This window comes from Spea bombifrons, chromosome 2 (assembly GCF_027358695.1).
Source record: "Spea bombifrons isolate aSpeBom1 chromosome 2, aSpeBom1.2.pri, whole genome shotgun sequence".
NCBI classification, from domain to species: domain Eukaryota; kingdom Metazoa; phylum Chordata; class Amphibia; order Anura; family Pelobatidae; genus Spea; species Spea bombifrons.
The window spans coordinates 127,927,610-127,999,698 of NC_071088.1; the positions used below are offsets into that span (position 1 = coordinate 127,927,610).

General features: G+C 39.3%; 2 protein-coding genes across 2 annotated transcripts in view; one reads left to right on the plus strand and one right to left on the minus strand.

The window, feature by feature from the left end:
* Nucleotides 1–2,113: 2,113 nt before the first annotated feature.
* ARHGAP20 (Rho GTPase activating protein 20) lies at nt 2,114–51,458 on the plus strand. Its single transcript, XM_053456450.1, has 15 exons — nt 2,114–2,456; nt 19,092–19,177; nt 25,836–26,006; nt 28,029–28,178; nt 30,235–30,276; nt 33,143–33,227; nt 36,874–36,951; nt 37,574–37,640; nt 39,224–39,412; nt 42,346–42,524; nt 44,178–44,339; nt 45,629–45,738; nt 46,870–47,059; nt 48,491–48,605; nt 49,410–51,458. Exons 1-15 carry the CDS (start codon nt 2,358–2,360, stop codon nt 51,218–51,220), a joined length of 3,534 nt encoding a protein of 1,177 aa, XP_053312425.1. The 5' UTR covers nt 2,114–2,357; the 3' UTR covers nt 51,221–51,458.
* A 19,037-nt stretch (nt 51,459–70,495) lies between these two features.
* The window catches only part of FDX1 (ferredoxin 1), a 10,762-nt gene continuing 9,168 nt past the window's right edge, over nt 70,496–72,089 (minus strand). The window contains exons 3-4 of the mRNA XM_053456454.1: nt 70,957–71,086; nt 70,496–70,684 (exon numbers count right to left, since the gene is read on the minus strand). Of these exons, the coding sequence (XP_053312429.1) occupies nt 70,570–70,684; nt 70,957–71,086 (245 nt within the window). The 3' untranslated portion in view covers nt 70,496–70,569. The remainder of the gene's footprint in view (nt 70,685–70,956; nt 71,087–72,089) is intronic.

Consider the following 72,089-nt stretch of genomic DNA (forward strand, 5'->3'; position numbering starts at 1 on the left):
CATAAGTCAGATGCATAAAGATGCAACACTGTAAAGCATAAACATTATTATTATTATCATTTTTTGACAATTTTAACATTTGAAGAATAGATCGCAACCTTTTGTGTGGATGTTATCACATTTTGTTACATCAGTGCACTGTTATATAACATATTTCATATAAAATGAACAGCCAATCAAAGAACAGCCTGGGGTGTGTTGAGAAACATTACATTCTCAACTACTCTCTGCTAATGGCTCTTAGGGAATTTTAAATGGCTTCCAGCCTGCTGCGGTTATATTATTCTTATATTTTATTTATATAGCACCAAAAATTTCTGAAGCACTTCTCACAATACAAATATTCGAAGGGTCTGACAGAATTAGAACTGACATACTAACACACAGGGCCGGCCCGACAATGGAGCCGAGTGGGGCAACCGCTCCAGGCGGCACTTTTGAAGGGGCGGCACTTTGCCACCCCAAGTTTTTTTTTTTTTTCTTCTTAAAGCCGAGAAGAGAGAGAGAGAGGGCACCGAGTGGTTTTCGCTTACCAAGTTGTCAGTACCCGCCCAGCGCCCCTCACTCTCTCCTCTGCGAGCCCTCTAGCTCGGTCTAGGTGCCGGCTTGTAATGTTGAGCGCCAGAAGATCACGTCATTTCCGGCGCTCAGCATTACAAGCCGGCACCGAGACCGAGCATGGAGACTCACCGCGGGACTGCTGAAAGGTAAGTACGGGGGGAGAGGAAGGGTAGATAATGGGGGGGCGGCAGGGAGAAGAAGGGTAGATAATGGGGGGGGCGGCATTTTAAACTTCGCCCCAGGCGGCATTTTGTCTTGGGCCGGCCCTGCTAACACAAACCGGTACATTAGCTAAAGAGGGATCTGCTCCCAAGCTTACAATCTACAATGATTGGTTTCAATCTACCTTCTTGAAGGTACATGTTACTGGCACCATTGGAAGTGTGGATAAGATCAGGACAGAGTATGTGAGTGTGAATATGTATGTATAAGTGTATGTGAGCATGACTGTGTATTTATAGGTGTGTGTTAACATGAATGTATATGTGAAAGGATTTTTATGTAAGAACATTAATGATTAAGTGGTTGTGTATTAGCATAGATGTGTATGTGTTTGTCTGTGAGTATGTATGTGGAAGTTGTGTAAGATGGAGTGGCACTTACAAGCTGTTTGGGGCAAAGGTGGCACTGTGGGACATCTTGCTTGGTGAAGTTGGGGGACTCTGGGGCATTTTTTTGCATTCGGGCCCTGTGGTTAGTAGTGGCCCCACTAAGTACCGCCTGGGCCAAATGGACCCATCCAGACCCATTGTAGGGTCGGGCCTGAATAAGATGATTCATTTTATCACTTTGATTAACTGCGTGTTATTATTAAGGGCTTCACTGGGGTTTATAATGCATAGTTACATCACAGAGATTCAATCTCTCATCTTATCCCAGTTTACTGAATTAACTCTGGTGTCCTCAGTAATATGAGACAGTAATATTAGTGCAGTTCCATAAAACCTTTTTTATATCAAAAATAACCCCATGGACTATTTAAGCGGCAGTGAATAATTTACTATACACTTTGCATATTCAGATGTATGTTTCACTTTATTCACAATACACAATGCCGCATCTCGTCTAGCATCAGGACCGCTCCACATTATCAAGCAAAAATAAAATAAAAACCCCCTCTTACTCTACTCTAAGAGACACTCAATAACAACAATATTTACTAAAGGGAAAATCTTAATCATTATTAGGGGCCATCGCTCAGTCCGGAGAAGGGCTGAGCTGGCCCTGTACAATGTATAATTAAATAGATGAGGAGACGTTGGCACTGATTTAACTATATACATTATACAGGGCTAGCCAGGCTCCTCCTGCAGCAGATGCTCCCTGGGGTTGAACCTTCATAATGTATAGTGAAGTCAATGAGCTGAAACGCAGCTCTCCCTTTAGTGAACAGACCTCTCCGATTGCTTTCAAAGGGTTAAACGTCGCTAACCTGTCTCACCTGCTGTAAAGCAGCAGGGTGTCAGTGGCTGTAAAGCCTGTGTTTATTGCCGACCCCCCTCCTTGAGCATGCACTGCCGGGCTGGATTAACGAGCTGCTAGTCAGAGCAGCAGCCAGTGCGTCAGGAGCCCGGAGGACAGAGGGGTGGAGAGGGGCGGACACAGCGCAGGGCAGTACTAGAATGTGAGCTCATTGTCCCCGCAGCCCAGAGACGAGCAGTGTGCGCGGCGCTCCTCCATGCTCCACTGCTGCCCATGGACCAGCAGCCTGCTCCTTCTTCTCCTCCTGCACAAGATGTGAGTAAGGACCAGCCTCTCCAAGGAGGACTGTGCTGGAATTATTCGGAAACCTCTTAATGGAAGCCATGTCACCTCAACAGGACAATGTAGGACAACCGAGATCATCATCTTTAACGGGAGAGCCCAGAATATCTGGAGTTGCGGAAAACAAGAAGGTATGGCAAGGGTTAATTATTTGCATCATGCTTATTATAGGAGTAGACTGTGTGTTAATGGCATCAGATTCGTGGTCATGGTAGAAGCTATACGTTCTGTATCAAAGGAGATCAGATTTACCCCCCCCGATAAATAATGTGGGTAGGTAAATAATTTCAGCATGGTGTTGTATTGCAGGCTCTTGATTGGCAGAGCAGTCTGCTTGGGGCAATTAACCCGATCTGCCTCTGTCACATGTATTGTGATGGGTCCTTGTCTGTCATGTCAGATTCTCAGTAAATCAATGATCAGATTGTGTCATGTGTGGATGCAGTGACTCGGATCCAGGAGAGGGAGAATTGATGGATCGCTTCCTGATAAGTGGCCATACAGCCAGCCTCTTTAGGGGTATATGCATATAATATGTGCCTGATGCCCCCATCTTCCTGGTCTGGGCTTGTCTGTTAACTCTGTGAGTGCCAGGCGTTGGTTATCTGGCACTTGAAGGGTTAAAACTGCACTGTTATTTCCCTTTTTTTTAATGTGTGGATTTGGATGTAGAAAAAAAAGGGGAATTGGCACAGTCTGCAAAGAAAGGTTAAGTTAGTGCAAATGGTTCTTTTCAGCAGTGGTTGTTGGCATATGGTTCAGGCTGATCAGATGCCCCCTTTATCCATAGAAGAAAAAAGGCGACAAAGGGTGAAAATGGTAACATCTTATTTTGATCAGAATAGAAATACAGTAACTGTAATGCATATGAACTCCATGTAGTATATATATATATCAATATATATATATATATATATATATATATATATATATATATATATATATATATATATATATATATACTCCATAGCTATCTATATAATATCTAACTACTGTATTTTATGTGAAGTATAGTTGGCTGTTGCCTCATCATTACAAAACTGTAAATACCAAATTAGCCTTTGGTATTTATAAGCAGGGTAATATCTTTTTAACTCTTTCACTGCAGGTGCCTACCATTGCTGTCTCTTCTTCCCTTACATGGATGTAAATCCATTACCTGCGCTATAAACTCCAGTGTTACTTAATTGTTTATTACAGGCTCCTTATGCAATACTTAGTCATGCAAATGATATTGTCTCTGTCACCGCTCACCTGCATGCAATGTATTACTATATGCATGCCTAAGAATAAGCGCTTTACAACATTCCCACACCTCTCTTGGAAGTGTTTACTGGGTTCATAACACCTGATTCCCCCAGTGCCCATTGACGTTTGATATATGTAATGTCTATATGTATAAATATATATATATATATATATATATATAATGCGTATAAATATATATATCATATATATATCATAAGAATGTTGTAAAGCGCTTATTCTTAGGCATGTATGTGTGTATATATATATATATATATATATATATATATATATATATATATATGAGAGAGAGAGAATTATTTTACAATGCAAATACGTGTAAAATTCCACTTTTTTTTCTAGGTTTCATGTTATTTGTTGCAGCTAAAATAGGCTGTAAATGCTTTTGAGAAGGAGCATCAAAGTCAATTGTGTAGAACAAAGGGCTTGTTATCCAGTTTTCTTTTTTTATTGTGTTTCATCTAAAAGTGTATGCCAAGCTTTGCTTAAATACAGTCATGTAAAAATGACAATATGCCAGAAAATAATAAAACAAAATCTGCGTATATTATTATGTTATAGCCAAATGTCAAGCAGATGTCTACATCTGGATATCTGTGTAATATGTTGTTTACATATTGACACAGACGTAAACAAAAACTAGCTTGTCGTGGTGCCTTAGTGTATCATAGGCTATCCCAATTCTTTGCACCCAAAAATGCAACGAGGGCAAGTATGCAATGAAATGACCTCCTTGTCCTTCAAAGTGCATGAGATATGTGATATGTATCAATTGGTCAGCTTTTGGTATGGAAAAATGTATATAGTTATCTTATAATGGTCTTAAATGAACCGGTATAGTTGAACTATGCATTGCAGAGCAGTTTCACTATTTCCAATCTATATTCAATTGATTTAGACCAAGGGAACCTCTGATAGCGGAGTGAGCTGCCTCAAGCCCTCGGGCTATTCTTGACTTTAAACTTGATTGTCAAGCTGGCTGGAAGTAATAGGTGTTGCAGCCATGATCTTCCAGGATCTTGTTTCTCCTTAAATGCAGGTGTGGCAGCAAAATCACTTCATGTCACTCAAGTCCAATTAGGAATATCCTGAATTCCTGTTCTGTTAGAAAATCCGGGAGGGTTGGTTGGAGACCCGCCGCTTAGTGTTTCCAGTGATCTATCCTACAGCTATGTCTTAGGCGTGCCCAGGCTTCATGATGTATGCGCATACATTTATTAATTACTTTACGCTTCATCCCCCATTAAAGCTCTAACTATACTGTTAACATTGACATAACCAGTGAATCATGTTTACTGTCCAGCCATAACAAATTGCAAAACACCTAACACCTCAGACACACGAGCGATCAGGACGGATTACTATGTCATTAACATCTCGCAGTCCCATTGCACATTACAGAGGCTGCCTGAGAATGATGAGCATTGACATGCTCAGCAACTTGCCCAAAGTTAATATTGACCATTGATTCTTGCTTTTTTTGGTAATTTTTACCACATTTGTAAAAAGCATGCTAGAGGGATCTAGGCAGTCCAGGCTTCTGGCTGGCTGAGAATAATAGGTGTTATAGTAATGCAGGTTGCTCTTAATACATGGAATTGCCTTCTTTCCCACTCTCAGCTCCTAGGCTTGCAATGCTTTCCTGACACAGATTGCTTGCTTCACTGATTGGCAGGGCCAAGTATGGGTCATTGAACTGCTCCTCTGGAGCTGCAGCTTCTTCTAAAAGTAGTGCCCTTATTTTTTTACTAGGTTGAAGGATGCAGAAATTAACTTACTTTAATATGTATTCGTTGTTAGTGATGCAGCCATCAGATCTACCTGCGTTTTAGGATTTGACTGATTGCCATGTAAGCAGGCTGTTAATGCCGTGTATAACTGAGCAATGTCTTACACATCAGCCAGAAACAGGTTCTGTTAGTCTTATCCTCTCTTTGTTTGCTGAGATTCTGTTTTCTGATTAATTTCTTCCTTCTGACCAGTAATGAAAGAATGTCAGTGGATCGATCTTTCTATGCAGTTTACACTTTTTTGTATTTTTTATTTTAAACGGAGATATAGTAATAACAAAACCGTAATTATGAACATTCGATGAATTTAAGAGTACTGGATCAATCAATGCAGAAAATCCGAGACCTTTTCTTATTAGGGAAAAAACACAGATTTCCACTAGATTGTAAAAGTGATATGTCATATTAATGATAAAATAATAATTAAACATAAACATACTAATGAAAGCTATATTGAAACCATTGATTGTATGACATTTCATTGAATGTGTTAAAAACGTGTGTATCCCCTAGGCTTTGGGATATAACTATTATCTCCGATGCAGCCGTAATCTAATAAAATATTGGTGCTATTAACCCAGCCCGGACTCTAATAATGTCTGGCTCGGTCTATGTTTAATTCCTGCCTGCTTACAGCTTATCTCCCAGTGTATGGGCATTCCAATAAAACGAAAAGAAAAGAAAAAAAGAGCAGAGATCGGTTCCTTGAAAACACTCTGTGTAATAATGACTTTGATATCATTGCTATTCACAGCCAGAGGCATCATTATTATTATTATTCATAACCATCATTAACGTCGTGTGTCGCTGGAAGAGAAATGAAAGAGAATCTTCCTTTAATTGCTGCTTTATCTTTCAGTCCAGTGATATATTGCAATGTGCAAATTACTTTTTAAAGCTAAACTGGTCCTACGTATTATTATTACTTTATTGTCATATATAGCGCCATCATATTCCATAGCGCCGTATAACGGGTAGACAGGACGTTACAAGTAGTATGTAGCATAACACTTTGACCCACGGAAATAACAGAGGCCCTGCTCAAACAAGCTTACAATCTAGAGGGAGAGTGCTTAGGAAAGGTGAGCCAAGGAATATGGGAGGAAAGGTCTTGAGGGATTTTTGTTGAAGGGCTGAATACCAGGGGAAAGACGGACAGGCCGGGAGAGGGCATTCTAGAGGAAAGGGGCAGCCCTTGAAAAACCTTGCAAGCGTGCATTAGCGCTAGAAAGCAGAGGAGAGGACAGAAGGAAATCATTGGATGAGCGGAGAGACCGGTTAGGAGTGTATTTAGAGATGGGTGATGAGTTGTACGTAGCGGAAACACTATGAAGGGCTTTGAAAGTAAGAGTCAGGATTTTGAAGTGAATCCTGAAGTGCAAAGGCAGCAAATGAGGAGACTGACAGAGGGGAGAGGTGAAATCTGGCAGTAGCGTTCATGGTGGATTGTAGTGGAAGACAGTGTTACAATAGCCAAGGCAGGAGATGATGAGGGCATAGACAAGAAGGGGCTGGTCATACGTAATAATAACTGTGTGTGGGGGGTAGTCTTGAGTCCAGTTATGTATTATAAATGACCAGCTGAGTCCAACTTGGAGGAGACACTCATTTGAAGAAAAAAAATGGTTGAACATAAAATTACATTTACAAAAACTTGGGTTTATTTAATTTTGCTCCAATAAACATCCTTTATCTAAATGCTTGTTGTCGTGTGACATTCTACTCAAACACCATACTAAAATGATTCTTTACGGCAATGCTAATGTCCTTCTTGTACAATTAAATAATTTCCTCCAAAGACTTTTATTAGTCAGATTCATTATATCGTCTAGCTTCTACTATATAGTTTGCCTACTATTTGTCTAGTAGCTTAGACCAATATAACAGATCTAGAACCCAATAAGTTACTAATATCTAGCTGTCTGAAAACAAATAATGCAGAAATTAGAATTGCTTTGCAATAATTAAAAAAATGTTGAATAGACACACAATCCCAGTAGTATAAGACACAATAGAGTTATCAAATGAAAATATGGTCCATCATGACCAGGGCTGTTTTAATTGTAATAGGACATTGAGCAAAAATGGGGGGCTCTCAGCCCTCCTAGAGGATCACCCATGTGGTGGCCCTTTAATTTCCACACATCTTTTCTAATCCTTCTATTTTATGTCAACTCTTTTGGGAAGTGAAACAAATTCAGTGGCTTTTGGACAGGTTGGGGAGCCTCCAAGGAATGCATAGTTTAGCTTCTCATTAAAAGGACTGACACACAAACTGCCCTATTTTTAGTCTGTAAGAAATGGGAATGCTGAATGTTTCAGTATATAGCAGAGTTTAACAACTGCTGAAATGTGTATAGCTTCCCTTTAAGGCTAAGTTTATACATAAATACAAATGCTGATTATAGACTTCAGGTTAAAGTGCAGACAAATTATAGTCTTTGTGGCAATAGGGATGGTAATAGCGAGGAGGCGGTTTTCTGAGGGTGGTGCTCATTCCACAAAGGAAGTAGTGCGGCTCCAATAATAATAAAATGATTTCAGTCGCCAGACATTGAGGGACGTTAGGGATTCTACAAGCCCTCTGAATCCTGGAGTTCTTATAAGGAAGCAGTGGACCTCTTTCCTGATGCTATCCCATTGAAGGAATATAATGATATTGGAATATGACACCTTCCAGACGTTAATGAGCCAGTCATGCTGAGGTAGGAGCCTTATCAGACTCTCTAGACACCAGATTCCAGGAAAATGTCCTTCCAGTCCCAAGAATAGAAGGGTAAGAGGTGTATAGTTAGTCCTGCTTTTGCTCATACATCTCCACTCCTTTAGAGTCCAACTTAAGTCCACACTGGCTCGCCATTTTGTACTCATTACAACAAAAAAAGAGAAAAAACAAAAAAGATATCTTCCTCCCTCACCAGATTGGGGATTGCAGGCTATTCTTTGCTTCTTGTGACTTTGGAGGACCTTTGGAAGCTATGATAACAATAAACTAGTAATATTTTATCAAATGTACTAACTGGTCTTACCATTTGGCTCTTCATGTTTCGACCTACTGTGTCAGGACTATGCCTTGTACTGGTTTCCCTTACAATCCAGAATAAAACCTATGGAGGATCTGACAATAATTTATTGAGACTGCTGGCTCCTGTACTCTTGATAACAGGAGAAGGAGAGGGCAAGCCACAGGAGCTGAACATTGGAAGCAAGGGGGAGCTAAACTGATATATATATATAACGCAGGAAACGGCAGAGGCTTACACATTTTTCATCTTAATACCGGTACTTAAAAATCTACATTCAGGAAAGAAACCTACTCACACCCCCCCCACCTCCAAGATCTCCTGGCCACTGACTTTACCAGTTGGCCTTCCCTACGGTCAAGTCATCCTCATCCAAGCAGTCCCTTGTCTTGTGTCTCATTCTTCTTCAACCTCATAATACACTGTACGCTCACAAGAGAATGGCCCTCTTCTTTGCCACCGAGTTTCATGTTTGTTGATTTTGTATGTACCATGGAATCTACCGTAGCTCAATAAATTAAATCCAAGTAATCCTAATAATATATCAATTTAAATTACAGAGGCCAGAAGTATATATGAAATGTAAAATAAAATATGTGCACATAGGTAGTCTGGGTATTATAGACTTGCCTTTGGATCCAGCATTGTATCATACTGCACTTAACCCCTTGCTTTCTGGCCCAGTCACTGCCACTATGATTACTGTAGATGCAATGATCTTGCTTGTAGCTGTACCTACATGGGTTATTCTTTCATTGAATAAAAATATACCAGCAGTCCTTATTTAAGGATGAAAAATGGAAGTTGTACAATGAGAGAATTGAAATATAGTGTATAAAGATGTTAGAAGGCTAGTTATTATTACATTCAAGCTGTACCCAGAAAGGGGGTACAATAAGTCCCAGAGTTTTTGGATAAAGGTCCATAATCATTTACGTGTGTTTCTATACTGCCGGCAGTCGTAATGGTGAAGGGAAATTATGTTTCATTTCGAAAGAGCTGTTGGTCTGGTTTATCTATTTAAAGGTGCTGTCCTATATAGAGAAAAGATTAATGACACGCTCTAATGATAAACAAACCAACCATAGCAGACCTGTCATGTTATTATTTCCTGTAAAAGTCTAATTATATAAAAAACAGCACAGAAACGTATAAGAGATTTTGTCATTTCTATAGCAACAACCCATCAGTGCCAGCTTTTGTATCACATGGCAAGGAAGCATTCCTGGCAGAATTGCGCATGAATTATTTATATGAAAGATGTAGGGATTCATCGGTGATAAGAATGTTGTTTCTAATGGTGCGTTTAGTTACAAAAGTTTAAAACTATGTGGGACAAAATCTTTAAACACCAGGTGCCTCAGTGCCAGGCATTAGCCAATTGTTACAAAAGAAAATATCGACCCAGCATTATTTGTTTTATACTTCTTTCATAATCTGCAGGTTACAATATGGTTACAAATAGACAGTGTCCAGTATATGAAATATATAATATGCTCTATGCACTTAATAGTGGTTACCCAATAGAGGGCAGGGGGTTGATTGAAGAATCCGGCACACTGACTTTTAATTTTGCGCAATGTATATAATAGTCGGAATTAGTATGTTTTTGTATCTCTTCGCTTCACGTGTTCCAATTCTTATCGTAGGTGTGGTTTGCATATTTTATGTTGCGTAATGGCATTGGCTAATATTCTAAGTATAATAGTAGTCCATCGGGTCATTTAAAACTGGTAATGCTGGAACAGAATGGTTATCAAGCAACAGCGCCCAGAACGACTGGTATTAAAAAGTCACATAAGAGAATAGTAAAACAGCTTACATAAACATTCTATATTACTATAAATAAAATGCAATTGTCTGTAGACATGAGAATATACAATAAAACACAGCCAACAATACAAAGATCAACTGAAAGTTGTCAGAAATGTTGTTACTTATTCTTGCTGACGTTTTTATATGAATACAAGCTATTGTACACCGTGCAATATGATATTTATACAGTGTATCTTTTTCATAGATAAAGATCACATGTCATGAGCGCAGGGTATATTATTATTAGAAACATAGAATTTGATGGCATATAAGAACCATTCAGTCCATCTGGTCTGCCTGGTTTTTCTTGATGTAAAGACTTAGACCTTAATCAGTTCATGGTCTTGTCTTAAGTACCGGATAGCTTTATGCCTATCTCATGAATGTTTAAAGTGGCAGAACCACTCTTCTCTTTCTGCTATTAATGTCACTGGCTATACAACCCAGCACCCTGCTCGCTTTTTCCATTGCTTTGTTGCATTGCCTGCTTAAAGTCCTCAGAAATAATTACTAAGTCTGTCTCTTCTGTTGTTGCTGATTGAACTGTGCTCTAATATTGTATTTTGCCTTGAAATTTATCTTTCTTCTTTAAGACATATATATATATACACACACATACATATAATATAATGTATATATTCTGCCTTCAATATTTTGCTATCTTCGGGGGCACTGCAGGATGCAAATTGTAGGAATACATTGACATCATCTCCTAGATGTCACCCTTTTCTGATAGATTCCCCTGTACCCCTCAAAAAATCAGAGGTTGCTGTGATCATATTAGGGGAAATTTCATGCAAGTCCAAATAAGACACCCAAACTTTACTTACAAGTACTTTCCTTAGAGAGATTTCCTTAGAAAGCAAATTTGGTCTTTATTTGGGCAGTCCAAGTGTTTGACCTGTAGTTGTGGAGGTTGTTGGATTTTATACCTCCCCATCTGTTTTGAACAGAACAATTTGTACCTCTGTTGTCGCACTTATTTTCTTTTATTTAAGTTATCCAAACTTTTTGTCTTTCTCAAGAGAATGTGTGTTTCAAAGGTCAAACCTGTATCTTCATTTGCTAGGCATGACCTTCTATCTGTGTGTATTGGTTTTAGTTTGTCATCCTTTGGATTGTGAAAAGGCTCTGTAAATTGCTGACACTGTATAAAAACATCATTATTTGTTAATATCTGAGTATTCCTCTATTGATATGCAGTTCTATAGGGTTATAATGAAAGAGTATTGCATGATCTATTTTACACTAACGTTCAATGATGTATTTCCTCAAGGTCTCTTCAAATGTCATCAGTCCTTTTAATAATACACACTGCACCCTAAGTTAAGTTACTTTTATATCTGTGTTTGAAACTGTTTAATAATTGTTATAACCAGCTCGCTCAATCACTCATGTTCCTTTTTTTATTATATTTGTCTGACAATGGTTGAAAAATAGGGAACATGAAATATCAAAAAAGGAAGTAGTATTTGTCCCAGATAAATTCTATGAAATATTATTCACAAGCAGACATGGACCGGCCATCTGGCAAACCAAGGCAAAGGTCCAGTGGGTTGGTGGCCGGTGGCACTTCACATGTACCTTTTTTTACTGCTAATGCATCTGATCCTGTTCTAAAGTGTGTGTTAACGTGACTTCTCACAGGAGAAACTTTCTACTAAACTCCAGCTTAATATATTTTAGTTAAATTGTTGACATGAAGTGTTTCTTGTCAATCGCTCATCTTTGTCTTGACGTCTCTTAAAAGAATCACCAGCCTCACCAATACCACACAGCTAGATACAGGGAAAGTTCTAGCGTTTTGGGAGCTCTAAACCAAAATACCTACAGGGACATAATACTTATGGTCACACATTTAAGTAAAACAAATGTTATCATGGTATCGGTGTCTCAACCCTCTCACAATCCTAAGGTGGGCTCCCAGGCCAATGGTGGGCCCTAAGCAGCCGCTGATTCTCTTTTTCTGGTAGTGCTACGTCTGTGTGGATGTTTAACCAACCTTCTTAGATCGTAGCAAGGCCTCTACGTCTCAGAGCTTGGCAACGCTTCAAAAATAGGTGTTTCGATTTGAAATCCTTTTGTGTCAAGTGTTTTTTTAAATTCGAGAAGATGCCAACTCTCTATTCAAATAAAGAATGTTTATCTAGATGGAAAAAGTAAAAGATTGTCAAACATTTCAATATCTTACAGATATGTTTTGGATTTATTGTTATTTTTTTTGTGTGGATCACATCTTGGTTACCTTGTAACATTTTAGAAATGTTTCCAGTGTACGAGAATACTGCGGTTTTCCAGGAGGATCTAACGTTTACAGTCTTCCTGCCAAGTTTTCCTGTCAAGTGTTTCGTTTGTAAGGGAAATTCCATTCCACCTTCATATTTGACTCCACTATGTGGAGCACGGACCAAATTTTTTTTTTTTAACCAATATCTTTCTTACTTATTTGTTTGTTTTAATAATTTAGCTTTAATCGTCATGAGATTGGGAAGCTAGGGTAGGGCTTTATGTGGTTTGAAATCTTCAGTCAGGGGATTATTGTATTTATCTGGTAAAGTACATTATGTCAACTTTAGGCTGCTTTTTGAATTAGCTTTTAAGGACAGGTGTTAGAAGATGTGATATATCCATAGATCCCAATAACGTGAGAGCTTTGAAGTTGGAGTATCCAGCCTGTTCCTGACTGGAAGGATTTGATTTAAGTACTTGACAAGGATTTGCAGTGAATACTTTCTTTCAACAACTGTATCCTTTTGAAGAAACATACGGCAACCTTTTCTAGAGGCAGATGTCCTGTGTAGCGTGAGGAGGCATTTTTTTTTATTATTTGAGCATAAAATATAAGTATTTTAGCTTACATAACATACATTAAAATGAAATTGTTTCTTCTGTTTTTTCTTAATTATAATCTAATCTAGGTATCATCCCTATACTCTTATTGCTTTATTAGAGGGCATTATAAGATTTTAAGCAGTCAAAAATGTCAGATATTGTATTGTTAACCACAATGCAGTTACACAAGTCCTTGTTATCTGTTATCTAGCTAGATTGTAAGCTCCCAAGTAGGGCTGAAACAACGAATCGATAAAATCGATAATAATCGATAACGGAAATCGTTGTCGACGATTTCCGTTATCGATTAATCGAGTGATCGATTCGTTGTTGGAGCACTCGGCTCCTTTTACTTACCTCCGCGAGCGTTCCCCGCTTCTGCTACACGCTCTGCAGTCTCCGCCTTCTAGCTACGTGACGGATGTGACGCGTTCCGGAGGTAAGTATTCTTCATGTCTATGTGCACAGATCGCACAGAGCCACTCGCACAGAGCGAATCGCTCTGTGCGAATGGAGCCACTCGCACAGAGCGATTCGCACAGAGCGGTTCGCTCTGTGCGAGTGGCTCCATTCGCACAGAGCGATTCGCTCTGTGCGAGTGGCTCCATTCGCACAGAGCGGTTCGCTCTGTGCGAGTGGCTCCATTCGCACAGAGCGGTTCGCTCTGTGCGAGTGGCTCCATTCGCACAGAGCGGTTCGCTCTGTGCGAGTGGCTCCATTCCGCTCTGTGCGAGTGGCTCCATTCGCACAGAGCGGTTCGCTCTGTGCGAGTGGCTCCATTCGCACAGAGCGGTTCGCTCTGTGCGAGTGGCTCCATTCGCACAGAGCGGTTCGCGGGGGTGGGGGTCCACGGTGGGGTGGGGGTCCACGGTGGGGTGGGGTTTCAGGGGATGCAGGGTGTGAGTGTGGGTGCAGGGCAGAGTGGGGGTGGGGGGTGCAGGGCAGGAGACTGGGTGCAGGGCAGAGTGGGGGTGGGGATGCAGGGTGTGAGTGTGGGTGCAGGGCAGAGTGGGAGACTGGGTGCAGGGCAGAGTGGGGGTGGGGATGCAGGGCAGGGTGTGAGTGTGGGTGCAGGGCAGAGTGGGTGCAGGGCAGAGTGGGTGCAGGGCAGAGTGTGAGTGTGGGGGCAGGGCAGAATGTGGGGGCAGGGCTGGGTGCAGGGCAGAGTTGGAGACTGGGTGCAGGGGCAAAGTGCTGGGTGCAAAGTGCCAGTGCTGGGTACAAAGTGCCAGGGCTGGCTGCAAAGTGCCAGGGCTGGGTGCAAAGTGCTGGGTGCAAAGTGCTGGGTGCAAAGTGCCAGGGCTGGGGCAAAGTGCTGGGTGCAAAGTGCTGAGTGCTGGGTACAAAGTGCCAGGGCTGGGTGCAAAGTGCTGGGTGCAAAGTGCTGAGTGCTGGGTACAAAGTGCTGGGTGCAAAGTGCCAGGGATGGGTGCAAAGTGCCAGGGCTGGGTGCAAAGTGCTGGGTGCAAAGTGCTGGGTGCAAAGTGCCAGGGCTGGGGCAAAGTGCTGGGTGCAAAGTGCTGAGTGCTGGGTACAAAGTGCTGGGTGCAAAGTGCCAGGGATGGGTGCAAAGTGCAAAGTGCCAGGGATGGGTGCAAAGTGCAAAGTGCTGAGTGCTGGGTGCAAAGTGCTGGATGCAAAGTGCCAGGGCTGGGGCAAAGTGCTGGGTGCAAAGTGCTGAGTGCTGGGTGCAAAGTGCTGGGTGCAAAGTTCTGGGGCAAAGTGCTGGGTGCAAAGTGCTGGGTGCAAAGTGCAAAGTGCTGGGTGCAAAGTGCCAGGGCTGGGGCAAAGTTTCTTGAACAGTAATAGTCCACCTCTTTTCAGAATGTTTGGGGTTATTTTGTTTCATAAATATTGTGTTTGGGTTCTTGTACTTTGAAAATATTGTTTTTTATTACATCATAACAAAATAAGAATGTTAATGTAAATTTTAAGTTGTTTTTTAACATCCAGTTCATTAAATTATTTTAAATAAATGAAAAATTTGCATATTGTTTTTTTTTATCCGATTAATCGATTAATCGAAAAAATAATCGGCCAACTAATCGATTATTAAAATAATCGTTAGTTGCAGCCCTACTCCCAAGAGCAGGGCTCTCCTCCTTTGCACCAGTTTGTTATTGTATGTGTTTTTGTATGTGAAACTGTTCTACTGACTGTAACAACGGCACTTTATAAATAAATGTAGTGTAAACGTAATGTAATCTAGCAGAGTGTTATAATTTGAGGAGCAACATAATATAAAAAAATAAGTAGACATCCCACCCTTCTAAATCTTTGGTAGGTATCGTATTTCCCCATGTATAAGACGCTCCCATGTATAAGACGCACCTTAATTTTGGGGCCGAAATTTGAAAAAAAAATGTATTATATAGTTATTGAACTCAAGTTTTATTTATCATAAAATTCATACTCATCATCCTCATCACTCCCATCCATTAACTGCCCCTAAATTAACCCTAAAGAAAGGGACGGGGCCGATTGTCAGTGTGACTGCAGGGAGGGACTGGGAAGTAGTAACTGCAATCTACAACCACTGTATAAGACGCACCTAGTTTTTAGACCCCAAACTTTTTTGAAAAAGGGTGCGTCTTATACATGGGGAAATACGGTATAACCTGTGGGTTTAATTTCAGAGATGTATAGTACCTGGTAGAGTCCTGATTTTGAAATTATGAAAAAATATGTTGACCAATACTAAAATACGTCTTTTCATTTATTATAGCAAGGAATATGTAATCCTTTTTTATACAATATAAACGTGATAGTCAGATGTTCTTATGGTATTGATTATTATCTAAAAGTAAATGAATATCCCATCTGGATATAGCTAACATGGTATTTGAAGAATGAGTTGTTTCCCTTGCACGTACTTCCATTATTCTTCCAAAGTTTTACTCCAAAAAAGATGCAAGATTAAGAACCGGGTCTCATATGTCTTGATAAATATGTATCTTCTGCTGTATCAACAAAAAAAAAAAACATCTGTTTTATAACCCGGCCAGGATTTCACCTAAGAAAGAATTTGTCAGCGCCAATAATTTCAGATTATACGATGATGGTTGTGGCATGCCAAGAAAAGACGGGGACACGGTTTACAGGGAAAAATATAAAATAACCACATAAATGTAACAAATAATTTAAAATTCTTCAAATTCTACCCAGATGTCTGTTCTCGTGTATAATTTGGGTGTTCCGTCTGCTCAATACGTCTTCCTGCCAAATGGTAGACCTCTGGGGAAGTAGAGATATATCTGTGATATGATCTAAGTCGGCTATATACCATAAAAATGTATAATATTATGGTACAAAAAAGATATCCCATCTCACCAATCTCAATTCGTAATTCTCAGGTGTTCTATGTACTTAACTGACCCTTCCACGGTATGGGAACTCAAGCAACAAAATAGAGAAAGGGAAAACTTATAGACCCTGCTTTGTTTGTTTTCACAGGGTCTGCACACATTTAATTAGTTGACACATAGACATTCACCTTTATAAAGTCGTCCCCCATTTGTGCCTGCTTTTAAACCTCAAAACTTACACGATACGTGTCTTATGTCAAGCACAGTCTTATGCATTTACTTCAGTTTAGGAAAACAATAGAGTGGGTGGTTGCTTTGGATCAACCATGTAACGTTTCATTTGGCCGCTATTAAGGAGACACTACAGCACCTCCAGTAGAAGTACAGATATGCAATCCAAAGGTCAGGGTCACAAACAACTAGCAAAGTCCATTAAACAAAGCAAATTAAATAAACCCAAGGTCCAATCCAGGATAAACCCTAAGGCTCTAAGCTAAAGGCATCAGAACGTGTCTTGGTGATGCATCAGTTTACACCTGCTTTGTTATGTTTTGTTGTTTGCACTGGGCTACACAGACATGGGTATGAAGTGTGGACAAGCCAGGCGTGCGCGTGCAACTAGTGTGTTGGGTCATGTTAATGTAACGAACCAGTTGGGTGCGGCAGCTATGTGACCCGTGATTCTGACACCATGAATGCTGGTATCGTTTAAAAAATCTATAAATTTAAAAAAAAAATACACTTTTAACATAGTCGCCACAATTTGCTATGTTAGGAATTATCAGGGGGAAATGGAAGTATAGATTCTATTATTTCCCTGGTGCCTTTAGGTAGACCAATGTCATTGTGACTTGATCTATGTTGAATTGTGTTTTTTTGTTTTGTTTTTGTTTTTCTTTCATTTCGGCATATACAACTTTTAAGGAAAACAGTTTTGCAGTTTATTCCTCTTTATACTTATAATAAACACATTTCAATTGAGTTAAATACCACATTAATGTATAACGACTTTGCAGTCTGTGAAGCTCATAACTATTTGCAAACTATAAATCTTGATAGCCTTAGACAATGTAAGATTTCTTATGCAGTGTAAATATCTTTAATATAATTAAAAAAAACTTTATATAAGGTCATGCTAGAAACTTCTGCAGCACTGATACTAACCCCACCCTACCCAAATCCACATGAAACCTGTATTCCCAATATTATCTTATGGTTATGAATAATAAAACTCTATGCAGATATTTGTGTTCAAACTTATCGTAACCACCGAAGACCTTTATTGTTTTAAACGAAATCCTAAAACAAAAGGCTTTGTATCTGAAACCCACAAATAGCATAACGCTTTCATGGCAGGGGCTTGTTTGCTATTCTGTTGTTATATGTTTAACTATTTCCTTTTTTTGTGGTTAATAGCTTTACCCACACAGATTATATGTTGTTGTTTTTTCGTCAGGGATACATAGGGCTTTCTTTTGATACACTTTTTACATGTATAGTCCATCATTTTTTGTGAATAATAAATGCATTTTAAAGATGGATAGATCATTTTTTTAATTACTTTTTGCACATTTACATAAGATTTTGATTAAAAAAAATCTATTTATGTTTAGAGACATATCCCGAGTACGGTAACATTGCACAAAACCTTGTCCCTCTGATCTCTTCTGCAGTGATCAGGAAGCAGGGCTCCATAGCCCTGTATTGCTGATCGCAGTATGTGAGAAAGTATACCAGAAATCTCCAAAAACAGGCCGGATATATTATTGTGTGCAAAGGATTGTCTTGACGTTATATACATGTAAGGGGTTAAAGTACGTGACTGTTGCTTTAATCAAGTCATTCTCACCGAAGCAGTTGGGATTTGTAACCCTCAAAAAGTGGGCGCACCAGAGGACTTAGAGGTTGGCATATTTGTAGACATATTTTCTACCTATATTTAATTATTTAACATGATTATGGAACCCCCCCCCTTTAACATATGGCCAAACTGGATTATATTGTGTTAAACTGTCGTTTACATGGCCTGCAGTCTACATGTATGTACAACAACATCTACGGGATATATTTACGAAAAGGGTGGAGGCTTTTAAGAAAATAATTTCGTTTCTGCTACTATTATGATGTGTTTTGGAATTTATGGGGAAATGATGGGGGCAAATGACATTGTTTGTTTGTATTTTTACCACTGTGTCATGGTATGTGAAGATATCAGTGTTTGGTTACCATGGTAGCGAGCAGCCATATTAGACTTGCTGCTGCATGGGCCGTTCTTTAAAGGCAGTGATAGGAACTTAATATTGAGCCTTTTAGTCAGTTCAGTTAGAAAAGCTGCCACCTCTGACCCACCTGCATCGTTCTCTTCTGACCCGGATGAAGCCTTTAGCGTTTCACAGAAAAGGCTGGGAGCATGTAAGATAGGCTCAGGAACTGAAAACTACACTAAGGACCCCTTAAAGTGTCGCCATGTTTGTGGTACGTTGTTGGCACTATAGCCAGGGAAAAAAACAACATAATATTCCTTGTAGCTCCCAAACCTTATTTCTCTCTGTATGTAGCAGCAGCACAATGTAAAACAAATTCTGTAGAGATAACCAGTTGAGTTTTCTGATTTGAACGGGCTCTGTGAAGAGCGACTATATTATAACAATTTGTGCTTTGTATAAACAATGGTAACTTATATCCGTGTCTCCGATTAGTACAATTCATCAGAAAATAATTGTTTCTTTTCACAGAAAATGAAGAGTTTGGCCCAGAGACGACAGTCCGCACCATCTCTTGTACTCAGCAAAGCACTAAACAAATCAAGAACAATAAACAAGTAAGTTGACTTCTGAGCTGCTTCATTTCCTAACGTCAAAATAAATACTTTCAATGGAAATAAGTATATTCACGTATGTGAATGTTTTATTTACCCATTTTATCTGCACTGCTTATTGAGGGACACCATCTGTGCCATTCTATCAGAAAAGCCACCCCTCAAAAGGGGGGTGACCAGGGGCTATGGCATGGTCCATATCATAAGGTCCATTAAGGTATTTTATATTATATCTGGCTTCTAGTCACAAAACTAAATAGTCTGGAAACTGATTCGGAGTGTTTTGGTGGGATATGATCTCTGATCCTCTGCCTGACTGTTGATCATATGCTTTCCAACTTTTGTTACTCGGCTGAATCGACACCCACAATGTTTTAAGAACATCAATATGTGCATTAATATGGTAAGCATGCGGCAAAAACCATGCTATATTTTTTAAGGCAACATTGTAGGGAAAATCTTAGATCATGGTTTGGTTGATGTCTGTCTTCTGTTTATCTTTTTTTTTTCCTCAGTATTGTTTAAATCTGATAAATGGATTTTATTAGAAAATGTGGTTGAACCAAATGCTCCCATGGCCATCAGAATGCCAAAAAAGGCATTCAAATTCTAGCTTTTACAAAAGAAGTCTAGGAAGAACTCTGTCAAAAATAACAAGTTAAATGTTCTTGATGAATATTCCTGCTTTCGATACATTTTTAGCTATAACCAAGGTCATCAGAATCCAGAAACGGAATGTTTGTGCAAATGTAGCAAATGGTCAAAAATTTTTTTATAGTTGATTAAAGGTCAGAGGCTCAGTACCGATGTGTCAGCAGTTACAGATGCAATGTGCATATGTTGTCTGTTAAAGAGGAATTAAATGTGGCAGTTCGCCAAACTGCTGATGTACGTTACCATTATGTATATACAGTGTGTATATAATATATATATTATTATATTTTATATACTGTCCAAAAATTACACAGCGCATATATATATATATATATATATATAATATTGTGTGTGTGTATGTATGTATGTATGTATGTATATATATATATATATATATATATATATATATATATATATATATATATATATATATATATACACACACTAGGGGCTAACTAAGTTATGTTCCTAGGTTCATGTTGACTACATTTAAATACTGACAATTTCCAAATTTTATAATTTTGTGAAATCACATGTGTTTATTACAAAATTAGTTAGGAATACTAATGATTGTATTAGCTGTAAAACAGACTTCAGTTTGGAAGGATCACTTGGTTCCGATGATCAGTGAGTAAGGTTAATAACAGCATGAGTCAGAAACACAGTGAATTTCTATGCTTTAATCACATAATACGAGCCAAACGATTTTTGCATACCATCTGTTTCAGTGTTTTCACTGAGATCTTCCATTAGGAGTTACAGTGTAGGCAACGGGAGGTTTGTAATCATGTCTTAATTTGTTCTGGGGATATTACTGCCAGGAACAACCATCCTCAGTTCTGTGTTGCTAATGTAGCTTTGTTTTTGGATGTAGATTTTGATGATGGCAGCCAGTAGGTTTGTTGATGTGCAACGATTGTCAAGGATCAGTGTGTTGAAAAGTTTTCCAGATTGTATGGCAGAGAATATTTTGGACTTCGGCCTTGTGATTCCATTGTTTTCAAAGCTGTGTATTGTAGGAAGGGCCAACAAACTAAACATTAGGTATTTGTGGCTTAATAATATAAGAGATGTATATAAGAAAATATAAGGTGGTGTAGCTCCAAACATTACTGGCTTGCCAGCAGGGCCAGACTGGCAATCACCAAGTCCAGCGGGCGCCTGATGGTGTGGTATGTTAACATAGTGTGCAGATGGACATTTTTGGAAGCAAGTCTTCCATTAAGACCATTTCTGACCAGACGGTAAATGGGTGTACCAGGGTCCTATTGTTTTCTGCCAATGCTGAGCTGATAAAAACAAACAACAACGAAGCTCAGCACGCTGTAAAAGTGATATTTATTTCACCAACTGTTTTGATCCTACTATGACTTGAGAAAGATCCCATAGTAGATCGAAACGTTGCCACAGTTGGTGAAATAAATACCTCTTCACAGTTGCTGAGCTTAATCGTTGTTTGTTTTCTATTGCATTGGGTGCAATCCAGCTTCGGCACCTGAATTTTGAGTGCTGCCTGACACAAGTGTTGTTCCAATGCTGAGCTCATGGCACTGCCAGAGAGAAGTAAGCATGATGTGTCTTTCATCTGCTGCTCTAAGGCCGACCACCGCGTCTACGGCCCTGATCATTGCCCGTTTCTTTGCGCTTCATCAAAAGAGCTTGGACAGAACATCTGGAAACCTCTGACTGGGAGAGACCTTGCTGGTGGACCATAGCTTACTTTTGGTCTTGTTGTTGTGCTCCATCTTGCCATGGTCTATGCCATGGTCTATTCCTCCTACACAGTTGTTTCTGTATCGGTTAATTGATTGAATTTCAGCCTACATATTACATTGATGATCATTAGCGCCTGTTTGGTATAATTGTTTAATCATACACCTAACTATATGCCTACAAAATCCTTAGAGAGCCTAGAAGAATGGATGCTGTTTTGAAGGCAAAGGGCAAATATATATAATATAATAAAATGACACATTGTGGTATTTTTCCCACAGCCACAACACATTCCTGCAAAATGTCTGGTTTTGGCTGCTAAGGTTTGAAACTTCTAAATTTAACAGCTGAAGCATGGGCGATGCTTGGATTCTGTACAGAAAAAAAGGAAAACATGTATATGGAAGGCTACATGAGAATGGATGAATTTGTTCACCATTTAATTATTATGGAATTATGTACTATATTGTTATTTTGTTTTGCTTACATTGACTTATATTGTGAAGGGAACTACTGATAGAATCATGAGAGGACCTTTGAAAATTCATACTCCAATGTTTACTTTGGCTCACCTCAAATTCATATAGCCGGATTATATATATATATATATATATAGATAGATAGATAGATAGATATAGTTAGATCGATGAGATGGCTTTTAAGAAAGCTCCCCATGTTTAAGTATATTTTCATTTTGCAGTTACCACATTCTATGGATTCTTCTTGTGGTCATTGTAGTTTTGCTGTGGTCAGGGAGGGCTGCCACGGTGTGGGGGGAAGGAGATGTTTCAGCACTGTATATCGTTTATACTGTTGTAGTTGACCTAGTCTCAATATAGGTTTTTTAAGGGCGAGAGTTAAGCCGAGACTAGGCAGGAGTTGGCATAACCTGTGTTGTTGAAGTAGTGTCAGCCAAGCTCCGCTCCCTTGCCTAGTGATTGAGCAGAGCCTTGGGGGAGCAGAGCTTCACCTGGAGACTCTGACTGCAACCCGGGTCATGGACATATCCTCCATTATTAACATTAAACTCAGCCTTATTGTGACTGGATGATGTAATCCTGTGCTGAACCTTTGACCTTTTCCCCTTCCTTCTTTATTTCTGTACCCCATGATGGAAAATCATTGATTTCCCCCAAAAAATAAATGATACTCCAAACATAAAATTATATGTAGTATCTCTCAGCAATAGGATTTTTATGTATGCATATTCACAAGAAGGGTTATTTCCCATTAAAATAAAAATAGTTTTATATGCATCTCAACGTGCCTCTATTACTATTAAAACGGCTTGCTACACTGGAACTTATAATGACACCGAATAAACACAGACCACGCTCCACTTTATACTTGCGCTAATACGCTGCAGTTGTTATTACTCACCCAGTTTATTAGACCAAAAAAATTAAGTATCCTAGAAAGCTGGCTCATGAAAATAATAGACTTTATAGATTTTATAGTGTTTTACTAGAGTGGAAAATAACAGAGGATACGAACCCTTTTTATATGGCATCTTTCTGTGAAACCACATACATGATTGGGGTGATTGTTTAAAGGACATGATCAAGGAAGATCGTTTATTTAAAAGAAGAAATACTACCACAACAAGAGTACATAGTCTTAAACTAGAGGGGCAAGGTTTTTTAAAATACCGTATTGGCTCGGATATAGGCCGCCCCCGTATATAGGCCGCACCCTAAAAGTTTGGTGCTTTTTTAAAGAAAAAGTTTTTTTTCTTTAAAAAAGCACCAAAAAAAACATGCTGCCACTGTCCTCCCCCCCCGAGATATGCTGCCACTGTCCTCCCCCCCGAGATACGCTGCCGCTGTCCTCCCTCCCCGAGATACGCTGCCGCTGTCCTCCCTCCCCGCGATACGCTGCCGCTGTCCTCCCTCCCCGCGATCCGCTGCCGCTGTCCTCCCCGCGATCCGCTGCCCTCCCTCCCCGAGATCCGCTGCCCTCCCTCCCCGAGATCCGCTGCCCTCCCTCCCCGAGATCCGCTGCCCTCCCTCCCCGAGATCCGCTGCCCTCCCTCCCCGAGATCCGCTGCCGCTGTCCTCCTCTGCCCCCCCTCCTCGACTTACCGGAGCAGACTCCCGGGTGTCTTCAGGGCCGGCGAGGGACATCTACGCAATACGCGTATGCAACTTCCGGTACCGTTACCGGAAGTTGCATTTGCGTATTGCGTAAATGTCTCCCGCCGGCCCCGCAAGACACCCGGGAGTCTGCTCCGGTAAGTCGGGGGTGGGCAGAGGTAAAACGCTTAGATAACCTCCCGTGCCGGCACCCCCCCCCCGTGGGAAGTGCTGGCAGGGGAGGCTGTCTGAGCGTATCGGGGAGAAGGATGCAGGTCCCCTGCACCGCTGCGGGGGATCTGTATCTTAACCCCGCTGCCTGCCCGGCGCCCGGGACTGCATGTCCCGGGCGTCGGGCGCTAGACCCCGAATATAGGCCGCACCCCCACTTTAAAAACTTAAAGTGGGGGAAAAAAGTGCGGCCTATATTCGAGCCAATACGGTAATATCAGGAAATATTATTTACCGATAGGATAGTGGATACATAGAATAGCCTTCCACCAGAAGTTGGTGGCATAAGGCTAAGCTAGAAATAAGATAAGGCTAGGATGAAGGAAAGTATGCACTAGACTAGATAGTTCTCATCTGCTGTCATTTTTTATGTTTCTATGTTTTCAGAGATCTTCGTCACCTTAGGGCCAGCCCTGAATGGGTTCTCACGCATGGTACTGCAGTCTGTGTAGACTTGAGTACAGTGCCTGGCTTGGTGTGGTTTAATGCCTCCCTTCCGTTACTGGATCCTGCATCTCCAGAGCCGGTGTCTGCTCATCAGAAGCTTGGAAAGCAGGATTAATGTCTGTCCTGGCTCCTTCTCCACTCATACTCCATTACGGCTCACTCGTTCACTTGTGCAAATGGACCAAAAAACGAGTTGGACGTGTTGGACATTATCACTCACCCTCATTCACTCTCTCACGCTCTTCCACACTCTTATTCACGTTCTCTCACATTCTCATTAATTCTCTCACGCTTTTCATTTCTTCGTCCGCTGCTCCAAAAGGTCTTCCTTCTTCTCGTTTTCTTAACATACACATTGATGGTAATACAGCTGCGGGTGTTTATCCAGTCTATTTTTATATCTTTATGGATGGTTAGACATTAACTCATAATGATAGCATGATCTAATTTGACCACCACATATTTTTTTCTCATTGGGAGAAGCACATTGGGATTTGGCGTTTAATACTATGTGCTATGATACATTTTTCACTTTTCAACATTCTATAAAATGCCAAATGACCCAGACTTTGTCATCTTCTGGCTCATCTTCCAGTGTTAATCTTGTAGTTTCCTCTGTTGATTTTTTTTTTATCCCAGGTATCATACTATATAAATCCCCGAAAACTGTGTTAATTCACTTCAGAACCTTTAAGTTTTACAGCTAACATGGTTGTCTGTAGGTTTATTTGCTACAGATTGCAATTAATGTCAATGTCAGAAGATATAAGGTAACCCTGTTGTACCTCTCCTTATATGACCGGATATGATTAACACGGAATAAAATGAGTGGGACAGGGCATAAGCTGATGGGTGTATGGTAAAATAAGCATGTACAAGTGTGAGACCTGGTAAACTGTATAAAAATGATGTTCTAGGGAATCCACAATTACATATGCCTCCACAGGAAATCCAAGGGTTCAAGATAAGTGGAACAAACTTCCAGCAGATGTGGTAGAGGCTTATAAAGTAAGGGAATTTAAAGATGTATGGCATCGGGAATCTAGGACAAGACCACGGACCCAAGGATGGGGCAAATGGTTATCATATGCCATCAAATTCTATGTTTATTTGCATCATTTGGGAGTAAATGGATGGTTGGGTTACATTGTTTTTCTTTTATAAATAATAACGTAAGATCACATTTTCCTATTTTATTTAATGGAGGTTAGCTAATGTTCATCATTCTTTGAACCAGCAGGGGTGTTTGGTGCTTTATACTTGGCATTATAGTAAAATAACTTTAAAAAAAGGCAAGAAAAGAGGGGCATTGGGGACCTGTTTATCAGTAACTAGGGTGATAAATGTCCTGGAGATATATATTACAAAAGAGGCACTAGAACACAGTAGGTATGCATGCATTACTAGAAGGAGATGTTTTACAGATGACATGGTGGGGTGCAGTAGGGATGACCTACAGTAGACAGAGGCTCTTTAACTTCTGAATAGCATATTCTGTATGTTATTATTACTTTATTAATGTAACAAAGTCATTTTGGTTACAGGGAAAACTGCTTCTCGCCCGTAAGTCCAGAAACATGTCCTCTCGTTCAGGCATTCATCTGTCCCAGTCGGATGTTTGTAACTCACAGCCACGTCCAGCTGAAGACAGGTCTGCAGACTCAGGACAGACATCTCTTCCTCTTCACAGACATCATGCTCGTTGCAAAATCAAAGTGAGTGATGTGTAGACATAGTGTTTGAAAACATATACTGTCTGAATCATGCCTCTGAGTCACAGAGCGATAATGACGAGTCAAACTAAATTGGTTATATTTGCATTCCAACATGATTATACCCAGACTCAAAAATCATACTATTAATCTGATTCACAAGTCACCAAAAAGAGCAAAACAAAGTACACTTAAAGTTCTATTAAAAGATAAATGGTAGATTCTCGTTGCAGATGAAAAAGTAGTTTAACACAGGAACCAATTCTTTCGTAGCATGCACATAAAACATAGTTTGATAAGGGGTGTTGATAAGGGGTTAAAGACGTGACCCCTGTCCATAAAAGAATAGTCCCTGAGAAGACTGTGAATAGACCTGCATCAGTCCTGGAGTGTAATCAACTTCTCAACACTAGATGGTTCCTGGCAAATCATAAAATGTCCTTTACACAGCATGGTCAGTGCCAAGCATCCTCAATGGTAACCTCTGTGTGTCGCTGAAAAAAGTCTATAAGATCCAAATGACTGGGCAGGTATTTGAGTTCCTGAGCTGCTAGCAAAGCCTGTAGGAACTTGCACTGGAAGAACACATGAAGTGATGTCTCCTCTGCTACCGGGCACGAGATGGACACTTGCGAGGCATGCATGAGACCCTACATGCAAAACTGAGATCAGCAATTCATTTAACTACTACGTCTACATTTACTAGGTTGATGGGTTATGTTTAAAGAGAAATAGTATAATTTAAACAAAGCCATGAATAGTGTTGAGTAGACCTCTGAATTCGGATTTGCACACATTTTAATGAATTTTGTTAAATTTGTTGATTCGTACGAAAGTCCGTAAACCAGAAGGAAGCCCCAACAAAGCAAAAGAAAAAGGAGAACACTCCAAATTTTCATTTGAAATTTCATTTTTCTTCTGCTTCCCTGTCTCTGCTTCCTTGTCTACATTCTTTTCTCCTCTTCAGTGTTCTTCAGCGTACTTCCGTAAAACAGGGCGGAGCCTCTGTGCACACCGTGTGGTGTACTCTGAAAAGCGCTTAAGAGGAGAGAAGAATGGTGTAGGGGAAGAAGAGTTGTTGGAGAAGGCAGCGAGAGTGGGGAAAAAAACCCATTTAATTTACAAATAAAATAATTGTCCAAATTTTGTCCAAAACTAAAAAAAAATTGTTAATAAAGGAGTCATCTTATTTTATAATATATCTGTTTCCAAAACTTAACAGCTAATACAAACACTATAATAGTTTGGTCCATTTAGGAACATACCTATAGAGCTGCAAAAAAAATATTCAAACATTAAGTTTGAACCCAAAACTTTTAAGAAATTTACTTTCAAAGTCAAGATAAGGAATCGGAGACCAGCAACCTATAGCTTCAAGGCCAGCTTGGGGTGTCCCCTATTCAACATCTTATCAGAGAGGAGACATCTACCATGTGGCTCTAAAGCCATCAGGATGTAAAACTAGATGTTCTTTCAAAGCGGAGTATATTTAATATGTTTACATTATTTTATGACCTTGGAAGATTATTAATGTAGTCACCATTTGCCTTGGCATAGTTGTGCTGATGAAATAACGCGACCAGGCAAAACTTTCTCCTATTATTTACGGAAAGCATGTGTGGAGCATTTGTTTTTAAGGAAGACAATGTGAAGGTTTCTGCACCGCATATTCTCCATTGGGAAACAGCAGGAAAGAAAACAATGGGAACTGAGACTATTTTTCCAAGCTGTCTATTTAAAATGCAAACTAGTAAACAAATAGAAAAACAGATCTGGGCTATTATTTCTCTTTTTATGAATCTATTTTACTCAGATTATAAACATAGAGTTTGACAGCAGATAAGAACTACTTGGCCCGCAGAGCACAGACAGAGAAACCTAAAACTTCAACTAAAATATGCCTGAAAATGGAACTGGGAGCATGGGTGGAAATGGTTTGGACTGCTATTAATTTTCCAAATACAAATCTCAAATCGATTATTTATATTACTATCCATACCTACCTGTATTTCTGTTCTTTTGCAGGTCACCATCTCACTATAAATTAAAACATCACGTGCGAGTTAGTGAGATGTGGACCGCATCATGCATGGAAGAAGTCTGCGAGGGAAGCACCTACCCTGAGCGATCGTTTGTTGTAGGCTGGCCCATCACCAATTCTGTTGCAACCTTTAGGTATGTATCTTGCATTGATAAAATTTCATTAATTTCATTAAGGAACATCATCAACGCTGATCCTCATTCATCCTTGTCTCTTTACTCCACCACCCAATTCCATATTGGTCCTGCCGTGGACACTTTTTTTCTTTCAAGGTGCTATGAGTAGCCAGCCCTGCTCTGTCATGGGCTTGTTCTCATGGTAAGGAAGAACAGTCAGGATTCTAAAGAGAAGTTACCAGGTCAAGCGACGTGTTTCTAAATTCCTAGAAGTGGTTATGCAATATATTCATATAAATTACAATTGCAGAAAGTTGAAGAAAAACAATCATAATTGCTCTTCTAAGTGTTGCATGTGATTATACTCCGTTCTCCGTTCTCTGAGATGATTTGATAATACCCTTTTAAGAAATTAGACCTACTTGGGGTTGTAACCTAAACATCCATTTATCACTACTTAATGTTTAAGTCTGTATTTAGAGTAAAGATGATCAGTATGTTCCATTAAAAATGAAGAGCCGGTTAAATGTTAATGGTTTGGTATTTCAGGAATTCTTTGTCCAGATTCTACGGTACTTCGTGTTACCGTTATCCAATGCATTGTGTACCGGTGTTATGCTGTGAACTGAGGACATTTGGTCTATTTTATCATCTGCCAATGGTACTCATCGTTAGTTTACAGCTGTATTTATTAAATAGTTATACTGTAAGTAAGAAACTTTGTATTAGGAATATAATGTAAAGGAAAGACAATATCATTAAACTTTACCATCGTGTAACCTTGTATTAAGACAATATATTTGTTAAAAGAATAAAGGAAGATTTAAAAATATAATCAGATGACAAATAAATCAAAGCTGTATAATGCTTGCTTGTTGAAGATGATAGGGATTGTAGTCCAAAAACAGACGGAACGGAGACTGGCTTAAAGCAATTAATTAAAATATTCAAGGCTTACTTTGTTATAGTTATAGTTGAGCCATATGTAATCGGGGATTCGCTAGAACATCATTTTTATACAGTTTACCTGGTCCCACTCATGTTTTTCATGTTAATCATATCCCCGTCATATAAGGAGAGGTACAACAGGGTTAATTTATATCTTCTGACATTAATTGCAATCCTTGGGAAATAAACCTACAGCCGCAGAGCCAGATCACGGCAAGTCTTTCTGGAGATCAGAGGGTAAATCCAAATGCTACATGATATAACATAGCTGTTAACATTCAGGTTTCAGTTGTGGCCCGGTAAGCATGTATTTTATGCAATAAAGGCTAAACTATTATTGTTGCATAAAATGCATTTATTGATTAAAACATGTATGTTTTAACTGAATGGAATTATTGTCATTTACGTGCATCTTAAAAATACTTTGGTGTGATGTACGGTAATGTGCCGTCTACATAAAAATACATTAACCACAAAAAAAGGTACATTTGTTATTAACCCCTTAATGACAATGACCGTACATGTACGGGCTCAAAATGCATTGTTTTCAATGGGTTTAGGGACCACCCATTGTCCTTAAGGGGTTAAAATACCCAGGGAGTTATTAAATTGTCATTTCAGTAAAAGATTGATTGCAGAGAACACCTGCTAAAGAACACGTGTGACAAAATCCAAATGTTTATCGAGAGCTGAGCTTGTAACTGGAAAATTGGCAGGAGAGCTTTGTTTCTCTGAATAACGCTTTCAAGAACACTAAACTCCTTCCACATATTATCGTGCTTCATAAATCCTCAAACTTCTGCTCCTTTTCTTCTATGCTACTAAGTTATTCAAAAAATAAGAAAATCAATAGGAACGTGTATTTTTCAGTGTACATTTTTGTGATGTATTTTTCTAAAGAGTTTTGCTTTTTCTTTCAATTGCGGATGACCATTTTTATCCTTGAAATTGTCTTTTGTTAAAGGTGGGGCCCCAATAAATCATTTGGCCTTGTCCCCTAAAATCCTGATTATGGGGATTTAGCTCAATGGAAGAAAACCAATGTTCCCCACAGTAGAAGTACTTATTTTAGAATGTTTCCCTGTATTTTTTTGCTGATAGACTGCAATTTTTCTCTTTATTTAAGTACTCCAGAAGAGAAGGAAAAGTGGCTTGCTCTCCTTCAAAGGTACGTAAATGATGTTTGGAAACTTTCCTGTTTCAATGTTATTACGGATTTGCAGAGTGCACGTTTTATGGAAACAAACTTCCAGCACCTGATGTGTAATGGAGGCAGCTTTAGGTTCCCGTGGTCATCTTGGATTAACAGATCCCAAGTTTAATTTTCTAAAATTCATACTATATCCAGATTTGTACATGTCATATACTGACGTGTATAGATCAGGATATAGCATTATGTGTTATGTCTACATGTCCACATGGGTTTAATGCCCATGAACTACCAAGTTTGACATTTTGATTCATAGACGTTGCTTAATTATCTACATTGGGGATGTTTAATGTTCTGCCTACTGCAGCATCACTTTTAATGTAAATATCGCCCCATCTGGCCACCATAACTCAAGTTCATAGAGGCAAGTGGAAGGAATCCATATCATTAATATATTAAATATAACATTATTAAAAAACTTATATTTAAGCTCATGCCAAACTTGCTGTTAACTTGTGAGTCGAGGGTGTTGTATGAATTTACCCTTCATCAAGCATTGTTATTGTGTTGAACTTTCATACTAACTTCACTAAATACGTCACACTACTGTATATGCGGTTTTAATAATCTTATGCTTGGAGTGCTTCAAACATAATCCCTTTGTTCTATGCACATGTTATTAATCAAACCAACGTCAGATATTCTGTTTATCCTTTTAAATATGTTGTTTAAGTTAGACCTCCCAATCCTGTTTTCTGAAGAGCATCTTGATGTATCCACAACACATCACAGTTCAGATTTTATAAATGCTTTGTTGGACCCCACCAGAAACATGATGGATGATCCTATTGTCACTTAGGCAGTGTTGTTTGAAGCTAATGATGTTAAATTCCTGTGGCGTTTTTGGTTTTATGCCAGATCTGGGGTACAGCTTAACATTTCTCCTGAGAAAAAAAAAATCTCAACCTCAATTTCAGCCTCCTGCCGAAATGAAAAATGATTCAGTTTTCTAAGATCCTTGAAAATGAAAATTGAAAGCAAGAGATCATATATTCACTGTATAGTACATTGCCAAGATGTATTTCCACGAAGGATAAATTTATATAACATCTAGAATGACGTCTTGGCTTAAAGTATCTCTCTACTAACTTACGTTTGTTTAAAACATATTTGCCTTCTTACGTGCAGTAACTTACTGTGTGTGGACTGGAACAAGATGTCATGAGTAGTATTACTGAGTTACAAGTTTCCAAAGATGGGTGCTTAAGTTATAACGATCATGGTTTTGTCCTATGTTATATTCTACAGTGCAATTCAGTAAAATTATGATTTACTAAAAAAAAAGTTAATTGAGCTATTGCTGGGATACCATGATACACGCCAATCAGCCATAACATTATGAGCACTGACAGGTGAAGTGAATGACACTGATAATCTTGTTATCATGGCACCTGTCAGTGGGTGGGATATATTAGGCAGCAAGTGAACATTGCGTCCTCAAAGTTGATGAGTTAGAAGGTAAAATGGGCAAACATAAGGATCTGAGCGACTTTGACAAGGACCAAATTGTGATGGCTGGACGACTGGGTCAGAGCATCTCCAAAACTGCAGCTCTTGTGGGGTGTTCCCTGTCTGCAGACGTCAGTACCTATCAAAGAAGGAAAAGCAGTGAACCGGCGACAGGGTCGTGGGCGGCCAAGGCTCATTGTTGCATGTGGGAGGCGAAGGCTGACCCATGTGGTCAAATCCAACAGATGAGCTACTTTAGCTCAGATTGCTGAAGAAGTTAATGCTGGTTCTGATAGGAAGGTGTCGGAACACACAGTGCATCGCAGTTTGTTGCGTAGCTGCAGACCAGTCAGGGTGCCCATACTGACCCCTGTCCACTGCCGAAAGGGCCTACAATGGGCTTGTGAGCGTAAGAACTGGACCACGGAGCAATGGAAGAAGGTGGCTGGTCTGATGAATCACGTTTTCTTTAACATCACATGGATGGCTGGGTGCGTCACTTACCTGGAGAAGACATGGCACCAGGATGCACCCATGGAGGCCGCACCTCACAACTTAGGACAACAGGACTTAAAGGATCCGCTGCTAACGTCTTGGTGCGGATACCACAGCACAGCTTCAGAGGTCTAGTGGAGTCCATGCCTCGACGGGTCAGGGCTGTCTTGGTGGCAAAAGGGGGACCTACACAATATTAGGCAGGTGGTCATAATGTTATGGCTGATCGTGTGTATTTAGCCAGGTGGATGTCAATTAGTTCCATTTCCTTTAACGGCGTATTAACAATAAGGCCAAACATTAATTGCATTAATATGCAAAGCAAATAAATCTGTTCTTTCTGCTAAAGGTTTAAACACATTAAAAAAGAAACGTAGAAACATTTAAGAAACTTTTTCAGTTTCAGTTTCAGTGCTTACTTTTTTGTCACATGACAAGTGTTCTCAACAAATTTATGAGTGAGGCAATAAATTTTGGATAATTATAGATTTATTTCTGATAAAGGTGTTCATCGGTACTAGGTATGGTTTTTCTCTTGCTATATTTAATTACAAAAGTGTTAAATTCAGCAGAATGGATCAGCATATACCCAATAAAACTTTAGTTTGAGAAAACGGGAACTTCTTTTAGGTGGTGATGTTAGGATAGGCTAGGAGACGGTACTTTACCGGGATTTATTGTATAGCTATTGAATTTAGTGAATATGCTATTTACAAATGTTACAAAATTCAATTTATTAACATACCTGTGTAGCGCTCTGGTACTCATGCCTAGGAAATGTTCTGAGCTCCTACAAAAGAGGGCCAAAAAGATTTGGTCCCTGCCAGAAAAATCTAGGCGTTACGAGACGTATAACGCATTTCCTTGTTCTTTATTTTAGACACATCCAAGACGAGAAAGAAAGTGAACATCCCAAGACAATTCCTCTGAAGATTATCACAAAAGATATTGGAAACTGTGCCTATGTGAGTGTTTCTGCAAACACGTACATTGAGATAAATCATCGATTTCTCTTCCTAGTGTGCTGATCAAATAAACCTTGGCAGAATGTTGTTTTATTCGTTTCCTCTGAAGGTTTAATGACACAACGGTCCGTGAATATTTTATTGAAAATCATTACAACTTGTCTTTTGCGTCAAAACAAAAAGTATACCGTGTGCTCATGGCATCCGCTTTTCTTGCTCATTTTCTATTAGGTTATTCCATTGTAACATTAATAACTAAAACAGAAACTCTGAGATAGTCCCTGGTAGATGCTCAGATAACCTCTATGGCCAGTAGGTTGCAAACAGCAGATCTGTTTTATAAAATGGGAAGGCAGCATGCAGTCAGTGCTGAATACAGATATGCATATTTATGTATTTTCATGGCTTGATGCACACATCTCATTTGATTTTGTCTGCCCACCTTCTGCTCTGTTACTTTTCTTCATTGATTTAATTATGGATTCCCAAGATAAGGGAATAAACTCGCACTGATTGACAGCCAGCTTGCGTTCAACCGCCTTTGGAGAGCCTTAGGTGACATAATTATTTTCCAAATTATATTGTCTCAGCCTCGAGTGCATATACACCATGGGTACTTTGATGTTTGTCTAATTTCTTCACTTAAAGCCATAACTTTCAAGAAGATGAGAAGACAGAGGGCCAGTAAATGTGAAGCCATAGAGAACCACCTGCAAAAATGCTTTCCAGTGTGGCATAGTCTTATTCATTTCTCTGCGTAACAAGTTATGGGATGCTAGATACTGTCCATGTAAACGTCATGCCTTAAACAGGAAAAGACCACACAATCCACCTGGGCTTGTTAGTATTTAGTAGACGTGGGCCTAAGGTATGAAATGTTTAATTTTCTTTCCCTTAATGATTTTAATTAATCTCAGATCCTGTATCTGTGATCTGCATTCTATACTATCAGGGATACAAATCTTAGTATATTCTTAAATTCATTAGTTAGATGTTTTTTTTCCCTTCCCCTACGTGGATCAGACATGACCGTCTTCTGCTTCAGATACTTAGCTATTTTTAGTTCTTGGGTGAGAACTTTAGCTGCTGACTTTCCAGCGTTACATCAAAGTCTAAAGTCGGTTTATGTTACAGCTAATCTTCTTTATTTTGGGCCCAATCAAGCTCTTTATACAAAAATAGTCTACCCCAAATCCATGTTATGTGTTTTTATTATGCGTGCTATTCTAAGGTCTCTGCCTTTTGTACGTTTAACCCTTTTCACTTAGATGTTGTTGTTCTTTTCTAGAATGCATGTATAAGAATCTTATACTAGTCCAGAATGTTATTTTCCAGAAAGTATTAAAGTGGAACGGTTACATTCTAGATTATACCCATTCTTAATTCTTACATCTATATTTTGTATTATACATGTATATTAGGCTTGTATTATTTTTCTTTTAATATTAACATTAAAATTAGCTTTGTTCTTGTTGCCACGTAATGTCTTAAACATTAAAATATGAACATATAAAATATGTGTGATAATTGTTTCACAGATGAACTACATGTTTAAAACCAATCTTTGGGTCTGTTGGCTCAAAAAGAGTTTCATAAAACATAACGTGCCTGGTTGACTTAGACATTTCTTATAAATTCTTTAACTATATAGAATATAAAAATTTAAACCAGCCATGTGAAAAATAAACCACACGTGTCAGCATCAATTAGCTGGCCAGCATGCTGGGAAAATGAAGTGAATAACACAGGTGCCCCCTCAATACAAGCAATATCAAAACAAATACAATAAAAACTGATATTTAGAAAAATGTTTATTATTTTGAAATAAAAATGGATAAATGATTTTCTGTGGGCTAAAACTCACATCACCCTCAGCTATAGTGATGACAACGATGTCATAGTTTATAACCATAGTTAGATTCTTTAGTGTGATTATGGAATTAAACTCCTTCTAACGTCTCCTACACTGCATTATATTGTGTCACGGACACGGACTGCGTGTGCGGTCTACATGTATGCACAACATCTATTGGCTAAATTTACTAAGGTGGGTGTGAGCTTTTACAACAATGATTTTGTATTCATTTCTTTTATTATTATTATATTTCATTTTATTTTGAAATATAATAATATATATATATATATATATTATATATAATAATAATTATTATTATTTTACATAGTGCCATTATCTGCCATAATTTGAGGAATTCTAATTCCTAGGAGCTCATGTGAACAGATATAGGGCTGTACACGTGACCCTGTTGTTTTATGTCTCCCTTACACCGTGGATCGGATACCCCTGAGGATTTAGGGATAAGTCCGTACCAGCGAGTGGTGCACATTCATTCACATTCACAGCTGTTAGGCAGGGCAGGCAGCTGCATTCCACCCGGGTCATTTCAAAGTTGATGCGATAATTGGTGGATGAAAGCTCCGTATTAACACAAAGTATATTCTGGCAAGACTTACTTAATTTTCTTACTTTGCAAAATCTCTTGAAAGACCACAAGACTATTCTGGCACAGAGCCTTTTCTTACCAAATGCGATGACCTGGTACTGAAAGTCAAATATCAATCCTTCGGGGAAATAATTCATTCTTATGGTGTGCATGCCTGAAAATGTTCCCGACAGAATGATTCCATGTAAACGTTGTTTATGTTATGCCCAGCGCAAAAGTGTCAAAACATTATGTTCTGGTATTCGTTTTGAAAATGTGCTTTAATGAAACCTATCCAGATTAAATAACCTGCAACCCTGTTACCCCACAGCTTCAGGAATCTGGAGAAAACATGTTTACATATGAGAACACAAACAGTTTAAATGAAAGCAACAATGTTTATGTAAATAATTTTATATAATTCTGGCCTTGTATCTTTGATGGGCCACCTAAAAAAGATTGAGTTTTTCATCCGGAAAGAAAAAGACATCTAAAAATGTTAATGAACAGATCAAAGAGGATGGTTTGTATAACATTTTTAGATGTCTATACAAACAGGACCATACAAACAACAAGAGGTCATCCATTGAGACTGTTCCATAGAACAGTGGAAATGGTTTTTGTAGTAAGAGCTATAAAGATGTGGAATCCACTAGGCAGATTCAATCAAAGCCGTTAAAAATTTCAAAGCAGAATAAATGGTTACAAAAATCTTAATAAGACCAAGAGTATAGCTAGTGGAGGTCAATGAGCTTCAGTCTTTTTTTTCTTCACCAACCAAAATTACTATATCGCTACGTAAGTCTCTACATACTCTATGTAGAGTATATTGTTGTTGGAGACGCAGATACGGGATGGTAACATACATCTAATCTCTGCTGGGGGAGCAAGTTGGATAAGCTGCATCTAGCAGCCCAGAAGCATAGAACATGGGGTTCTGATCCATTTAGGAGAGATGCATGCAGGTTTTAAACAGAAGAAACTAAACAAAAGATTAAACAACATAAACATAATAATACAGTAGTGCCTTGAGCTGGACCTGTTAGGTCATAGGTTTTAGATCTGCCACATTGAGGTCCATCCCAGTTTTGTTGTGTAAAAAATAATTCTCACTTTGGATCTACAGGACAATAAAACATATTCCTATGAGTCCGTATACATAGAATGTAAGCCTGACTGTACACTTTCTCTTCATTCTCTTATAGTCCAAAACGCTTACCGTAACCAGCGATGATACAGTGACTGATGTTATCAAAATGGCTCTGCAGCAGTTTGCGGTGGAGGTGAGTGTTACCCTCTCTACTGTCTATTGTATGTTGTGCGCCCTTCCTTATGTTTCATGGGGTTTCATCTACACTCACTGCTTACCCTTGTGGCATCAGTGAATGCAAAAATGCTACACTAAACAAAAAAAACATACTTTAGCTCTCGGACTTAACGTATTTTGTCTTTTTGTGCAGAATTTACCAACCCTGTTCAATTTGATCCTAGTCAGACTACTTATTTATTTAATTAAGAAAGTGATGTCTGCCCATCAAGTATGATAAAATATAGAGGTATTTAATCAAACCCATTCTAGAATATCTCTTAAAAAATAATTTAGATCTAGACATCTACGCTCTATAGCCCTGGGACATAACAAGTAGTGTATTACATATTAGATAAGTCTTACAGAAACAAAAAGTAAGGAGGGTCAACTATCGTATAATCTAAAACAGTAGTTTAGCAACATCTGGTGGGCTAAATTATGAATAAAATTGTATTAACAAATATTTTAGGTCTGTATCACTCTGTTTCATTGGATTTGTGTGTTCGTGTATGTGTGTGTGTGTGTGTGTGTGTGTGTGTGTGTGTGTCTGCAGCTGACATTTCTTTTTTTTTTCTCCTGCGCTTTGCTTTCTCCAGGGCTCCGATACAGATTACCAGTTATGGGTCACCTCTGGCAAAGATGATTCACCTTATCCTCTTATCGGTAAGGAATGCAAGCTATAGCCTCAGTTCAAACCTTAAAGTAGATACTAGCAGAAAATAAACATCCCATAGATATGTAATGAAAGGATGAATCTGATGTACAGAAAACCTCATTGTTTTTTATTGATTTCTATTTAAGTCGTTTTTACATTTTATTCCCTTAATGTGGAAAGAATGCAAAGTAGCAGAGTTGGGCTCTTTGAAGTGTAGATTGTGGGTGAAACACAGTGTACATGCAGACGTTTGAGAACAATTGTTTAAACCCTTACTAAGCTATCATGTATGTCAGGCATTTTCTTCATAGGATACTTTTTTTATCACCATTACACTGCAAGGATAATTACGTTACATTTATTCATACAGTGCCAGCTGGTTCTCCAGCATTATTGCAAAAGGGAAATACTAAATTAACTGTAACATTAAACTTGGCAATATAAAAAAAGGAAAATAAGATTTACACACAGAGGACCATGCTTGCAATCTATCACGTGGTTGAGGTGGAAAGAAGGTGAGCTGGTAAATCTCTATATCAAAAAAAGTCCGTTGTACTAGGCTCTCATTAAAATCTTTCACGCTAGAACTATATTCCAAATGGACATTACCACATTAACACCAAAATGGTAAAGTGTAAGGCACTGGATGCTACAATCAGGTAATATTCAATCTAATGACGGATTCTTCAGAAATCCTGCCACGGCGTGGCTTTGTTCTTCTTAATAGGAAGGCTACAGGGCTTCCCTACACTGGTACAGAACTGAGAGGACCATAATGCCAAAGCTCTTTGTCTTAATCCAGTAATGTGCCACCCACAGCTTAATATATGATCTTTATTATAGTAGGAACAGCTGAACGAGATGATATTTGACTGTCTTTTAAAAATCATTAGTGACAAAGACCCAATTGTGGACATGGGAGACCAAAATAAAGCGAAAACCCCCAAAACAGATGTGTATGCTTTTTAGTGCACTTCAGGCAAAAACAATTTATGCTAAGCGAACCATTACTCATAAATATTTAAAATAACCGTAAGCAAAAAAAAAAATCATATGTATGGAATAAGACAGCCGCACAATCTATCCATTCGCATAGAGAATATTACAAGCAGATAGTACTTGTCTCTGTCATCACACATAAACAGACAGACCCATTTATTTAGGCATAAAACGTTCCCTGTGTGCTTTGTTTAAAAGACGCCTCATAACAAACACACACACTTGTTATTTCATGGATGCAACGTGCGAACTCAAGGGTAGTTTACTGGCAAGGGTAGTTTACTGGCAAGGGTAGTTTACTGAGTCCCTGGCTAGAAACTGAACTCGGCTCTGAAACTCTTTCTTATACTGGGAACGTTTCAAATGAGGAAATATTCAATTCAATGAAAATGTTTTTTTTTAAAATCAATAAAATACAGGAATTTTAGAACATGACTAAAAATGTATCACATGGTCAGTGGGGTTTTCTAAATGTATATCAAAGAACAACCCAGTAAGGACATTTAAAACAATATCTGAGAACTCAAGCTTGCTCTGTTGGTTGCCCGCGAGAAAATACATTTTCCGTGTCCTTTCTTTTAAACCTCCACAGGACACGAGTACCCATATGGAATCAAAATGAGCCACATTCGTGATGCATTGCCACATATTCAGGGCACAAAGGACAATGTCTGTTCCCTAAGCCTCAACGAGCCTTTCCTAATGGAGCAACTACCCAGAGAGATGCAGTGTCAGTTCATACTGAAGCCCAGCCGGCTGGCTCTCGGCCATCAACTCACTGGTAAGTCCTCTGTTTTACAGAGGGTTCATTCAGCTTAAAATGTTCAATCTATGAAGTATGTTATTGCAGAAAACTGACATAATGAAAGGGTAGAGACACACATTCCAGCTGCCTGAGGTATTTTCCTAGAATTTACGGCATGTTTACACATATTGAGAAAGTTACATTTTCAGGAAACTGACTCGCAATTTGGGTTCCAATTACCACAACAGGGAATATTGGAGAAAGAAAAGTGACAGCTAATATATATATACATATAGATATGTGTTATAATTAAAATGTCTTTTCAACTGTGAATTGTAAAAGTGGTGCCTGTCATTTTTCAAGGATTAGCGTGATGTGTGGGTTGTATTAATTACATAGTTTTTGCTAATATTTACACCCTTATAGTGAGATTTGTCAAACCTCCATTCAAGTCTATAAGATGATGGCTGAAATCTGTTTCCCATAAAGCTAGTGCCAACTCTGCCAATTCGCATAGGGGTTTATTCAGCAAAAGCTGAGCTGGACCAAGAATAGCCTCAAGATGTCAATTCCTGAGTATTTGTAGGACCTCGTCCTCCTTTCCTGTGGGATTGGTGGAACGTGTTAAAGCCACTTCCATCCTTGGTTGTTAACTTCCTTCAGTTGAGAAGCCTGGGGCAAGTCAAAGAAGTAAAGAGAGTTAATCCCTGAGATAAACTCCGCATGTAACAGTACACATGCCTTTGATACCATTGAGGATTGAGCTCAAGACGGCTCGTGGAAGACAGGTGATGCTCAACAGAGAGTGACTTTGTCATGCATTCCAACTTGAGTTTTATCCTAGCTTAATCTTTGGGTTTAATGAACATACCCTGGTGGTTTTAGGCCCTGTTCATATCTGTCCCAACTAAATAGTTGAAGGGCACCTATCCTTTGTTCCCAATCTGCTGTATGTATACATGCAGTTATATGGCTTCATCTTCTCCAGTGTTGGCCCAATAAAAGGTATCATCCGTTCTTGTAACATACTTAAAGCAGCCTTGGATAATAACAATAGCAAATTGGCCTGGCTGGAAATTGAATAAAAACAATAAAAATATCTGAAAAGAAGAGTTTCTTGTAGTGTTTGAATGGCTTGGATGCAGCATTTGGCTTTGTGTCCTGTTGCACGAGGTAAGCTGCTTTCGTGCCCAAGCTAATTAGAAACCAAGCTGCTAAAAATGGTTGATCTGTAAAGTCCATTCAGATCTTTGCCTTACAGATAATTTAAGAGGGCAGGGCTTACATGGTTTTTTTTGTATTTGCCTCATGTAAATTCTGGTATTATTGCTGATCAGTCTATAATTTTAATGGTAGGTGTATTTGAAGAACAGTGAGAGACAGAATAACAACAAATAAAAATCCAGAATAACGCATGTCACAGTTATAAATTGATTGGTATTTTACTCAGTGAAATAAGTATTTGATCCTCTCTCAATCGGCTCCCAGGTGTCTTTTATACAGGTGAAGAGCTGAGATTATGAGCACTCTCCTAATGGGAATGCTCCTAATCTCAGTTTGTTACCTGTATAAAAGACACCTGTCCACAGAAGCAATCAATCACATTCCAAACTCTCCACCATGGCCAAGATCTGTCCAAGGATGTCAGGGACAAGATTGTAGACCTAGAGTGGTCTACAAGCTGGTGAGAAGTCAGTCTCCCTCGGTCTGGGGCTCCATGTAAGTGTGCAGTCCTGGCCCTGGCAGGGTAGGCTCCAGGCAGCGGGAGCTCAGAAGTTCCCAGGTATGGATATTGGACATGAAAATACCTGGCAAGATTGTTTTTATAGAAGAGTTAAGGTCACTAAACAGATCTGAAAATTATCTTGGGATTCATGAGTGGCGTGAAATTTTTACTATTGTCGGTTGAGATTACGCATAGCCAAATATTACTATTCACCACTAAACTGAATTGAGTGTAACTAGCGAAAAAATGATTTTGGAAGAGCGGAGGCTTGAATATTAGATCAAATATCACACTACTCCATAGATACACTGTAGGCTTCCAAGAACAATCTATAAAAATGTTATGTTACACTTGTCAGCGTCCTGTTTTACAACAAAATATTTATCCAGAAATTCCAGATGAATGTTTCAGGCTCTATAGGCCTGAGGGACGTGGTCTTTACATGATGGGGTTGTGAACACAAGAAGGTTTTAGGAACTGAGGCTGTGTTACATTTTATGAAAAGACAATATGCATAACAGCTGATGTTTTTGAAATGCAGGGAAGGACATATTTCTCCCCTCCTTTGAGTTTGGAAACCATTTTTTTTGCTTTTTTTATTATATTTGCAACTCGTTTTAGCCAAGTCATACAGGTTACTGGAGGGAAACATGGAGAAATATTTTTTTTATAATTTAGTGTTTTTACTTAGCTTCCCACCCAGTCTCAAGGGAGAAGTGCAAACCCATGAGTGAAATATATAGAATAATTAATGTTAAACAAAACTGACTTCTTATAATTCATGTCCCTGCTGTCTTGCCACACCCGGAAAAATCAGAATTCTTTGTAACATACATATGGGACGGTGTTGTCATTTTGAATAATGAAGTGAGATAATTTGCATGAAAGCCTGGTTGCCAAACTTCTGAGCCCTTCGGATCCCTTGCACATCAAAGGGTTAAAGGAACGTGGTAGGCCCCATAATTCTTCAGTTCTTAACTAGAATTCTTTTTAACTTCTCCAAAACCCTGCCTTGAGTTTCAAGCATATTTAGCAATGCAATCCTCATCATTCATTGACTGATGATGGGGGTTATAGTTATTTCTATCTAGAGTAACAGACTGTGAATTTTGGTTACGAGGCCACCGTATTAAAAAGCAAATAGGTTATTTGATGTGTTCAGTAAAACTAATTTTGATACTCATGTCAACTACAACCAAGCACTAAATATGTACGTATCATATTTCTCCCAATTTCTCCCCAGATCCTAGCCAGAAGCCATTTAAAAGGAAAAGGTCCATCATAAACTGGACCTTTTGGCGAGGTTCAAACACTCAGCTGGATAACGTACCTCTATCTCCCACCACTTCAACCCCTGGCAAACTATTTGGTGTTCCATTGCCGGCCATCTGTGAGAATGACAACCTGCCCAAGCCTGTCATGGTAAGTGGGGAAAAAAATATATCTATAGCACAAAACAGCAGAATACAAGCAGGGAACACCAAATGTATCGGTGTAGTATAACACACTGTACAAATAGGTATTGTATGATATACACAGCCCATTGGGGGTAAAGACTAGTGGTCCTTCCATAAATTCCTCAACCTTACTCCAAAAACCAAAAAAAACATGCAAAAAACGTCTAAAAGAAAATAGAAAATGGTTTATGGTCATAACAAGAGTCCAGGAGGAAAACTAGTTGGGCTAGATTGATGCCAGGAATGGTGACCAAATTAAAAAGTAATTTGCTCGGATTGCGAGGACCTTTTTTTTTTTATCTTTTTGACAAAAAGTACCCTTGTACAATATTGGCCTTTCTACATAAGACTTACCTCATGTGAGACCTGATGCGACGGCTGCTGGGGGCTAAATCTCCCATAATTCTCCACATGTTGAGCGTCATAGGATGCTTACTCCATAGCAGATGGAATACCAGAGGATTTCTATACCTGCGTGCAAGGAAACAGCTGTCCTCTCTAAAAGTTTTTCCTTTATTGAAACAAGTCAATAACAGAACAGCTTTTCATTCCATGTCTAGTATATTGAAAGTGGTCCGGCAAATAAAACATTATAAGTAAAAATTGTAGCAGTGTAAAATTTAATGTGAAAACAAACCCACAATAAAACATGTGTCTAGGAGTAAATTGAGTTATTATTATATACACTAATGTTCAAAAGTTTGGGGTCACTTGGAAATTTCCTTCTTTTTGAAAGAACCGCAAATTCAATAACGCAGAAATCCAGCGCAGGCGGTGTTAATGTATTAAATGACTATTGTAGCTGGAAACGGCTGATTTTTAGTTGAATATCTTCATAGACGTACAGAGGCCCTTTATCACTCCCATCACTCCTGTGTTCCAATGACACGGTGTGTTCGCTAATCCAAGCTTAAAAGGCTAATTTGGTCATTAGAAAACCCTTTTCAATTATCTTACAGCTAGAAACCTTTGAAACCTTTGAACAGTGGTTTATATATAGATTTTACCTGCATTTAAATATATATTCCATGTTCCTGCCTATTACTTTTTATTTGTAGAAATTCAGGTGCCCTGGCTGTAGACCTAATGCAGACAGATTAACCCAGAGAACAGATGACTACTTTCTACAGATACACGTTATTCGGGCAGCATCACAAATATCACATTAACTTTTAATTATACTAATGCTAGATGTACTTTAGATGGCAAGCTAAATTTAGCTGTTTTGTGAAGAACAGATCCAAATGTACGCACGTTGGATACAGAAAATTGATAATGAGATTTAAAGCAAACATCTGAGTAGCTTCTGTAAAAGTAGAGTCAACAACAATCATTTTTCTAGACACTGCTAATGGGGGAATACTTGGCTTTATGTGAATGGTATAATACAGTTTAGAAGACAGCTTGTGAGGCCAAAGCATTTTGTCCTGGTTTCGGATCATTCTGTTTCACGGCAGTAGCAGTTGGTGAGCCACCAAAACGTACGGTGATATAGTAAAAAGCAACAATAAGTTCCAAGGCGTTGGAAATGGGGCTAAAATAATTGTTGCTGAAGCAGAAAACATGTTTAATGGTTTTATGTGTTATTTTCAAGGGTTTTCTTGTGTTTTATTTGAAGGATATGCTGTCTGTCCTGTGCCAAGAAGGACCATTTACAAGAGGAATATTCAGGAGGTCAGCTAATGCAAAATCCTGCAAGGAAATGAAGGAGAGACTAAACTCTGGATATGATGTCAACTTTGCCTGCGAATCCATATTTGTCACAGCTTCGGTGTTTAAGGTACCCAGATGTTGAGGAAGCTCCCTTGACTTTTCTGAATCCCTTTCATGTTTTCCCATATATAAATAAATACATATATATATACACACACATGGTATATTAGCTCAAAGCATAGCTAAAGTTGAGCTGGAATTATAGCTAATGCCTTGTTGGGCACAGAACTCTTCAACCTTAAATCTGGACTGGAAGTAACCTCAAAGTGCCACGTTTCATCTTGTCGACTTCAGTACTGTGGACATATTTATGTCAGTAGAATGGTTTGGATTTACTGAAAATGTGTTTCAGTTTTAACCTGAAATCATGGAGGCTACATGTTGTTATTGTATATATGCATAGCAATATAGCTTGGTGAAATATTCATGCCCGACCAAAATACATCTATAGGCAATCATAGGCCTTACTGTCTCATTAAACAAATTCCTGGATGTAGCTCCTGGAAGTAAGGGTACATCTGCTTAATTTTAGTCATTACATATAATAAAATATATAATTCAGTATTTTCCTGGAGGAATTCTCCTTGCTATTATGCATATTGGCTCACTATAGGATCTACAAAACGGATCTCTCCTTCTTCTACAATGTAATGCCATTACATTATTAAGTAGAATGTTATTAAGCTGAAACATTTTTATTCTCTTCAGTGTTGGCTTTTTTCAAGTTATTACCAACACATGAAATATTAGATTTTAACACTAGAAGAATGTATGGATCTTGTATGCATGACAGACTATTTAATTACTTTAATGGGAATAAACGTGCACTATACGGTATTATCTTCCTGTTTATTTGGCAAAAAAATATATATTAATTCGAATTTTCACATGACAAACCCTTATGTAAAAAGTTTCCAAATTTCATATCACAGGAACTGAGATCTGTCACAAAATCGATGGTATCTAATCGACTTCCTGCCCCACCCTTAATGTGGCTGTCTGGACCAATCAACTACAATCAGCAACTTTTATAAAACAGGAAGTTGAGATACCATTCTAATACCATGTAATACACAGTGTATATGTGTATGTATGTATATAATATCTTAGGGTAATATTTTAGTGTATAGGCACTTTAAAATAAGTGGCTTTGGTTAACAAAGCTAAAAAGATTCTCTTTACATGGCTGTGGAGACTGGGTTTTTATAGGAAGTGCTTAGCATTCCATCTTCCTCTGGGAGCCTTTTTATTATTTTTTGTACCTTGCATGCCCTGGTGTTTGTTGCCCATGAAAATATCTGCCAGTCTTTGTAATTGTAGACTTTAACATCCATAAATTTTTCTTTCCTCACAAAGGATTTTCTACGTAACATTCCAGGAAGTATTTTTTCCTCCAGACTTTATGACAAGTGGGTTTCTGTTATGGATCAAGGAAACGAACAAGAGAAAATAAAAGCCATTAAAAAGTAAGCATTTTGCCCACACCGTGGTTTATGTTACATTGCGCACGTACCCACTCCATCTGAATGTCACGTAGAGAGAAATATAGCTTGAAATGCATGACTAGAATTCCATTCCATGGGTACACAGTGTTCTCGCAGCAATGATTAAGATCCATCTCTTTAACGGTTATTTACATATACAAATGATGCTATAAAGGTATATTTCTGTGCATTTTTTAGGTCCTAAGTACAGTTTTTAAGTCCTCTTTTTATATCCAGTTGGTTAACTTTTTTGTTTGTTTACTTTAATTGTAATTATAATGACCTTGGCAATATTCGGGTATCATCTACTGCTTGTGGCAGCTGAAAGCACATGTTGTAAGCAGAAAGATTAGCACAGCAGAACACGAGGTTGAACCAAAATAATTATTACGGTGTATCTATTCTGTATGTTTGTATGAACGTCCGCATTAGTTCATGTGCTGTTTTGGCATACTTGTCTATAGAGCTTTTCACTGCGGACCGTTCCTGTCTTGATGCTTCTTTTAATTCATCAAGATATCCATGTTGTTGAGGGATGTCAATGCACAGGGATCTCTGGGCATATTCACTCAACAGTGAGTTGGGCATGGGTTGAGGTGAAATGAAACATTTAATCTCACTGTATTATACTGGGGGACAGACTGGGCCTTAAGTCATCAGGGACCATTTGAATCTTAAAGGCCAATAAAATAAGACGCATGTGTGTATCCCCCTCGCACTACACGCTATGGGATGGGATCTGCCGCATGAACGTCAATAAAGGTGCGCTATAGGGCACAAGCCCACGGGGCATTTGTCTGGTTTGCAAAATGGCTAGTCCAGGCCTGACCTTTAATGCGTGATTAATACCGAAAGATTAAATCCTTCTTTCGGCATTAATTTACTGCTTAGCGAATAAACTCACTATTTGCAGTATGAACTAGCCTGTGGCAGTGATCAGGGCATGGGTTTAGCATATTAAAGGGGGGATGAGTAGGGAATAGGTAGGAGCTGGCTGGGTAAGAAATGGCATGAATAAATGTCGCTCCCCTGCCTTGACATCAAAAATACTAGATGTGGCGGAGAAACACTGACCTCTTAGAACAAACTAATTGCTTTTCTCTGGAACTGCAGGTTGTTGGAGAAGCTCCCTCAAGTTAACGTAATATTGCTACGCTACTTGTTTGGTGTCTTAAACTGTATTGAACAGCATTCCGAGACCAACCAAATGACGGCGTTCAATCTGGCAGTGTGTATCGCTCCAAGCCTCCTCTGGTCGCCCAGCCCTGCAAGTCCAGAAGCAGAGGGAGAGTTCACACGAAAGGTAAAATCTACTATGATCTAGTTAAAAACTAAGTAGCTGTTATTTTTATATGTGATCACTTGGTGATTTTTATTTGGTTTGTTATTTGTATTTTAAAACCCTTTTGGTCTATCGGGAGTCTATATATTTGGACATAATAAAATATTGGGTTTAAATATATGTGACTGTGATACACACCTGAGTCTTGACAGCTTTAAATAGATGAGTTTAAGTAGTTTAAGATCAAATTGGCTCCCATTCATCTGCGAAAATATACGCAACCATAATCACCGGATGTTTAGGCAGCTCAACATCTAGTCCTGTCAATGACCTCTTGTATTCCAATATTAAATGCCTATAGCCAAGACCCTAGGTTGGTGAGGGACCAGTATAAATAATTTGTGTTGATGGGGCCACAGATCTCCTTGCTCCAACTTGACTGTTTGGACCTAAAGATCGAGACTCAGATCAACAACCTCAAACAGTAGACACAAGGTAAGAGTACTGGTCACAGCACAAACGAATAAGCTCAGCAAGTGGTTCTCACCACTATTGATTAACCAATATTGATAGCCCAGCAGGCGCCATTACCTGTGCTCCCCAGGCACAGCTTCCAGTATCAATGATATTCGGTCTTGGCCAGGGCAGAGTCAACATAGCCTTTACTACAAAAAAGCATATAACACACAAGAGAAATACATGAATGCATAAATAATCCTTACAAAAATGGGGGCAGATGGGAAGTCACCCTGTCCTTAAAAGAACCAGGATGGAAAGTCCCTCCCATCAACCCAACTGAAAACAATATTGTCCTTCATCTCCAGCAGGGTAACTGTTTGCTTGCCCTTTGCAGCTAGGTCAGCTGTCATGTCGCTCTTTCCTTGTCGGTTTGGGGAGGCCCATACTAATGTAGTAAAATGGGTGCTGGCACGTTGAGACTTAGGAACCTGGATGTAGCTGCACCCCTGTAAACAATGGGCATCAAGGACTATAACTTGCTCACTTGTGTTAAGTGGAACCTTCAACTTCTCACCTGTTAGCATAACTAACTTATCTTGACCTTATGTAGGGTGGTATATGTACCAGTATGTTTCTTACGCCTTCATCCTTCTGCTCACCCTATATTTACAAACGCTCTGAGAACCACAGGGGAGAATTAAATGAACAAATGAGGAGGAATAATCTTTTCAGCTTGCATGGAACAGCATCTGTTTTGTTTAATTGCAAAATAATTGTTTTTCTATTTAATACTTGTTGGTATTACTTATTTACATAGGGCCAACAATTTCCGTACATTTTTTACATATTCATACTCCGAGAGTGAGAGAGACAAACCGTTACAATTAGAGAGGGCTCTCTTTGCAATATGCCCTTCTTAGATTACCAGCCCAACTTACCAGCCCAATGTCATTTCATTCATAACCAAAGTAAGTTTTTGTATTTGGTTTTCAGGTTTCAGTATTGGTACAATTCCTCATAGAAAACGGCAGCCCTATATTTGGAGATGACATTTCATTGCTCTATTCCAGCTTGTCAGACAAAGACGATAACAGAGAAGACAGCTCAGGTACTAACAACATCCATACACTATACTGCAGAATGCCCAATCATTTATTTCTGATTACCTTGGCCAGGGAGTACAGTGAATTTGATTGCACCTAGCAATCTCAGTCTTTGGCAAGTGAATTTCTAGGTTGGTTCCATAAACCCAAGGAATTGTGCTCTTTGGGGCAAAGGCAGTGATATCAGTCAGCTGCTACAACTCTTTACCATTTGCAGTTTAATTTCAGTGATTTCAATTTATTTTATGGTGGACCAAACTAAATGAGCTTGTGCTGGGATCAACATGTATAATGCATATATTTAATTAGTCTATAAAGTGACCTCACTAAATTAAACAATGCTGGGCCAGCTCAACCCTTCCAACACACAGATTTGACAAAGATGGCCCATAGTGATCTTGGGTAAAAAGTTGGTTTTCTGAATTCGAGATCTTTCATTTTAAACCATGAAGAAGATGCCATCATTAAATATATTAATATATTAAAAATGGTAAATGGTAAAGATTATCACAATTCTATTAGCCAGTAAAGCTATCACCTTTACCAAGTTTGCTAATTTTCTTCCCTTGGCTGATATAATACAGTTCTAGGATCTGAGAAGGAAGATGTGTGTGCTGGTGCTTTAGTAAATGCTACTCCCCAGGAGAGTGGCCTAGATTATTTGAATTTCTTATTAGGTCTAGGAGTCAAGTCCTACACAGGGACATGCCCAGGGCAGTTTCTCACATTAATAAACCACTAAGTGTTTTTACTCAAATTGTTATCAAAAAACCAAAAAATCTGATATGCAACATTTTCTTTTATTTTAGATGTTTGTTCTTTTAAACACATCGATTCTTCCTATGATAGCCTGGAGAATGAACTAAATGATGATGGCGACTCTACATTCGGTGATTTAACCAAGAAACTCAGTCACGATAATAGAAGTCGAGATTCTGTCTTGACTTTGAGTGACTGTGATCTTGACCAGCCAGATGTTGAAGACACTCCAACCGAACACACCGTGGCATTGCATCCCATAAGGGTATCTACGGTTTTACATCACAAACATATGTCACACGAGCAATCTGAAAATGAATCCACTTGTTCCAATACTTCTGGATACTCCTCAACAACACTGTCAGATGCTCTGAAAGACTCAATGCGACACAGAAGAAGCTCGGAACCAGCCATAGGAATTCTCGCCTCTAGGTTCAGTCGACTTAACGAGTCTCCCCATGAGAATCCCAGCCATAATACAAGCTGTGATGCTCTTCTCTCACAGTCAGCAGATGACTACTTAAAGCAGCATCGTTGCCTACAAGTGGAAGGTCAAAAGCTTATTGACCGTAGTTTGACATTGGGGATTGATGTGACAAAAGGCATCAGTAAAAAGCAGACAGGTGACAAACAGAATTCTCTAGATCGACTTTTAAAACCCCCAGTACTAAGACTAAACATTTGCTCTCAGGCCAGCTTTTCAAGCTTATCTTCTCCTGGGACATCTCCATCTGGATCTTCTTTGAGTTCTTTGGACAGTGCTTTTTCACAGTTTTCTGATTATTCAGTATTAGCGTCAAATGAAGTTACTTCTCCTTTGGAGTGCAACATGAGGACACACAGAAAGCAGAAAGAACTAACTCCAGACTTCACAAATGTAAACTCTTTTTCAGGTTTTAGTTTAGATTACAATAACAAGCAAAAGGTTGAAAGCCCATGCCAAAAGTGTTCAGTTGGGGTTCAACAAAGTACTTGGCTAAAAACCAGCATATCTACTGGGGAAAACTGGTCAAGAAAAATAGAAAACACAACACAGGATGATCACAACAAAACATCAACCAGTGAACAACATCCGTGCACCATTTCTGAATGTTCCTTGCTCCAGGATCCAGTAACTGTGACAAAAGTAGACTATGAAGCCAATATGTTACAAAAACCGAAAGACTGTAGAGAGGAGATACATCTGAGTTCCTCTCCTTACAGTACTGAAGATGTCCATAGCAGGAACATTTCTGTAAGACACCTAATGATAGACAAGAATGTGGACATGAATGGTAATGGGGAAAATGTAGAATGTAGTTCATTTCTCTTACCGTCCCCTGTGTCCATAAATATTGACATATCTTCACAAAACCAAGAAAAGATCTTCCCTCAAATGTTTTTTCTTGGTCAGAACATTGCATTCTTTGGTCAGACAAACAGGCGAAAATCAACAAACTCTTCTAATGTAGAAGAATGTCAGATGCTAAGTTCCACCCTTAAGTGTTCAAGTGAACACACTATCCAGAACCATGAAAGTAAAAGTGACCACCTGAGAGACAACATGATAAAAACCACAGCTAGCCGAGACATCGGAATACGAGTCGCTACTTTTAAGAAAAATAAGATTTTGCCTTCTAACGTAGACACGGACATAAATGTTTCCAAGTGTGATTTGGAGAAAAACTTTTGCGTGTCTCCAAAGCTTAATACGACCACAGCAGATTTGTTTTTTCAGCCGGACGTGAGTAAGCATATTAAAACCACGCAAGACTCCAATACAGAGATAGCCCACAGCAGAGAATGGCACACAAAACGCTGCAGTGACCCCAAGTTTGAAGACATAGACCAAAGGTTTTTTGCGGAGGAATCGTACGTGTGATGTGGTGTCAACGCAGCAGTACTGTGAGAGGCAAACACTTTCGTTGAATGGAAGCTCGCTTATTACATGCGTGGATAGTCTGATGGACCCTAAAATGTTTGCTGGACATATATTCCAAGCTAATAACTTGTGTGTGCAAAGCAGCCTGATTTATTTAATCTGAACCTGTTGCGTGCATACCCTTGGCTTTGTCAAAGGGTTTTACAGTCTTAACTCTTTCAGCTACAGATCAGTGGGCAAACGAGGCTTAAATGATGGTTGTCTGAACCGTATTAAGGTTTTATTTCTTGCAAGAACCCTTTGTCATTCATGTTTATAAATACCGTTCTTCTGCAAGTACATTAATGTTCCGATACCATTCATTCTGTTGTGACTATACCCAAAAACACTGAATATAATGAATGAGGTAATATGTCTGAATTTTAAGTCGGGCAGTCTTTGTTTGTGCAATTAAACCTTTCAACGCCAAGAGGAGACTATTCCTTTGTAATATATTTATGTGTTATTTTGTGTACTACTAAGCCATGTTTAAGAAGTGTTATGTGTCTTATATTATAATATATTTAAAGTCAAAATCTCAAAGGTTTCATGAGTTTGTATAATATGTCCTGATGTAATTGCTGTTATTATATGATACTATAATTAAAAGATGTGTATTTTTGTACTTGCAAGAAACCGCTGCTAACTTTATATGTTTCCTTCAGGCACTGATAATAAATATTCTATGTGTATTCTATGATATGAAGTAATGGATTCGATGTACTATAAAGGAGCACAGTTTCCCATGTTGCGGTAAAAAAGAAAATACTTTTAACGATTGTAGAAATTCTTCTCATGCCACATCTGGAAAGCAAAGTTACACATTAACCCTTTTAGGGGTGTTTGGTATGCGGTACCTCGTCTGGATAATCTTTGAGGAAACCTTTAACGTCTTTTGATTAAGGTGGAACAAAATGGGCCTGACTGAAATAATCAAATTGGAAAAAAAACTATATTTAGAATGTCTGGAGTGTATGGTTCTTTAGGTTTATACAATGGATTATTATCTCACTCAAACCAAGGTTACCCTAAAGCCTAACAGAAAGGGGGGCACCAATTGAGTTATATTCTGGGGTAAAAACCCATCGCTGACGTCGGGAGACACAGAACATTGTGGAAGGGGAAGTGGGGTGGGATGTGCTGCAACATTGGTCCCCAGAGAAGGGGCGCTTTACCTACTCCGTGAAACCCCGAGAGTTCCCAGGTATAGTTATACAGCACATATTACAGGGCTGTCCAACCTGCGGCCCTCCAGCTGTTGCAGAACTACATCTCCCATAATCCTCTATCAGCCACTTAGCTGAAGGAGCATTATGGGAGATGTAGTCCTGCAGCAGCTGGAGGGCCGCAGGTTGGACACCCCTGACATATTATATAGTGAACATTACAGTTTCAAAACTATTGAAATTTGACATTAAGTAAGTGATTCCAACTGTGAATAAATAAACCAAAAATAGCAAAAAAGTATATTCTTTTGTAAAGCAGACAACTCAGAGTATTTAATCAGGAGCATTTGGACATTATTCATGGAGCCATTTGGCACCCAATCACTGCCGTATTTAGCCGTAGAAATGATTTCCTGCATTTTTTTCACCAATACGTATGTGTTTAGGATTTTATGCACAGGTTATGCGTTATGACAAAACACACATACAGCCAAACTTGTTAAACTGTATCCCCAGATAAACCGAGGGATCAGCTTATCAAAATGCTCCATTTTTTTAAAGAAATTCAGCCACGTAGCATGCTGCTGGATGTGTGTATCCATTGGGGTGGTCTTCTGTTGCTGTGATGGGGGTCCTGCAATGCAAAATTGAGTCTGAATCCCTTTCGAAACCTTGAGATGCTGCTCTTGTAAGTGAAAGACAAGTCCATACGGTGGCAGGTACCACCCCCTCCAAATTTTGCCTAAACCCAATGGTTTGAAAAATGAATTGCCTGAAAACGAATGTGGCAAAAAATAAATGAACATTTCCACATTTAAGTGCAGCAACAAGGCAGCTCTCATGACGTATTTAAATTACATGGAAGAGCACAATAAAACCGTTAAAATTAAGACCAGATTCCTCACAGCCTAACGCCATCTGATGATTAATCAGAAAATTATTTATATTCAATAATTATAAGTACACAAACTGCCCATGTTTCAGCTCATCGTGTATGGAAATATGGAATTTGTAATTACCAATGTTAAGTGCAAATATAGGAATAAACCCCAAATGTATGCTGCTCTTATTCTTGATGTTGGTTGGCAAACTCTGGTTAGGTTTGAGATTCCAATTTTAAATAGTTTGACACAAGTCTTATTTCTGCAATTTATATTAATAATGTAACATGAGAGGTTACGTTAAAACATAGGTCTACATTTAAGACACAGAACATTATTTGGTTATGACATTAGGATGCCGTCGATCTATACTCCAGTTCTAAGAAGAAAGTATATATGTGAATCCGCATTCATATATCATGCTAACGTTCCACACACGAGGCTTTACATGTCATGAGTTCCTGTAAATTGCAGCCATAAGGATTTTCCTTTCCTATGTGTGTAAGTAGGGCTGCAACTAACGATTATTTTAATAATCGATTAATCGGCCGATTATTTTTTCGATTAATCGATTAATCGGATAAAAAAAAAGGAATATTTAATAATTTAATGAAATGCCCTGCACCCACCCACACTCTGCCCCATCAGTTTCCCACCCGGCAATCTCTCTCTCTCTCTCTCTCTCTCTCTCTCTCTCTCTCTCTCTCTCTCTCTCTCTCTCTCTCTCTCTCTCTCTCTCTCTCTCTCTCTCTCTCTCTCTCTCTCTCTCTCTCTCTCTCTCCAACGACGAATCCATCACTCGATTAATCGATAACGGAAATCGTCGACAACGATTCGTTGTTTCAGGTCTATGTGTAAGGAAAACATTTTTTAAAGTAGGTTGAATAATTCAAATGCCTCTCCTTTTGGAGGTCGTTCTTTGAAGTAAACTCAATTTGCCCCAAAATCTCAATTTCCCTATTTCCTACTCTCTCTGTGGATGTGAAGTCTACAATAACGCTGCCCAGCATGTAACTGTGTTAGCTGTGAACATAAAGGTAGTTATGAAGGGGAGATGATGTTGCCTAGAATTGGTCCATGCCGCTCGACACTGGGACTAGAGCAAGACCTCTTGTGGACTTTTGTTTTTTTCCATTATTTTCTTTTTCGGGGAAAAAAAAAATGTAGGTACTTTTTTAAAAATACGAGTAGAGGCAAGGTTAGGGCAGAGCTTAATTAAGATGTTTTATGTGTCCGTATTATGTGACCTATTCATAGTTTCTTATAGAACCAAATATCTTCTACCTCTTCCACCCTTACAATTTGTTGTTGACGTTAACAGGAACTTTGTTATATCCATTTTTGCTGATGTGCTTCCAGGTTAAAGTTACTCTAGCGTTTTAAGGAGCCAGTCTTCTCTTCAGATTTATTTCCTTCACAAGAATGTCTCTTTCCTTTCTCCTACTTTAGTATTTCAATTGCCCTCAGCTTTTTATTATTTTTAACTTTTTTTTAAACTTGAAAATGTGAGGGCATTCATGCTGCTCACCTCCCTGTGGATTTCTGGTTCAATTGAGGTAACATGGAGTCCATGTCTCTAGTGGTAACGCTGGCTGTAGCTCTATCTCTGGTGTCCTGCAACATTAAGATACATTTGTCTTCTGTCAATTTTCCTAATCTTATATTACCAGATTAACCCCTTAAGGACAATGGGCGGTCCCTAAACCCATTGAAAACAATGCATTTTGAGCCCATACATGTACAGGCTTTGTCATTAAGGGGTTAAAGTAACCGTTTGTACCGTTTGTACCGTATGTACCGTTTTCTCAGAATATAAAATGTACTTTTTATGACAAACTGGTGTCACAAAAAGTGCCTGTGCCTTATACTTCAAATAGAGCTTTACACCAACCCAGTTACAGAACTGGCCCCACAACAATTTATTTTGCCCTCACTTGAACTCTGGGCAATATAGCGGTGCTTGCAGTTATGTGGTCTCCCCGGATCGGACGTTCAGGGAGAGGACGTCACTGAAAGTGCCACTGTTTAAACAGTTTCCCCCACGTTATGTCCACAGAGGTTCGGACCAAGATTAAAGATAGGAGAATAAAGATTAAATATAGGTGAGAGAAGAAAAGAGAGAAAGGAGAAGATAGCAGATGAAGAAGAAGATGCAGAAGTGGTTGGCAGAGAAGGTAGGGAAACATTTAAAGAATATGAGAGAGTGGACGAGAATGAGAGTGAGAGAGAGGAATACAGAGTGACTGAGAGTGACAGAGTAAGTGAATGTGTGCGAAATTTTGAGCTTTTTGCTTCGTTTTCATCCAATTTGTGGGGCGAAGTTTAAAACCGCGCCCCCCCAATTATCTACCCTTCCTCTCCCTCCGTCCCTGCGGCTCCCCCCCATAATTTACCCTATCCCCCCCCCCCTTGTACTTACCTTTCAGCACTCCTGCGGAGAGTCTCCCTGTTCCCTCAGCATTACAAGCCGGCACCGAGAACGAACAGGGAGACTCGCCGCAGAGGAGCGAGAGGGGCGCCGAGCCGGTACTATCAACTTGGTAAGTGAAAACCACTTGGCGCCCTCTCTCTTTATAAAAAGCAGTTGCCCCACTCGGCTCCATTGTCGGGCCGGCCCTGCCTTTAAGTCATTAGTAGAGGTCTTTATGTTGGTTGCTATGACTGAATATTTACAAACTAAATCACCCCAAATTCTGATAACCCTTCCCCACATATTACAGCACGAGCTGTGTCATTACATCTTTTGACTGCCTCAATCTGCAGAGTAGTTTCCCTTCCACACCTTTTCTGCACACGGTATACAGAGACGCACGGTATACAGAGACACACGGTATACAGATACACACGGTATACAGAGACACACGGTATACAGAGACACACGGTATACAGAGACACACGGTATCAGAAATCAGTGCCTGTCTCGCATTACAGCAATTCCCCCCTACTGAGTTCTTCTGTTCTTGATAGTGAAATTAAAACCAGTCTTTAGCTCACTTTGTACATTCCATGTAATACTTCAGATCCTGGCCTCCGTAAACTAACCTTGCCTGCCTTTCAATGGAAGACAGCGGGTCTTATTTACTAAGTTATGGTGGGTTGAGGTGAAATCTATGAATTGTGTGGCTCAAAATCTTACCGGAAGCTTACCGGGTTTAGCCTTTCATAGCTTATATTCAAGTTGGTAAACTGAATCATTCAAGCAACAGGCAACCTGTTACAGCATAACCGTCCAAGTGTTGATACATACAAGTCCTGTGTTCATCTGACATGTATATAAAAAATACAGAAAGGGAAGCACACCCTGAAAAGCATACACCATCTGATTCAGAGGAGATGCTGGGAAGAAGGTAGATAAGAAGTAAAGCCTCCAAGCAGAAGTGGTAGAGGTTAACACTGTGACGGAATTAAACCATGCACGGTATAGGCACGGGGCTATCCTGAATGTAAAGTTAAGACTGATTAAGATTAGATTCTTTACAGCAGAAATAATACGCAGACTACAAAGGCCAAATGTCAAATTCTGTGTCTCCAAAAAGTGCTTTTGATGCATACAGGAGAAAGTACATCAGCCAAGTGGATATCCCAAAATTATGACTATGAGCTGTTTTTTAAATCACAAATAGCGACTCTTAAAAGTACAGATAGTCTTTCTCGTTTCACATCACGTGATGCTTACCTGTAAACTACATATGATAACTACGTCTACCTGAAATACTCTTGGTAAATACAGGGAGACAGTGAGACCTGAATGTTCCAATATCACATCGGAATCATAACTTTTATGGGTTACATGTGTTAAAGTTTGGAGTTTTGGATTAAAAAATAATGCTCAATGCACCACTAATATAGAGATTAACTGATCAGCGGGGTAATACTTTCTTAAAGCACATGAATTAAGCCCATGAACGGCATTACACGCGTAGGCTGGGTAACTTTTACTGCGCTGCAACTATACCTTCTCAGAAATAATGACTTGTTCACTTTAATCTGCTTCTGTACAGAAAATGCAGGCAGGTGGTGTCTTCACTACACACGTTGCGCAATCATATAACAAAATGTTACTTAGTAAGCTGTAAGATGCCCATTAGTTCCTCGGGTGTCTGATTATAATGGAGCGTTGTGCAGTAAATATGTGATTGGTTATAATGCAATTTATCATTATTTGCTCTGTAAGCGTCTTATTATTTTTTCTTCCCAAAAGTAATAATGAGTCACAAATGTCCTTACTGGAAGCAGAAGCAAAACAAAAAGTAGTATATTCAAATTGAAATGAACATACCCAATAAATACATTTAATGTACACATAGTTTTGAATGAACCAAACACTTGCTATACATAATAGACACACGGCTTCCACTCCTGTTGAGTTGACACGCTTGAGAGTAATGTCTCCTAAAAAGAAGAGCAAGAGTTCTTCTTGGGATGATCTACTAGAATTAACCGAGGATAGTACTAAAGTTTTTCAGGCCCTCGTAAAGACCGGTATTTAAGAATAACATTGTTCAAAAACTATGCTTTACAATTACATTCTTGGAACGTTACATGGAGGTCCAATAGAAGGTTTCAAGATATTGTTGTTGAGAATAACCTCCTGATTTGTGGCATGAAAGCAAAGAAACTAAACTGAACATGGGATCCAAGAACACAGCCAACTAAGATATACAAATTAATTTCCTGGGTTAAAGGCGATAATGCAACAATTACGTATTCTCATCGCTCTAGTTTTGGTTATTCCTGTGCATTATATGTTCTCTAGAAATTCTATTTTATTCAATTTTTTCCTGCATCACACACAAGTTTAGACAACCCACCAAATACAGATCTGTTAACGTAGTAGCCATACCGGTTTTACACAAAGATGAAAATAGCGACTTTTGTTGAGTAAATGTTGGAAATAGTCTTTATGTTGGTTGCTATGACTGAATATTTATAACTAAAACACCCCATATGCCGATCCCCTTCCCCACATAATCCAGCGAGAGCTGTGCCTCTACATCCATTTGCAGTGTCCTGACGGCCTCAATCAGCAGAATAGTTTCCCTTCTGCGCCTTTTCTACATACGGTATACAACACCAGAAATCGAAGTCTGTCTTGTATTACGGTAATCCCTCTACTGAGTTTGACTCTGGTTAACAGCGTCCATACCTGGGAACTTCTGGGCTCCGGCTATCTGGAGCCTTCCCTTGCGGGACACGGAAAGGACTGCACACTGACGTCGGTGGGCGGTCCCACTGATGTTAATGGGAGTTCCTGCTGACGTCGGCAGTATTCCCACTGATGTCGGGGGAGTTCCTGTTGATGTCAGGGGCGTTCCCGCTGATGGTAGCGGGAAACACCCCCATTTAAAGGAAAAAATGGGCGGGGAGTGGGGCGTGTGAAGACCCAGCGACCCGGAGGATTCTGGTCTTGACCCGGAGAACCAGAGGAGCAGTGCTCACCCAGCAATCTGCGGGTCTAACCCGGAGAGTTCCCAGGAATGACGACGTCCCTAGCAATGAATATCTAGCAATGAAGTATTCTCTCCCCATTCATGTGTATGTTCTGCAGGTTCCACGTCTGAATGAGGCTAATGGTATATATGCCCACTTCATCATTAAGCTTAACGTTTAAGCAAATAAAGGTTTAGTATCTAATTATCCCAGCATGACACAGGATGACAGAAACAAGAAATAATTCAAATTGGGCTTTAAGTATTGTGAAATGATACGCTTTAATGTGCTATGACTGGCCTGGATGAGACTGTGCCATGTGACTGCAAATTCAATACAATACACGAGAAAATACTACAAATTAAAATAATATTACATTTTTACCCACTAGTGGTCTGGAATGGTTATGATTCATTAAGAATGGGCATTGTTTATTTATATGTATTTCCGCCGTATTACCTTCCGGAATTCAGAGATCTACACGCTAAACAAATATGAAAAAAGTTAATATTAAACTTAAAACATGCAAATTGGGTCAAATACATCTACAGTGATGTAATCCCTAATTAATATGCCTTGCTGAGGTGCCAAGACTGGTGAACACATTCATGAGCGTACAATGTATTAAAAAGAGTTTTGTTCCGGAAAAGACGACCAAAAAAAGATAAAGGCTTAGTACTAGAAATGGTGCCAGAAACCATATGGAGAATACGAACGCTTATTCATTTGACATACATTTTACAAGTGAACCACCACCACCGATGCTTTAAACACCTAGAGGTGAGGCGTCTTAAAAACTATGGATTCAGGACAACTTTAAAGTTATTGAAGAAGAAAATCACTGTACGCTGTGAAAATGTTTCATTTCATACTTCGCAACTATTTGTATTTCAACACTTTGCACTGCGGCTGTGACATATCGACATTCATAGGTCCACATTCACTCATACTCTCGTTCTCTCGCTCACTCTCGTTCTCTCTCTCTCACCTTCTCTGCTGACCACTTCCGCTTCTGCATCTTCTTCCTCTATGTTCTCTATTCTATCTTCTATCTTCAATCCCTAATTCGGTATCTCATTCTTCTTCCACATCTCCGTGGTCATAACCCGGGAACTTCCGCCAAAATGGTGGCGCTGCGGTGGTGTCCTCTCCTCTGATTGGAGGATCAGGAGATGATGTCACCACAGCGCTGCCATATTGCCCTCAGACAAATGTGTCCAATTCGTATTTGGTCCATTTGCACATGTCTATTAAATACTATATTATCCCACTCCTTTGTTGCGCTTCTGTGTTTTAGTGTAGACTCCCAGACAAATTGTTCACATGCCCCAAAACACCAAGGAGGAAAATGCATGCCTTCTCATGGACTAAGAGATTCGAGGACCTGAACCCAAAATGCTAGCCCAAGAAAGCCAATGTAAGCCATTTGGAAAGCTCCTGCTTAGCCCAAGTGTATCCTCCAATGTACAGGTGGACTCGTGAGTTATCGTAAGTGTAGCAGAATGAGAGACTTAGCCAAACAAATGGTCTTTCGCATAGGCCATATACTTAAGAATAGTTAAGATTCCCCTCCGAAGTAACAAAATCTAATCATACTTACGATGATGTTTAGGGTTGTATTTACTTTTAATTTAGAGAATTAATGCTTTTTTACTTTTTGTTTCTCGTTTTGCTTCTGTGCCTTTGGTGTTGATGTTGTACCCATGAATAGTTCTTTAGTTTAGTGTGAATTAGTACTCCCTAAAACTGTGATCAGGTGCCCTTGAAAATCAAACAAAGGCTCCACATTCAAAGACACCCTGGCCAGTGCGATACACTTTCTCATGCGCATATAACTGCCATGCCACTGTTGATGTCACATATCCATTATGCTTAAATCCAAAGTATCCAATGCATTCACAAATCACACTAATGAAAAGTGACTGTCAGTGTCTGTACACACATTGCGCAGCGCATGTACAGCTTCCTTGCGTTCCCAAATGACCAGGCTCTCTGCTTGAAGCTGTCCAGGATACAAATGAAACGCGGACACCAAAACATTGCTCGGGTTTCTGAGGACAGTATTTTGATTAATTTACATGCATATTTATAACAAGATTGATCCGGGACTGGAGCTCAGATTATGTTATGCTGGGTGACAGTGTTGGTAGTCATCATACAGCTACGGAAATAATGATGTCATAGCTGTGCTTCGAAAACTGTAACAATGAGCAGATTTTCTGAAAAAGTACATCTTATATAGGGACATATTTACCAACCATTTGTCAACCATATCTACACAAACAGAACTGCTGTGGAACTATACCTCCCGCCTTTCTTATCCAGTCCGAATATCATTTAAATATTCATTACAGTGAACTTGGCCTCACATCTTCTGTACTTGGCAGGAGACCTTGGCTCCGTGCCCAGCATTAGATATACCGTTTCACAGATCAATGAGTGAACTTGAGATGAGATCGAGCCTGTGGGGCATTCCACCAACATATGATCTTAGCCAATCTTATGTCAACAAAAAATACACGAACCAAGTTAGGATAATGAAAACCCCATAAAGGTCTGTAAAGGGCTCAGAAGGTAAAAACATCCTCTTTTATATCATCCAAATCTCAAAAACACAACAGTCAGCGAGACACAATTTGAAGACTTGACATGTTTGGGGTGCATAATTACATAGCTATTTTAAGTTTGTCTCACGTATGACAGCAAATTGTCTTAGCAATGTCTTTTAAACATACACCATGTATTAATGGCTGTATATTTTCCTGGCATTATAGAACTAGAAGCCCCCCCACCATCAAAAAATGTTCACAAAGCATTTTATAATCATGAACATGAAGATCATAAAATGTCCTTTGATGACAGAAATCTGAACTATAGACAAACAGCAAGGGGCTTTGATTTGTGTCCCAGAATAACACTGATTTGCTTCAATTAGGGTCGCTCTTCTTTTTCATCTTTCCTTGTAGTCGTTGACAATGCCCTGGTACTTCGAGAACAGAAAGCTACTGTTGATGTGTCCAGCACAACCATGCTAATCACATTTTCAGCAAGAAACTCGTGATGTACCCGGGCAAAAATCACTTATCTCTACAAATAATGAGCCTATGTTGATGGCACTAATAATTCTGGCCTTTACCGAAACAGACCTTTCTATATTTTGTTGTAACAAATACAGGGGTCTGCTAAGAGAAAACCTATACCAGACCAAAGAACGTGTTAAAGTGGACCAAGTACAGACGGATGCAGCTACTTCCACAGCTCCGGCTTTTAGCCATCCCAAACAAACAAGGAATTATTCACAGACACGTTATCAGAGACCATCTCATAAGTTCCGAGGACCACAACAAGCAGCTGAAAACATTATCAGAGTTATTCAAATAAGCATACCTGGGAACTCTCCGGGATTGACCGGGTGAGCGCCGCTCCTCCGGTTCTCCGGGTCAAGAACCGAATCCTCCGGGTCGTGGGAGCGGGGTCTTTTTTTTTTCATTTGTTTCCCTCTGCCGTTACCGGGACTGCCCACCAACGTAGGCGTGACCGCCCACCGACCTCAGTGGGCAGTCCTGGCCGCGTCCCGCAAGGGAAGGCCAAAAGTTCGCAGGTATGCAAATAAGGAGGCTATGAAATCTGAACATCTTTTATGATACAATGTACAAAATACCACCACATGTATCCCATTAGTGGCTACATACAACCCTACACTAGATGGAATCCACAAATGTATAAGGGAATTACAAAAATTATTAACAAAGAAAATATTCTAAAAGAAATATTCTGGACTTGCCACCCTAGGCCTAGTCTGGGACCCACCACTCCATTAACAGACCCTGCACCCTGGTTTATCATAAATCCATCAGAGGCTCCACTCCATTGAGATCCTTAAAATAAAGGGGAACTTGGAATACACAAGACATTGAAATAAAGATAAGAAGCCATTTCCGAAACCAAAGACTGAATTAAACATTCCTATCACATTACCAGAAGTAAATATCTCATTGTTTGTTTAACCCCTTAAGGACCGGGCTCATTTTTCGTTTTGTATCCTGTGGGACCGAGGCTGTTTTGACACTTTTGTGGTGCTTGTGTTCAGCTGTCATTTTCTCCTCACCCATTTAGTGTACCCACATAAGTTATATATTGTTTTTTTCAGGACAAGATGGGCTTTCTTCAGAACCATTTTGATCGTATCATCTTATTTACTATAAAAAAATAAAAAAAAACATGGTGAAAAATTGAAAAAAAAACACATTTTATGACTTTTATTTGAAAAATCTTTTACTCACCTAAAAAAGCAAGTAAAAAAACTAGCTAAATAGATTCTACTACTTGTCCTGAGTTTAGAAATACCCAATGTTTTTATGTTTTTTTTGCTGTTTTTTGTAAGTTATAGGGCAATAAGTACAAGCAGCGTTTTATGATTTCCAAATCTTTTTTAACAAATCTGGTCAGTCTGCCTCCATCTCCTCTTTGGAACATCTTTGAAGCCGGTTAACTCAATTTAACCCATTCAAACCATATATTTTTGAAAACTAGACACCCCAGGATATTCCAAATGCTGTTATTTTAACCCTTTCCATGCACCAATTATAGAACTACACTTTGTCAAACTTTGTAATAGTAATTTTTTTATTTTTTTCCGCACAAATTGTACTTTAGTTATAGATATACAGGTTCCGGTATATGTTACTGTCAAACAACACCCCAATGTGTGTTCAGGAACATCTCCTGAGTACAGCGATACCCCACATGCATGGGTTTGTCAGATTGTTTGGCTGGTAAAAGGCTACTTTTGGGGCATGCGTAATTCAGGTGGTCATTTGGTCATTCTGCCTCCATCTCCTCTTTGGAACATCTTTGAAGCCAGTTAACTCAATTTAACCCATTCAAACCATATATTTTTGAAAACTAGACACCCCAGGGTATTCCAATTGCTGTTATTTTAACCCTTTCCATGCACCAATTATAGAACTACACTTTGTCAAACTTTGTAATAGTAATTTTTTTTATTTTTTTTCCACACAAATTGTGCTTTAGTTATAGATATACAGGTCCTGGTATATGTCACTGTCAAACAACACCCCAATGTGTGTTCAGGAACATCTCCTGAGTGCAGTGATACCCGACATGCATGGGTTTGTCGGGTTGTTTCAGATTTAAAATGCCACATTTGGGAAGTGCGCTTTTTTTCTCCATTTTGGTCAGTCTGTACCTATGCCCTATCTTTGAGCTAGGCCACTCCAATTTACCCCATCAGCCATTTTTTTATATATTAGACACCCCTTGGGTATTTGAAGTGCTTTTATTTTTACTCTTTGTTGAGATTTTTGAGAAATTTTAGCACTTGCTCAAAATAATAAACTTTATTTTTTAACTTTATTTTATTTTTTTAATACTTTTTTAATATTTTTTTTACACATTTTGCTGGTACTGGATGGTTCATCTAGTGACATCACTGCATAATTATTTTTAAATGTTAGCACATTTATTTTTTTTTCCATTTTTTTTTTTTTTTTTTGAATATTTTACTAATCACATAGTGATTAGAAAGCTGGGCTCCATTGACTTGCTCCATTGACAGGTACTGCATTCAACCAGCAAGTGGAGCCAGTTCTCTAGAGGGTCTGGAGACCATCTAGCTAACTTTTCACCTTTATGGTTTTATTTCCCGGGCCGCCGCCATCTTGCGGATGGCGAAGATCACCGGCAGCTGCGGCTGTGACCGCTCTCCGGAGCGGTCACAGCCCACCCAGAGGTAAGTGTTTGGTGTCGCTGGATGCCTCCTGATCGAGGCATTCCAGTGACACCATTTAAGTTTAGGAGGCGATCGTTGATCGCCTCCTAAACGCTTTTAAAACGGGCGTCCGCCGCCATACAATGTATGGCGGCTGTTGACGCCCCGGGGAGGGGCCAGGCATGGCCCCCGATGCCGATCTCGGCCTTGCTGAATGCCTCGACATGGAGGCATTGCAGCAAGGCCGTTTAAGCGAAGAAAGTGATCCTTGATCACTTTCTAAGCTTATTTAATTTTTTGACGGTTCAGGACCGTCAAAGGTCATTTAGTGACCTTCTTGTCATGACGGTCCTGAACCGGCAAAGGTCGCGAAGGGGTTAAAGATATATGTAAGGATGGCAGTGTCTAACTTTGATGTTTTTTGGTTAGTATTGCTTTTAACTTGATCATGGGAGGTGGATTCTTTTGAAAGCGCATGTTTAAAAAGAGAATGTTAGCCCAATAAAAAGTCATTATTCCAACTATTGTACATTCACACTACTGGACTAATGTGGCTATCCCGAGCCACAGTGCGGACCAACAAATGCATTCTGTATAATAACAGGTTACCAGGGAACACATAATAATGCTAGTTTTGTGAGCACACTTCTGACACCCATTTTCTATTTTAGCTTCTTAAGTAGTCACTTATATAAGTGGAAGAAAGGTGGAAAAGGGACTCCGATGCTAAGATTTTACATGGGAATCTAGTAAAAAGTCCAGAACGAGGAGAGGCAGCAGGGATAGAAGGAAGGACAGGTCTGGCTCTAGTTAGAAATCAAAAGTGTCCCTGCTGTCACCTGGATCCTCGCTAGTTCTTTTTTACTATAAAAACAAGGGTTGGGAAGTTTTAATTAGATAATGGCTCATCAAAAAGAGACAAACCTGTAACACAGAATCTACAGATCCATACAAGATACATATATTCAGATACATGTAAGGCATCACTGATGCAACATGGCCATAAGGGCGCATCTACACGTTTCTATTTTTTACTAGTTGAGCTACTTCCAAAATGCAATAAATCATTGTTATGCTGGATGGCAAAAGGCATCCATTTCTGCAATAGCAGGAATGTCACTCCAGTGTGTACTCCACCCCGACAAGCGCTGATAAAAGTATTGTTTATCCCAATTATACACACCAGGAAAAGGACAGTGAGTGTAACAAAAGGGAAAAGAAATCCAGATGATTACAACATGCAAGCTGGTACATAAAAGAGCAAAAATAGGCTCAACAGTGCGCTCTAGTGATCATAACTAAAGAAAACACCCCAAATAAATGTGTGATTTCTAGAATGGAAGTAACCAGAGACAACTGCTCATTGGTGCATTAACTCACTAATGTGAATGGGAAAATAGAACAAAAGTACGCAGTAAACCTAAATGGCTAGCTCCACCACTGGCCTAACTACAGGGGCACGACCCCTTATTCCTGTCTCCTTGTACCGGGTCGGAAGGGCCCTTTCTAAACTATTTTGAACCGGCATGGGGGAGACAAAAACTTATTGGGGTCACGTAACCATGCGGTGAAACTGAGGCCAGAGAGAAAGCTGCAGGAGTGTTGAAAGGTAAGCAGGGGCAGGATGTATGGAATTTGTACTTGTGTGTGTGTGTGAGCATGGACATGTACTTGTGTGTGAGCATGGATGTGTACTTCTATGTGTGTGTGTGAGCATGGGTGTGCATGAGCATGGATGTTTAATTGTGTAAGTAGCATGATATGGAGTGTGTGTTAATGAGTATGAGTAAGTGTGTGTAATTTGTGTAAGTGTGTTTAAATATGTTGTATGTTGGAGGGGGCAAGGGACAAAGAAGGCACAGACCAGTTGTGTGGGGGCAATGATGGCAATGATAGAGAATCATGATAAGAGGTACTGATTCTAACACTATGATTACCATGCCATTTGCACCCTAGTCATTCCTTTACTCAGTTAGCTATGAATTTATCTAGACCCTCCTTAGACCTCTGGGCTCCCCATGCAGGTTGAATGCAGGTACTGTGTGTAATCACAATGTGATTAGTAAAATACACAAAAAAAATGGAAAAAAATTAAAATAAGTAAATAAAAATATATAAAAACGTGGTAACGTTTAAAAATAATGATGCAGTGATGTCACCATCAGGGGAACCATCGAGTTTCAACAAAATGTTAAAAGAACGTCCAAAAATATAAAACCAAAAAAACCCCAAAGTTTATTTTTGTGAGCAAGTGCTACATTTAGCGCTGTATCTTCCCAAAAATCCTGACGTGGAAAGAGTTAAAAATACTAGCATTTCAAATACAAATATAAAAGGGGTGTCTAATTAAAAAAAAAAAAGGAATGGTTTGATGGGGTAAATTGGACTGGCCGGGTTCAAAGATGTCCTAAATAGGGCATAGGCACAGACTTACTAAAATAAAAAAGCACACTTTCCAAATGTGGCCTTTTAGCCCCTAACAACCCAGGCATGGGTGGCATTGTTGTAAGAGATGTTGCTGGACAAATATTGGGGTGTTTGACAGTGACATATACCAGGAGCTGTAAATTCACAACTGAAGTACAATGTGTGTGAAAAAACATACAAAAATAATACCACAAATTTTGGCAAAGGCTGTTGGTAAAATTAGTGCATGGAAAGGGTTAAAATACTGTGACGGTTAGCTATCGGATAACTGGACACATAGGGTGTGCAAGGGTTAACGATACCAGCCCTTTGGTCACTAATTTAACTCTTAAGCACACCACAAAAACCATACCAGACTGGTAATACGCTGCCAGCACCATGTTATGTTTTAAGCTGACTACAGCTTATGGATACTTTGGTAACACCCAGTACCACATTGAACCGATCAAAAATTTACCCAAATTAAGTAAAACAATTAAGTGTTTTTTTCTGGCTTTCTCGGAAGGTAGAGCTCAGTTAGAGCACAGAGACGGAAACTAGATTAACGTGTAGTTTAATCTGATGAATATCATAGTGCTTATATACAAACATTATATGAACAGCGGTGATAACAATTTAGACACAGAGTATACGGTACAGTTTGTAAAAATAAAACAAGGAGAAACACGGAAAAACCTAATTGTAAAAAACCCATATAGGTCATTTGCAGGAACTACTATGTTCTTGTTGAGTTTGAGGGTTTTCAGTGAAGTTGTAAATCCATAGAAAGTTCCAGGAGAGATTCTCTGATTTTCCAAATAAAAAAAACGTCAATTTTATCCCTTGGTGAGATGTCCCCCCCCTCCATTACCAGAGAGAGCGAGACATCCCAGGCCTAGCCCTTAGTATCAAACGTATATCAAACTAGATCTTAACATACATCTGTTAAGATTGACAGATCCCATTGTGTCCTCAAGATGACCCAAACGCAGCATAGAACATATCACCTTAAATCCCATTTCATAGGAGAGTCACTGAGGCCCAACCGGAATGAATTTATGGCAGGGCTCTGGTATATACAAGGTATCGGTCAGTCTGTGTGGCTTAAGAGGGCAAGCTGTAGGCTGTAAAACACATCTGGCTAGGTTAACCCTTCCAATGCCAAACCTCTACGAGCACCGCAAACGTGTTAAAACAGCCTTGGTCACAAAGGGTACAAAAAAATGGAAAAAAAAAAATAGCCTGGTCCTTAAGGGGCTAAACTAGTTTATGGATTGCAGGATAAAACATACCAGGAAAGAGAAAATGAAAGAGGCGACAGAGGGATACGATAGAAACATTTAAATACAAAGAGTCTACAAGATAAAGAAGGACAGTATATTTGAAAGAGGACATAGTCTTACATGTAAATAACAAATTTAAAATTATTATCAGGAAATATTACTTTACATGCAGGGTAGAGGGTGCATGCAATAGTCTTCCAGGAGAGGTGGTATTTGTTAGTATCATGAAGAAGTTTAAGCATGCATGGAATAGGCATAAGGTAATCCTAGATATAAGACCAGGGAATTAGGAAGGTATTCTGAAATTGGTCAGACTGGATGGGCCGAACGGTTCTTATCTGACGGCACGTTCTGTTTCTATAGCTCTGTCCCTATTTTCGTCTCCTAACAGCTCTGTTTGCACTGGCCCACTTATATCTTTCTCCTATCATTATGCATGATTTTACACACGCTGTACTTATTCTCTGAGCTTCCCTACCCGGCTCTGTCAGACTGTCTTCTACTTAAACACTCACTGAAAACCCACCTATTCAGAGAAGCAGACAAGCGGGTAAATCCGGCCGCACTCGTGGAAGGAGCTCCAAACAAATGAGTATTCATAGTCTGGTGAAATCCGACAGAGTGCCGAGAGCCGAGGAGCCTCCAAGATGACACCAATCATGTTTAAAAATACACAGAAAACTCTGCATTCTCTATTCCCTAATCTACCAGCAGGCCTTCACATGCGGTAAATTTATTGTCAAATCCTACATTTTTAATGTTTATTTTCCATCACATTCTTGTAATAGGGCCACAGAATCTGATGGCACATGTAGCACAGTTACAAGCCATTTGTCCTATTTGATAATTCTGTCTTTTCATTTTTAAACCATGCACTGTGAACATCTGCCCTTTTGTTACAGCTTCATTTGTTTAACTAGCCTGAAGAAGAGACCCAAGTGTCCTGTCATTTTTGCTAGACTTGGGCGCCAGAGAAAAATTCATGTTCGTTTTTTTGGGGGGAGCCATCTGTCTCCATCTTCGGACGAAACTCATCCAATATTTTCATTTTCAGAAAACCCATTCGTCTGTCCGGTTGCCATGGAAACAGGGAATAAACCTGTAGAAGTTGAATTCAAAGAACGAGATTCTCCTCCGCTTAGTATATTTCAAAGGGCTGCCGCGACAACGAACAAATGAAGAAAGATTTACGTATTCCATTTGTTTTTCGCGGTGGCCAAATCAGGCGTCACAAATACAGATGAGTGAGCAGAAAAGCTGCGCACGTTGCATGAAAAGAAAAAAGCATCTGGTCATGTGTCTCAATTATTGCAGGGGGGTAAACAACATTCTGCATTGGCATTACCCTCCTTTAGTGACATAATAGGCAATATGATAATGGTCTTACATACTCATGGAGCTAGGAAAAAAAAGATTTATTGAAAACATTACTTTTGCAGAATTCTGCCAATGTACAGAATGGCAAAACAGGAATTTTATTCAAATTAATTTGAGCCAACTTAAAAATGTACTGTAACTGACAGATGGTTTGGTATAATACCCTATAAAACAGTTTGTGGTACATGATTTTTTAAAAATATTTGCCTATATTGCAAAATAAATCACTCTGGTTGGTCACTTTATGTAGCAGACTACAATGGAAGCACCCAGAACATGATAAAGAAGAGTTCAACTTTTATTTTAAAGGAAGAAACGTTTAAACCATCGCACCAACGGACAATCTGTTCGGAAGATCAAAGGACAAGTTCTAGTTACCCATTATTTGTTATCTGTATAGTTAATAAACGCTCTAAAAGTTTCAAAACTAATCAATTTCAGAGAATTGTTCAAATAGGACCTTGTCATGGTTCACCCTGGGTTATCGGCAGACTCCCTCATACGGCATGCTTTTTTAACATCAAAGTTTAAGCAGACTAGGATGGCAATTTAATATTATTTATTTGGGTATACTACCATTTAGCAGCTGCAGAAGAATAGTTTACGTTCAGGCACACAGCGTTTACAACGCAGAAGAGAGTCCACGTTTGGTATTGTCGGCACAGGTGATATTTACATAACAGGTAATTCATCTATTTTCAAATTAAGGGTGTAATTTATATATATTTATAGCTAAGCAAGACAAACGTTCCCTGGACTTATACCTGCGCCGACTTACGCTCTTTATTATGTGATCATAAATGTTCCGCCTAACACATCGACCAGGATTTTCACAGGATACTATTCAGCTCAAGGTGTTTTGTCTTTCAGTGTCGACAGGCTTTACGTAAAACTATACGGACTTCTGCAGCATGTTAACAAAAAGTTTAAAATCAGAAATCAGTTAATCGGTGCGCTATAATATAATAATTGCAGAACATTAAAACGATGGTTATAAAAAAGTCAGTTTTCCAAAATAGTTCCAAGTATTGGCGCATCAAGAACTTTTGCCCATATCGACGGTCTGCCGGACATCAGCAACAGCCTCAGGAACTTTGACGGTCATTCCATCCATGGACTTTTTCAGGCAGATTTGGCATCCTAATCTTGACCTAAAATAGGAGGAAAAAAAAGAAAAGCAACACAGATTTGATTTGGTTAATCTGAGCTTTTAGCACCTAGATAAAGTCACAAGAATCCCATGATCTGTACTTGTTGGTAAATATAAAAACGTGCCAATAGTTTGATCACAAGTCACAGCGTCATACTAGTATTACAAGTCACATGAGGTCAACAGTTTCAACATGCAGGTGAATAAAGCCAATAACGGAGGGGGGGGGTAATCGTAAAATGTATCGGAGAAGAGATTTCTCAAAAGCCTTACGTTTCAGTCAGTCCGTAGGCCAAGTCTAACATATCCAACTCCTCATCAGTAACAGGCTCCAACTGCTGGAAAACGTCATCTTCAAAGATTAGGTGGCAGGTGGAGCAGGCCAACGTTCCCTCGCAAGCACCTGATGGGCACAGTAAAGACATCGTATAGATTAAAACCCTACAAAGCTAACAGACCGACAGAATGGAGCATATCCATCGGTATGAACTGGCTAGAATTGCAAAACACACCGTCACATACGTAGGAAGAAAAAAAGCAAGCATATGGCAGGTTATATCTGTATATTTATAACACATTCATGATATAGCATCATTCATTGTTAAAGGAGAGTTTATGGCATTTTGTTTTTACCAAGGCATAAGTGAATAAATCAATATGAAATTCCAGGATATATCGTCAGAGGGTTTTTTGCATCACACACAGTATGAGGGGCGTCATGCAGAGCAGAGACAGAAGTTTCACAAAAACTCGGATTTACTGTTTGAATAAGTTGAAGAGTTTATTGATGAAGGAAAGAAAGAATTCTTACCTGGGAATTCCTTTTCCTTGTCCATTTCCAGGTGGCACATGAGAAGAGAAGGCTCCGCCTACCAGGTAGGGCAGGAAATACTATAAAAAAAGGAGACCTCCCCCTTCCTCCCCAGTGTGGTTAAAAAGAAAGACTCAGGCAAATAATAGACAAGCAAAAGTAAATTTAATGGGTGGGAGCAAAAGTGTGCCACCTGGAAATGGACAAGGAAAAGGAATTCCCAGGTAAGAATTCTTTCTTTCCCTTGCCATTCCAGGTGGCACATGAGAAGATTTAGCGAGATAGGGAGGGAAGGATTCCAGTCTGCAGGACACGACGACCAAATTGAGACTCGTCAGAGAGATGAAGGTTCAGCCTGTAGTGCCTTACGAACGTATGAATCGACCTCCAGGTCGCTGCCTTGCAAATGAGAGACGGATTCACCCCGGAGAGTTCAGCCCAGGATGTCGAGACGGATCTGGTCGAGTGTGCCTTCAGGCCGGAGGGAGGCACTCTTCCCGCGGAGATGTAACATAAGGTGATTGCGTCCTTAAGCCAGCGGCTTATGGAAGCCCTGGACACTGCTCTGCCCGTGCGGGTCCCCGCAAAGGACAGG

What these genes read in the sequence shown, in the direction of transcription:
- ARHGAP20 (XM_053456450.1), top strand. Translation starts at nt 2,358, where the DNA reads ATGGAAGCCATGTCACCTCAACAGGACAATGTAGGACAACCGAGATCA. An exon ending in AATTCTGTTGCAACCTTTAG is followed by an intron (nt 28,179 to 30,234) that starts GTATGTATCTTG and finishes TCTTTATTTAAG; the next exon opens with TACTCCAGAAGAGAAGGAAA. An exon ending in AGGGAGAGTTCACACGAAAG is followed by an intron (nt 47,060 to 48,490) that starts GTAAAATCTACT and finishes TTTGGTTTTCAG; the next exon opens with GTTTCAGTATTGGTACAATT.